This window comes from Passer domesticus, chromosome 2 (assembly GCF_036417665.1).
Source record: "Passer domesticus isolate bPasDom1 chromosome 2, bPasDom1.hap1, whole genome shotgun sequence".
NCBI classification, from domain to species: Eukaryota; Metazoa; Chordata; class Aves; order Passeriformes; family Passeridae; genus Passer; species Passer domesticus.
The window spans coordinates 113,051,370-113,123,458 of record NC_087475.1 but is presented as its reverse complement, the minus strand read 5'-3'; the positions used below and the strand labels follow the sequence as shown (position 1 = coordinate 113,123,458).

The 72,089-nt window shown below is 45.0% G+C and overlaps 2 protein-coding genes and 1 long non-coding RNA gene across 3 annotated transcripts in view; 1 reads left to right on the top strand and 2 right to left on the bottom strand.

The window, feature by feature from the left end:
- Nucleotides 1-3,966, top strand: part of LOC135294914 (somatotropin) — a 4,349-nt gene extending 383 nt beyond the window's left edge. The window contains exons 2-4 of the mRNA XM_064410849.1: nt 455-571; nt 944-1,105; nt 3,668-3,966. Of these exons, the coding sequence (XP_064266919.1) occupies nt 455-571; nt 944-1,105; nt 3,668-3,868 (480 nt within the window). The 3' untranslated portion in view covers nt 3,869-3,966. The remainder of the gene's footprint in view (nt 1-454; nt 572-943; nt 1,106-3,667) is intronic.
- A 20,295-nt stretch (nt 3,967-24,261) lies between these two features.
- MAP6 (microtubule associated protein 6) lies at nt 24,262-63,347 on the bottom strand. The gene is made up of 3 exons (XM_064410848.1): nt 62,471-63,347; nt 29,679-29,892; nt 24,262-27,875 (listed from the first exon to the last, which is right to left on the bottom strand). The coding sequence occupies exons 1-3, from the start codon at nt 63,193-63,195 to the stop codon at nt 27,675-27,677; spliced, it is 1,140 nt and encodes a 379-aa protein (XP_064266918.1). The 5' UTR covers nt 63,196-63,347; the 3' UTR covers nt 24,262-27,674.
- On the bottom strand, nt 39,072-42,104 carry LOC135294911 (uncharacterized). The gene is made up of 2 exons (XR_010356896.1): nt 41,115-42,104; nt 39,072-39,351 (listed from the first exon to the last, which is right to left on the bottom strand). It is a non-coding gene; the product is annotated as an uncharacterized LOC135294911 (long non-coding RNA).
- Nucleotides 63,348-72,089: the final 8,742 nt, after the last annotated feature.

Below are 72,089 nucleotides of genomic sequence, written 5' to 3'. Positions count from 1 at the left end.
CAGGTTATGTTCCATTGGACTGGACCTTGTTTCTTCCTCTTAGACCTCTGCTCCCCTACTCTGATCCTGCTCATCCCCCCTTCTCAGGATGAGCTGTGACATGGCACAGATATGTGATGAGACTTTCCTGTGCTGGTCACCTCTGGCCCTGGGAGAGTCTGAGTGATTAAAACTGCCTAGGTTCTTCTGCTGACAGGAGCTGGCAGGAGCTGTCCTTTGGGGTCATTTACTCCTTGGGAGAACCTAATTTAGATGTGGTTTCTGTTCACCTCAACACCTTGGCTTAGGAAGACCTTTAGGCCCAGTAGCTGTTTTGCCAACACAATATTCCCACCTGCCAAGCCTGTCCAAAGGCACCTCGTCATTTATTTCTTGCAAAGAACAGCTTGGGAAGTGTCTGAGGTCTCTCAGAACATGGGCAATAGATCTGTGTGTATTTGGGATGTCTCCACAGGAACGCACCTATATTCCAGAGGACCAAAGACACACAAACAAGAATTCCCAGGTAGCATTTTGTTACTCGGAAACCATCCCTGCTCCCGTGAAGAAGGATGATGCTCAGCAGAAATCAGTAAGTTTTTTTCACCCTCAGGGCAAGCACAGACCTACCTCAAGAGCCCAGCTGTGCTTCCCTGCAGGAACAGAGTGTTTTCATCTGTGAACATTTAAGTGCTTCATCCCTCTCCTCCCTTTTTGATTACTTAAACCCTGCATAAAGAAAGAAATATTTTCCGGGCTACACGGTAAATGACATTCCCACCCCAAGCATGAGAAGAATTGTTGTCTGCACAGGACACAGGTGTGGGTGGTGCTATTCAGCCTGAAAAGTTTATTTCTGCTGAAGCTGTAGGAGTGGTGGCACATCCCCAGGTGTTCCAGAGAGAGCAGGACGTGCTATCAAATATCCCTGTACAGCTTTGACCCTTTCTTGTGGTAATTTCAGGACATGGAGCTTCTTCAGTTTTCCCTGGTTCTCATCCAGTCCTGGCTGACCCCGGTGCAGTACCTAAGCAAGATGTTCACAAACAATCTGGTTTTTGGCACCTCAGACAGAGTGTATGAAAAACTAAAGGACCTGGAAGAAGGGATCCAAGCTCTGATGAGGGTAAGTTGCAGCATGCAGCATGACTGTGGAATTGCAGAGATCTCCCAGACAGGGGGCACTCAGCTCTCATGGATCCTTGGGAAATCTCACCACCTTCCTCTCTGAAGACCAGTGGCATTCTTAGGACTTGGTTTACCTTTAGATAATGAGATCATGATACTGCACATTGGGTTTCATCACTAGGGAGGATAAGAAAACACAGAACAGATGTTAGCACCCATCACAAAGCGCTACTGCCTAGGAATCAGAACAATTCACACAAAAAGTCTTCCCAAACCCAGCAACAAAAAAAATACTCAGTTGTACTAACAGCAAAATAATGTTTGCTACATCTCCATGCAAAATACTTTGAAATGTGGCAAATTTTGTGATGATTCACAACATTTTATAAAACCCTCTGTGTACAGGTGTAAACTTGCACTCTGGTGTTTCCCTCATACATCAGTACAGCATCCAGAGAGCTGAAAGCTGTGGGGTGATCCTCTTCAAGGAAGAGCTAATCACAGATTCACAGAATGGTCTGGGTTGGAAGGGACCTTAAAGCTTATCGCATTCCAACCGCACACCATGGGCAGGGACACCTTGCCCCCCCACACCATGGGCAGGGACACTAGACCAGGTTGCTCCAAGCCCCATCCAACTTGGCCTTGAACACTTCCAGGCATGGGGCAGCCACAGTTGCTCTGGGCAACCTGTGCCAGGGCCTCACCACCCTCATAGGGAATAATTTCTTCCTAATACCTAATCTACATCTCTCCTCTTTTAGTAAAAACCATGCCCCCTTGTCCTGTCTCTATCTGCCCATGTAAAAAGTCACTCTCTGCCTTTGCTCTAAGTCCCCTTTATAATATTCTTCATTTTTGCTTTGTTGCTTTAAATGAAGTTGTGTATTATCTGCCAGGATGCTTTTCAGTTATGTTTATTCTGTAATTAAGTTTATCTGGCAGGCTCACCCTGTAGCTCTGAAACCTGCAGCTGTGAGAAATGAGTCTGGAATATTGTTTACATCTTCCAGCATTAAAATTACTCTGAAATTCAGACCCAGAGAGTAATCGGAGACTTCTGTCCTGGCACTTCAGCAGGAGAAAGTAGGGATAGGTATCAGTACCACATCCAGATTTTTGTGTGGGTGAAAAATCCTTTACTGTGAGGGTGGTGAGGCCACAGCACAGGTTGCCAGAGAAGCTGTGGCTGCCCATCCCTAAAAGTGTTCAAAGCCAGGTTAAATGGGGCTTAGAGCAACCTGATCTAGCAGAAGGTGTCCTGGCCCATGGCAGAGAGGGTTCAAATTAGATGGTCTTTAAGGTCCCTTCCAACCAAAACCAGTTTGTGACTTCATGATTCTATGATTTTGGTCCCCATTTGGTGTGTGCTTGGGCATTAGGAAATGGTACACAGAAACCAGCCAAACAATCATATTTCACACATTTATGGCCCCTTTTTCTTAACTAAAACTTTCCTGTTTGTGGCAGCTGGTGATCACAGCAGGGCAGGAGGAGTGCAGCTCTCAGTTCCAGATGTACATGGCTTGGGTCTGGGTTAGAGCTTTGTTTTCTGGCAAAGTGGGAGAAAAGAGAGAATTATTTTCCTGGTTCCATCTCCTTGACTGGAGGAGGTACAGAGAGACCCTGCAACTTAACTTACTCTTTGTTTTAAGACCCCAAAGACACACTGCTCCCTCCCTGCAGCCCTGTGCCCAGCCCCCTTCTCACTGTAGCATCACCCCTGCATCACTGCTCTTCCTGCAAACACGTACACTCAAAAATATGTTTGAAATGTTCTTTAAGACTGGAGGGAGAACCCCCTGACCTCATTTAAAGTTCAGTGGGAACTGTGGCAAGATCATAGAATCACTGAGGTTGGAAAAGACCTCCAAGATCACCAAAGCCAAGACTGACCACTGCCCTGTCAGCCAGACCAGAGGAGTGAGTGCCGTGTCCAGCCATTCCCTGAACATCTTCAGGGACAGTGGCTTTACCACCTCCCTGTGCAGTCCCTTCCAATGTTTAACAATCCTTTCTGCAAAGAAATTCTTCCTGATGTTCAATCTGAACCACCTCTGTCACAGCTTGAGGTTGTGTCCTGTTGTCCTGTCCCTTGTTCCCTGGGAACAGAGCTTGACCCCCACCTGACTCCACGCTCCTATCAGGGAGTTACAGAGAGTGAGAAGGTCCACCCAGAGCCTTCTATTCTCTAGTCTGAGCCTCCCCAACTACTTCTGGTGCTCCAGACCCTTCCCCAGCTCCATTCCCTTCTCTGGACATGCTCAAGCACTCAATGTGTTTCTTGTCAGGAGGGGCCCATAGCTCCAGCAGTGCCCAGGGCAGGGGGCTGTTACTGCCCTGGTCCTGCTGAACACACCATGGCTAATGCAAGCCAGGTGCCATTGGCTTCTTGCCCAGCTGGGCACACGTGGGCTCTTGTTCAGCCACTGGCAACCAGTACTCTCAGGGCCATTCCCAGCCACTCTGCCCCAGCCCGGGGCACTGCATGAGGTCATTGTGACCCATGTCATTCCCAGGCCCCCACCGCCTCTCCCAGCACCTCGCAATCCTCTTGCAGGAGCTGCAGGACCGAAGCACCCGGGGTCCCCAGATCCTCAAAGCCACTTACGAGAAATTTGACATCCACCTGCGCAGTGAGGACGCGCTGCTGCAGAACTATGGCTTGCTCTCCTGCTTCAAGAAGGACCTGCACAAAGTGGAGACCTACCTGAAGGTGATGAAGTGCCGGCGCTATGGGGAGGGGAACTGCACCATTTGACACCGGTGACAGTTCCCTTCCTGCTCCAGCCTCTTGCTGACCATGGCTGCCCTATTCCTCTGAAAGAAAACTGGAGAATAAACCTGCTACTGCCAACATGTCTGCTTTTTGGGGTGGGACAGGCTGCTGGGAGGGGCTGGGAGGGAGGAGCCAACGGGGTAGGGTGGGTTTGGGGCTTAGGATGTGTCTTTGGGATTAAATAAGCATGTTTGAAGCTTGGGGGGATAGGGGAAGCAGATTTAGGGGTAGATTTATACTGGGGAGTAGGTTTGTGACTGTGGGTAGATTTGGTCTCCAGAGAAGAGGTGCTCCAGCCCTCAGAGCATCTCTGTGGCCTTCTCTAGACTCAGTCTTGCAGCTCCTTGTCCTTCTGGTGTTGGACCCCAGAGCTGTAGGCAGCTCTGCATGTTGGTCTCACTGCAGATGGACAGAATCCTCCCTTCCCGGTGCCCATGCTGTGTGATCAGCCCAGCACGAGGGCTTTCAGGGTGCCAGTGCACACAGCTGGGCTATGTCCAGTTTTTACACACTAGTACCCCCAGGTCCTTCTTTGTTTCCGCTTTATTTTTTGCCAGCCTTCCCTCCTCTCTGTTTCTAATCCAGACCTCTGCCAAAAATAAATCTTTGCTACAAAATTGTCTTTGTCCACAGAGAAAGAAGAGGGACAAAAGCCCTCCAAGGGAACATTTATTGTGATTTAGAGTGTTATAATAAACATTTCACGCTTCCAAATACATACATGGTTTGTGGCATGAGTAGGGCCATTGCCTGTTTAAAATATTGCCTGAGGCAAAGGTTCATTTCCAAGTGCATTGTTTACAGAGCTCCTTGAACACACTGGAGGGAGCACCAGCTGGTACCCCCTCATTCTGTGTTTGCTCATCATGATTAAAATGTGTCAGGATAATTTCTCCAAAGAGATCAGCCTGCATTAAGTCATGTCGTGTTTTCGAAGCACCTGCAACCCCATGTGTTGTCCAGATCCCCCTACTGAAAGCAGCTCAGGAGCCGATGAGCTCTTCCAAAAAGGAACTTTCTTCCGCACAGATGCACTCTTAGCCTGCTTCACACAAGCAGTAAGATGAAATCCAAACCACATCTAATCAGATGATTGAAGAATTCAGAGTTAAGAATTCCAATCATATATTTTTAAGCCCATTAAACACAACATTCACCCTTCTGTATTAAAATAATTTACTTTTTTCCCTCTCTGGCTTAGCAATGAGCTATTCAAGACATCTTTATTCTGCACAGAGAAACAACAGAGATAAGACAAACCAAGAGGGAAAATTCGTACTAAGAAAATGTGGATGATCTCTAGAAGCTTTTCAGAAAGAGCCAATGAAATTCCAAAATATTTTGATTTGCAGCACAGAGGGGGATACCTACAAAGAAAACCTTCTCTGGTGTCTACAAGTAGAAATACTGGAGTGTAAGGGCAAAAAGGAAATCCTATATCTTGTATTATGTATAGTGGCAAAAGAGAAGTGAAGAGAAAATGGAGGGAGAGAAGCTGGGTGCTGCAAAAAAACCCCATGATGACTAGGGGAAGACAGCAGGGAAGTGCTGCAAGAGAAACTGAGGAATTCTAGGAACGGGTTGGAACTGTCACTAAGAATTAGTCAAACTCTCAGAAAGTCATGTTGGATGCTGTATTTCACCTGCATGAGAATGACAAGATATTTCTCTGCCATCAGTAAAAGGAATGTTGATCAATGATACAAGAGACCAACAGGTTTCCATTACCAGATACCAGCTGCATGACTTGAACTCTAATTGCTTATGGAACTTTGGAATACAGATCCACAGAAGCTCCTACTAGGCTTGATGCTCTTCAATGTTTTCCTCAGTGATCTGAAAATAAATATAAAATTTTTGCTGATACAATGCACAGAAAACAAAGAGACCACAAAAACTGTAATGGGTCACCTGGGGGCTGTACAGCCAAAGTACATGTAAAAAAAAAAACAGAAAGATTTTGGAATCTGGGAAAAAGCAGAAGGTTGTGGCCTGATTTCTTGGAAGATGGCTCTGAATACGCTTTGGGGTTCACCAAGAGAAGCAGTAAGTCTCATAATCTGGGGAAAAGGGGCTAATGAAATCCTTCAAAAGAGGAAACCATTGCCATCAAGAGAAGTGCTTGAAGATTCAGTGGGACTGTTTATTATCAGACAAAATAAAGCAATGCATATTTAAGTGTCAAGGGAGAAGAGCTTTGTGAGGTAAGGGGTGATTTGCCCATCTCCTGGGGTATTAGATCAGGATGAGATGCCTTTGGGAAACCAAGACTTGGGTTTTTCACTCTGTGCTAAATGTTTGGTCTGAGACACCACAGGCAGTTCCATCAGCTCAATGGTGATACCTGTTTGCATGGAATTATGGACTGCAACAATCCCCAATAAGGCCTTGCAGGATTGGCGTCTTATGGATGACTGGAGCTATAAAAAATGCTCCATGTCTGTTTGGAAGGAGAATACCCTCTTGGAAGAAACTTCTTTTGCAATTGTGACTATTACACTTAAATTTAGGGGCTGTCACCGAGCAGTGGAGTGTTGCTGCCTCAAAATCCCATCAAGGATGGTGGAAATCACTGAATTGCTGTACTGGATAAAACTAGTCATCTCTCCAGTGTCCTAGAGCTAATAAGGTCAGCTCTAGTGGGATCAGAAGAGAAGCAGCAAAAACAATTGTGGAAAACACCAATCACTTCTTTTTAACATTTTAAAAGTTTAATGGTAATAAAATAGTTATAAAAATAGTAATAAAATTAGAGTAATAAAAATTTGGACAATTAGGATTAGGACAATATGAGACAATAAAAACAAATTACGGACAGTCCGGATACCTCTTCTGGGTGAAATAAGCCTGAAAAAGAACACCCGTTAACAGAGGATTAGCCCTTAAGATCAACAGCCTGTTGCATATTTATAAATCTTATACGTGATGCATAAATTCTATTCAAACAAAGGATTCTGTTTGATCAGTGCCAACTTCTTCCTCTTAATCTTGAAGGCGTCTTCAGGGTTGAGTGAGGCAGGAAGAAGTTAATTTCTTCTGATAAGGGAGCAATAAATTCTTTTTCTCTGAAAGATTTAGGTGTCCTGTGGCTGTTATCTCAGTGAGAGTATCTCATTCCTTTCCTGAGTGGTTTTGGAATCCTGAGATGTGTGAATAAGATTTTATGGCAAAGATGTTTTGGGTCTTTCTCTTTAAAGTAGTTCGTCTCTGTGCTGCTTAGCTCTGAGACAAAGGTCATCAGTGAAAGTATTTCAATGGTTCACATTTGTCCTGATTTTGGCTGAGATAGGGACAATTTTGTTCTTAGGCTTTTGATGTTCTCCACTATAAGGCAAAGTACAGGTGTCCATTCCTTTCTCTTCTAATCCAAACCCCAAACAGGAACATCTTCTCAGCTGTTCCAGCCTTCTCCTTCCCCTGAATCTTGTGGCTTATTTTGCACCAAAATACTGTCTAGGGATAATACCTTCCAGTCCATCTCTGTTCCTTTACCTCAACACGGAAAAGCCATTTCAGGACGATGACTTCATTATACTTCTTTGATGTGGGATAAAATATTAAAGCAGTTCATACAAAATTAAGGACATTTTACACAGGAAAGAAGTCTTGACAGTAACCTAGATATGCCACAAAAATTGACTCCATCAGTAGGAAAACCTGCCCCTTGCCAGAGCAAAGTGGGATAAATTATGAAAGATGCATAAGGGTAGGAGGAATGTGAACTGGAAATTAAGTTACTGGAATGACAGAGCAGAAAATAAACACATCAAGGTAAAGGAAACAAAAGAGAGAAGTCACTGGAGGAAAGGGGGAGTGAATGGGGGTTAAATAATTTAGATAAGGATTTATAAGAGTCTTGAAGAAACAAGGGACCATAAGTCATCTAGGAATCACTGGTGGAGGAGAGGGAACCAACAAAACTCAACATGATATTCATGACATTAAAAAGAGCTATTGGATATTTTGTGCCTTGAAATTGAATCACCCCAAACCAGGCGGAGAGACAAAGTCCAAGAAATGGATATTTGCTTTATTCAGTGTGCCAGGTGTGCAGGGGATATCTCCCCCTAATACACAACACCGGTACCCAGCAGATTACAATATATAGTTATAATTCATGCATATTCATCGTTTTCCTTAGAAAAGGTGTGGTTAGGCAAACTATTTCTTAGAACCCATAATTTCATTAGCATACGTAAAGCACAGGCGTAGAACACCCTGGTGGTCGCACTGAGGAAGGCTCCTTGGTGGTCCTTTGATGAAGGCTGGATGTCTTCCTTGCCTGCCCTTTTCACCCTTGTCCTGTAGGCTTGCACTGTCTCTTGTTAGCTGTTTCAGTGATTTCCTCACTGGTTTTAGCAAGCTTTGCCCTCCATTTTTTCCCAAGTTTTGTTCCCTATTTCTTACCAAGTTTCATCTATCTTCTAGATTGGTTACAGTGTGTCTTATTCTTGCCCAAGAATGCCTAGGCACAATGCCTTAACCCTTTCAAAATAAGGAATTTGTTTTACATAAGCAAGCAGAAGAAATTAGCATAAGTAAGTACTTAGCACAAGCATACATAAGTGCTTAGCATAAATTAGCATAATTAGCCTGGCACACCTAGCTTGACGTGACTGTGACTTGACAAGAAGTTTTAGACGCGGTATACCAGAGTAGCTAACAGGCAAGTAGGGAATCACCCGTGTGCAAGGAAGCAATCAGGAAGACGAGCTGCTTTAGGCTGTGTAGATTGTGCATGGACAGCACACGGACACTAACTTAAAGTGTAGGAATTTGATGCAATGTGTTTTTAACAGCTCGTTTATCAAATACTAACTTTAGATGTGTACGGATGTATGGTATTTTTGATGAAATTTTTATGCAAACCCACTGAAATTTTTAGAGAAGTACTTTGGTGAGGTGTGGACCCCTGCTCTCCCAACAACTAAAGTAAAAGCACTTTTGCAGACAATCCATTTGTCTGTCAGTTCCTCTGAATCACCATTTGGACAGACTTTGACTTGGGTAAATCAGCAAGGAGTCGATGTAGTTCTGCATACTTACACCTTGTCAGGACTGTGAGGAAACAATTTAATTTTATTTATGCCCCGACATTTTCTGGATTTCATGTTATAAACCCATTTTCTGACATCGGGTGGAAGATGACTACATGGGCTGAGCCCTAACACGTGGCATGTGTAGAAGGTGTCTGACATGTGTGAGGACACTGCCAACATTACAGTCCCTATGCAGGCAGCCCCTGCACCATACGGATGGAAGTTTGTCTCTGTGATGACTTTGCCTGACAGCCGGTCAGGGGGGAGAAAACTTCCACCACTGGGATGCAAGCCACTCTCCTGCTGTCCAGCAAAAATTTCCCTGACTAGACAATGGTCGTCCTCAAAGGCCGGACTATAGGAGGAACCTTAGCACATGAAAGATGTTAACAGCGCCAGAATTACTTCCCGCCATCTCAGTGTCTTGGTGGGGAGGTTTGGCTCCTTTGACCTCTGCTCGCCTTCTCCTTGCTGTCCTGCTTCTTCCCCGCCTGTGTCCCCTGTCGGTGCCTGTTTGGTCTACCCTTGCTTTCTTTACACACTCCTGCAGCCAGCAGCCGCGCCTGGAACCTGCCCGGGTTCATCCCGCTGTAATTCCAGCCTGCCCGCCATCCCTGGGAACATCCCGCTGTAATTCCAGGCTGCCCGCCATCCCTGGGAACATCCCGCTGTAATTCCAGCCTGCCCGCCCCCCCCGGGAACATCCCGCTGTAATTCCAGCCTGCCCGCTCCGCCGCAGCCGATCCCAGCCCGCTCTCCCGCTGGGACGCTGTCCATGGTGCTGCTGGCCGCCCCCGCCCCTCCGCAGCCGGTCGCGGCGCTGTCCGGGGCTCCGGCCGCTCCTGCGGGGCTGCAGCTCCTCCTGCCCGCCGCTCAGCCCGAGCGCAGACCCCGCGGGGCTCCCGCCGCCCCTCCGTGCGGGAGATCCGCTCTCTGCCCACCCTGGAAGCGGCGGCTCGGGAATGCGGCAGGAACGCAGCTGCCGATGGAATGACGACGGTGCGTCCCAGAATCCTGGTGGTTCTGTCCCTGTCCTCCTTTCTCTCTCTGTGTCGTTCTTTTCCTGTCTCTCCTTGACTTTCTGTCCTTCTCTGGTCGGGACACATACACCCGTCTTTATCAATAAACAGTTCTCACGTGTAATATTTGGCTGGTTTGTGCTTGATTTCACCTGAGAAGTCTGTTAAAATGAACACCCCGTGGTTTCCCTTACAGCAGAACGCAACAAGGAATAATCCATAAATCAGAAGGACAGATTGAACAATCCCAACAGTTCTGGTCACTTTACACCACAGACGCTGTTGGCCTCAAAGCCTGATTGAATCCTCCCTCACTTCTGCCCTGGCCTCTGATGGATCTGTCTGGAGCTCTCCTTAGCCACTGAACAACTTCAGTCACTGCCTGATTAAAAAGAACTAGCCCATAAATAAGGAGCTTTGCAGTGTTAATCCCTGCCCATGCTGCCAGTGACTAAAGCATCTCCAGTGTGAACTTTGCACATCTCCTTATCCCTGGGCAATGCTGTTCCCTGAAAAATCAGCAAATGCCCTCAAAGCTGTGAAGCCTGGAGCATACAAGGGGTGAAATCCAGTCTGAAACACTCTCCCAAGCACTTTCTTCTCCTTTGTTTTTCAGTATTCCTGCTCTTCCCTAGGGAAGATGTACTCCTTGGTCCAGTATTGCCCAGCTCCTGGATGGAGGATTAGAAAACTTTGCCCCTTTGCTTCTCTCTGCCTCCATTGCATTATTGTCTGTGTTTGAAACACTACTTTCCTTTCATTGCTCTAATTTCTGGTCTCCTGTGTTGCTCTTATTTCAGCCTTGGCTTTTTTTGCTTGGGGGATTTCCTCCTTTCCCTCAGCCTAATACTTTTACACCACTGCTGACCCAAACCACAGCCAGGGCTGGAAGAATGTGCAACATACACCACAGATATAAGCAGGCATGCAAAGTTCAGCAGCATTGAATTAAGCTTGCTGGTGGGAGGATAATTCCTACTATCACATGTATTACAGTAATACCTCAGGATAAGATCAAGATGAGCAGGTCACAAAATTAGAGAAACTCCCAGCTGCAAAGACTTGCAATCTAAAAGGAAAACTGAGAAAGGAAATCATCTATAATACATGAGATGGGCAGTGCAGTTATTAACTGTCAGTACCTAAAGGGACTGAGAGAGACATGGAGGGACTTTGGACAAAGATCTGGAGTGACAGGACAAAGGGGAATGGCTTCCCACTGCCAGAGGGCAGGCTTAGAAGGAACATTGGGAAGAAATTCTTGGCTGTGAGGGTGGTGAAGCTCTGACACAGGTTGCCCAGAGGAGTTGTGGATGCCCCATGCCTGGAAGTGTTCAAGGCCAGGTTGGACAGGGCTTAGAGCAACCTGGTCTAGTGGAATATGTTCCTGTTCATGGAAGGGGGGTGGAATGATATGGTCTGTAAGGTCCCTTCCAACCCAAACCATTCTATGATTCTACGGTAAGTCAGAACACTGCAGTACTATATGAAATTAAATTAGACTTTTAATTTTTTTGTTGTTTGTTTGTCTGAAATATTGTACCCAGTCTGGTGGAAAAATATGTCACTATTTACACAGATGTTACACAAATGTTTTCTTCTGCCTTGATTTAGGTCAGCATTTAAATCGGCTCTATTGCTTCAAAACCTACCTCTGGGAAATTCCACATTCTTCAAACACATTTACCTACATTTCCCACTGGTGAAATGAAAGCTGGTGGCCACTTGTTCCTGCTCTCACCTTCAGGGAACTGAAGAGGCAGACAAAATGTTTGTCTTCTGGTGCGTGGGATTTGGGTTGGATTTTCTGCCTCTCCAAGCCACTCCCGAAAATCAGATACTGGTGGAAGAACAAGCCTCTTTTTCTCAAGTTTTCCACCATGGATATCTGGGTTACTACCCAGAATTGTGTAAGATAAGATCTTTGGCTAACTGGACACCAACAGCTCCAGGGAACTACAGCAAAACCTCCTGCAGGCAACAAACATCTGGCACTCAACCTTTGGACTGGTCTCTTCTCTAATAATTGTAATCATGGTAATTTTATACAAGAACATTTAATTACTTAATCATATGTAACAAACATCCTTGAGCTGCTGAGTGAGGCACACACTCAGTGCAATTATTCATAGGCATGTAATCTCCATCCCTTTGTAGTGAATATTTAGTTAGTTACTATTAGTTAATCTTGTCAGAGTAACTCCTCACAGAACAGCTTATCTGTTCTGCCTATCAGCTGCTGGGATATCTCAGGGCATCTTCTCCCTCACACGAATTTGCTCTTTGGTGAGATAACTCAAGCTGGACATCTGTCTGGTAGTAAGTTATTTCTTGTGCCATTGAGGTGGCATTTCCGGCTGACAATAAACATCTTGCCCTGAGAGTGAGATTGAAGGAAGATAAACTTGAATTTCTGACTGACAGACACTTCACTTTACAAGCTATAAAAGCTACACAAAACTTTCACAAAGCAGAAGCCTTATGCACATTTTCTGGAAATGTGTGGGGCTTTTCCCTGAAGTCAGGACCACACTTTGTTACTCTTCCAGAGGCTGAGTGAAAGGACTGTATGTGGGATTGACTCATCATCAATTGGTGTAAATTACACTGACTTCTAATCTATACTATTTCTTTGCTAGCTGTAATATAGGCACATTTATGTTGTGCACTGTTTTATGGAAATCTATTAGTAGTTCAATGTTTTAATCTGTGTAAACTTTAAACAGAGTAAGTAACTCTGTTTAAGGCGTTCTGTCTGTTAATCTTCTGTCTATTCATTCAGTAATGGATTTTATAACAGACCTGTTTGGCCATTCCTGAGAACTTGCAAGCCAGAGCTTCTTAGGTGCAGGTTGTCTGAGTAAAGCTGCTGCCAAAAATCTGAACCTAAGGCAGAGCTGGTCTAAAGGCTCTCACTTGATCTTCAACAGGTTGTAGAAACACAGTCATGACAAATATTCCTCTCTATTTTATCCCTTTAACAAGGAGGTTCTTTCCAACCTTCCTGCTACCAGAGAACTCCTCACAATGCGAACATTAGGAGGAGGAGGAGGAGAATGAGGAGGAAGAGGAGAACGAGGATGAGGAAAAGGAGGATGAGAAGGAGAAGGAGGTGGAGAAGGAATATCATGGACTTGCATTTTCACTTTGAAATATGTGAATGACTTCTCCAACCCCTATGCAATTTTCTTATGAGCTAGACCCAGCAAACCAAACCCTCTGGATTTGGAGGGCTATGGAGCTGCCGTGCTCCGTGGAGTTCTCCCCACCTCCAGTGAAGTGCCTGCTTTGCATAACTAATTTGTGAAGGAAGAGCAGCCTTTTGCCTAAAGTTACCACTTTAGGAAAGTAAACCTAATCTCAGCTCTAAGTGTTATAACCCTTCAGCCTAAACCTAGAAATATTTATTGCAGTGTGTTGAGCCACTGCCTTGCTGGATTTGCAGTCTGGGGACTCCATGCCATCTGTACGGGATAGACTGTAGAACTGGATTGCATCTCCCATCATGGTGCCACATGCACCCTATAGGGATCATAAAGGTTGGAAAAGACCTCCAAGATCACCCAAGTCCAATCTTATGAACATACAGAACCTCGCCCAGAAAATATGAACATACAGAACAAATGAGTTGACATGAGTTGACAAAATTTTTCCTACATTTCCAATAGTGAACAACCTCACAATTTTTCAGTAAAACATTTTTTAGAAAATAAGCTGAGAATACTAATTTGCCAGCTTGATGTCTTGTTCAGCATTTGATAAGGACTCTAGAATACCTCCCTGAAGAAGACAGGCTGAGAGAGTCAGTGCTGTTCAGCCTGGAAAGCAGAAGGTTGCCTTGATACCTTGAGAAGGCTGACCTAGAGGAAAGGCTAGACAGAATTAAACTAGGTCTTTATTAAAAGGCTTTAATGGATACAGCTTGGGGAGTACAATATCCTGGCCCAGGCTACACCCAAGATGAACACAAAATGGTCACAGAAATGGACGACTGGTCATGAGGTCTCTCACTTTTATAAGTTCTGGTCCATTTGTGTATTGGGGTTCATTGTCTAATTACAGCTTCAGATTATGAAGTCACATCCTTCTTGTTTTCTCTCTTTAAACTACCATTGTTTATGCTCTTGGGCCTGAAACTTTTAATGGTTGTCCTTGGTCCCAAGCTTGAAAAGGAATTGTTTTGTCTGCCTGCTCTGTGAAGAGAGCTTACCAACACTTAATATGATGCACACCTAGGCAGCACAGAATTGGAAAAATATGAAAGCTAAAACTTAAGGCATCACCTGGATACCTCAGAACACCTTCCAGTATCTGAAGGAGCCTACAAGGAAGACAGAAAGGAACTCTGCATCAGGAAATTTAGTGACAGGACAAGGGTTCAGACTGAAAGAAGGGAAATTTAGGTTAGATATCAGGAAGAAGTCCCTCCCTGTGAAAGTGGCAACACCCTGGCACAGGTTGCCCAGAGAAGCTGTGGCTACCTCATCTTGGAAGTCTCTAAGGCCAAGTTGGATGGGGTTTGGAGCAACCTGGTCTTGTGGAATATGTCCTTCCCCATGACAGGGCAGTGGAACTGGATGACCTAATAAGGTACCTTCCAACCCAAATAATTCTATTATTTACTTTAAGTCATACCTAAATTGGCAATCAGTTGAATATTAACAGCCTCAGAAGAAGGTCTGAAATATTTGTGACTGCAGCACAATGACAAAGGGATCTGCCAGATGTTGCACAAGTTGTGTCTTACCTGGCAATTTCCAAACACAAGCTCCTGACAGTGTATTAAATCTTCCAAAGATCTTGGAAGAGAGTTGTTGTTTCTATCAACTAGGTTTCTGGCATAATCTCTGAAATACAGTGTCATCCTTCCACAACCTATGGATATGAATCTATCTCTCTGTTGCCCACATAAAATAAAGACCTTTAAAACCAGTGTTACTTCCCATCTATGAATAAAGGGAGAATTGCACCCATTTTTTTTCTGTAACTTTACTATACATAAATCGAGGCACAGACATGCTAAATACATCACACAATAACTTCAAAGTGCTTGAGAGCCAACAGAAGTTGTCATTCAGCTCTCGTAATCAGCTTTATTTTATGCCAGCCAGACAATACACACTTCATGCAAACTATACATTTGCTCCAGCTGATGCTCAGATGAAGGTTCCTGACTTCATGTGAGTTCATCCTTCACTAAGGTACTTGGTTCTTGGTCTGTAGCACCAATGTTTTTTTCAGAGGTCCTGGAAGCAGAGGAAAGAACATCATTGCAAAGTTACCAGAGCAATCAGCTGACCCATGAGAGCAAAATGCCACCCCTGAGGTGGACTTTGCTCCATGACCAATGGCTCTGCAGAGTGTTCCCCAAGAACCACACATTTGGTATGTCCTCAGGCTGGCTGGTAGGAACTGGTCCAAAACTGATAGATGTCCACAAAACATGTGAGGGCTTGGACTTTTTGACCAGCCCTTGGTTTAAATGTGACCAGGATCACGTCCACCATCAGCTACAAAAAATACTTTCCAATTGATTATAACATGCATTGAACAAACACCTTGCTGTGAAATTGTCTCACAAAGAGGCAGTTTGTTTCCCTCATGATGGGTGGTAAAAGCCCTCTCACAGTGGAGCCAAGCTCTTGTGCCACTCAGGAAGCACCTGGAACCTGTTAAAACTACCAAAGGAAAGTAAGCCCAGCTAACATATACTAGCCCCAGTTTGAGAGCACCTCTTTTTTCTTTGATACCCCCAGGAGACACCAGTAGGTGATGGTGGCACCAAGGTACTGGATGACTGGCAGGGTCACCTTTGTACCTGGATAGTCTTGGATGGCAGCACAAAAGAACAGAGGCACCCTGGAGTTAGGGTAGGTGCTGCCAGTAGAAGCTCTGGACATGTGTTGGAAGGAAGGCTGGGTCTTGAGAAAGTACAGAGGGAGGGATGGGAATGGAAAGACCTGTACAAAACAAGGGAATCAGTCTTCATTAGGAAAGAGGAGGAGGATCTCTGGGGATGAGGATGGGTGGGAATGGGTCCGTGAGGGTGCAAAAAGGCAGAAAGTTGTTCATGATGCATGAGAAAGCAGTTGATGATGCATGAGAAACCTGCTAAGATTTAAAATGGGCAGCTTTATATGGTGGCTGCATCAAGGGACTGTGGAGATCCCAATTTGTCCCCCAGTCTTGCATCATTTTTTGTGCAGGGAATGGTTCCAGGTTAGAGGAGGGAAGGAGGGGCTGACACCATGGAGTGGCTGGTTACCATTTTCTTGGTCTGTGAAATCAACTCAACCCAGACATGAGAAAAAACATTTCTGTGTGGGAGGCTCGTGGGGCAGGACCATGTGAAGATCCCTGGCAGGACACGTCTCTCTCAAATACTCACCCTCACCTTGCCCTTTTTGCTTACTACAGAGAAACATTTGCTGCCAGAAGCTGTTGGCAGAGGCTGGTAGGAAATCTGCTGAGTTCTTTCAGCGCAGTAGTTCCTATGGGAATGAGGTGAGCCCAGCACCATAAATCAAAGGAAAATGCAGAGCAGCTTCTCTTTGGAAAGATGCCCTGCTGTCAGGGTAGACCAGGTCCTTACTGCTGATGCACAGGCATCTGCTAGGACAGGACCCACTGCTGGTCTCTGGAGGAGGCTGGAGATGCCTGCACATCCTTTCCAGAGGAAATGGTGTCCAGCAGGACCTGCACTTGCAGTCTGAAGCCCATCAGTAACTACTGCAGATACCAAGCACATCTTCACACCTCATTTAGTGAGGGAGGTGCAGGAACCATGGGGCATGATCTCAGGTTCTCCTGTGCCAGCGTGTACATGATGAGCCAGGTTCAACCTGATCCGGGTTCAACCAGAGCCATCCCACTTCTTCCTTGGTATCCAACCCTGCTCTTGCTGCCACCCTGCATTTCACAGGAGAGCTTTGAAAGTAAAAAATCATCTCTCCCTGAAGCAACATGAACTGTTTTCAATCCACCAACATTTTTCTGAGCCCTTGTTAGAATCATGAGGGTAATTTCTTCATCTCAGCAGCACTAGGGTGGTCCTTCCCTGTTGAGACAGTCAGAAAGCTGCTGCCTGCAGTGTGTGTTCTTCCTTTTAATCTACTGGCTCTTTTCCTGTGACTGTGTGCATCCTTCAGACATGGATTTCAGGCCTGAGGAGAAAGAGACTGTGTCCCATCTCACCCCCGGCTTCACCTTTGTTTGCATGAATGTAGACAATTGTGTGATTGTCCATTCAAATTTGTTTTAAACTGGAGGGAGTGTGAGTGGTAGGTAATTATGTTCTTTTCAGAAACAACAGAGCATGCACAGCAGAGAACAACCATGGCTGTTCCCTGCAGGGCTGCACAGCGAGGTCTAGCTCTAGGCACCAGCCTTGGGAAGAGTGAGCTGGCAGTGTGCAAATAGGAGAGTTGAAAGGAAAGCTGATGCTGAAACATAACAATCCCCAACACACATGCAGTAACATTTATAAATGATCTTTGTTTAAGCCAAGCAAGGAAAGAGTTTGAAGATCTTTGCCCTCATGAGGGCTGCTGATGGCAAATAGTCGTGTGAGAAGGTGAGAAATGTAGAAGAGATGAATTGGAGGTGACAGATTTCTCCTCATAATGCCTGAGAGAGGTGTGGAAAGAGTATGAAATTCAGCAGGGTTTTGTTTCCCAGAGTCAGCACAAGGTGTCTGGAAATCACTAAGGGTGTTAATGGGCCACCATGAGCTCACATAGCACCATCTCCTCTTTGTTGGTCCTGGTATAACCACACGGAACTGGGATTTTGTGACTTGGGGTCTAAACTTGCCTCTGACAGCTCCAGCAACATTATCCTGTTCCTCAAGAGATGTGGAGGACCTGCTCACATCTCATCTCTGTTCCTCTATGAATTCGCTTCTTGATGTTTTGGTGGCCTCATATCAAAATGAGCTGATGACTTGTATTGTCTTCTGCCAAATGAGTTTTATTTAAAGCAGTTTAGCTATTTGGGAGCTGTTATGAGTCTGTATAGGCACACAGAAAATTAAAAGTTGCCTTTAAGAGAACTAGAAGCAGCAGGACTCCTCTACCTGAATCAGTGGCTCAGAAACAGCAAACAGCCTCAGGCACAGAACTTTGGTGCTGAAGGAATGTTTTAAAGAAAAAAACCATGAGAAGTCTGTCCATTCTTTCCCAGAGAATTCAGATGAGGAGACAGCTCTTGCTGTGGCAGAACCACCTTTTGGTTAGTGCCCTTATCCAGGAGGGCACTGGCAGGTTCACGTTCCTCAAAAGATAGAAACTCATTGATTTCTAGGCAAATGCAATTCCCAGTTAGATTATGAGTAGGTTATGACAAGTCACTTCTGTCTTCTGAATGCTATGTTGCCCTTTGTGCACTGAAGCTTGTTGTCTTTGCAAAACAGCAACAAAAATGCAAACTTTTTTGTACTGAAAAATGGTACTTTATAGTTGGTATCAGTTGCATTCTTTGGAAAAAAGCACATCAAGCAGTAGATATAACACTGTTAATTGTATCAGGGAAGTGCAGAATTTGAGCCTTGTTCTATACCTCAGCCAGCAGAGGCGTTGCTGTCCTTGCAAAGGTGTGAGACCTGGAAACGTGCACCTGTATGGGGCCAGCAAGGGCTGAAGAAGAAAGTGCCTGGTTGTGAAACCAGGCCTGATTGTAGGTGTGGGATGAGCAACAAGGAACTCAGCCCTTCAGAGTTCAAACCAAAGCAGCAGATAGGCAAGCTTTCACAGAGCTCTGCTAGCAGAAATGTAGGTGTTAGAAGAGTTCTGCATACCTTCAGGTGAGATGAGGACCTGAGCAGCATGGACGAATCATGTCCTAAATACTGGTCAGACCCTAAAACTGCAGCTGAGATTTTTTTCAGTGCTTTTTTACTGGTGGAATCTACAGCTTGGAGGAGGAGGCAGCAGCACTGTGGAAGCAAGGCAGGTGGAACTAACTCATGGCGGCACATAGGAAAGGATGCAGGATATCACTTACATCAAGGGATTGATCCTCTTTCCCAATGCACCTACGTTGTAGGTGTTTTCCAGCACCTACACCAAAATTCCTTCAGCCCAGAGATGTCAGGCACAACCCAGCTGCAAGTCTTGCTTGTTCTAGATGGCATTTCCAGGCTTCTCACTGAGGATTTGAGGTCCCCACACATTTAAACTCTTCTGTCTGCTCTTGCAAGCAGGACAGGACAGGAGCAGGCACTGAAAGAAGCCCAGGGGACTGAGCACTGCTTGATCCCTCTCCCATCCATGTCCACCAAACTGCTTCAGCTTTGCCTCTCTTTGGGTCCTCAGACCTAACTCCTGCAGATGGCCCATGAAACCAGACTGGTGACCATGCTCTGAGCTCACTCAGCATGACCAGGAGGCTCCTTTGCTTTCTGGCAGGCTGGTGTCACACCACAGGCAGTGAGGGTCACTGTAAGGGTAGAGGAACCGAGCTGCTCCTGCAACTTTCCATGTTTATAAGGAGCACCTGGGAAGAAGAACCATCTCCATGTACACCAACAGCTCAGCCAGCACCGACCAAACTAGTACTTTGAGGCAATAAATTAGGACAAGGAGGAGCAAGGAGCCATCTGAGACTGAGTGACAACTGGGTCCTTGATGTACTCACAGGCAGAAGGAACCACAGACAGGTCTAGTCCTCGCCTGGGATGAAGGAAGCAGATGTCCAGGGCACCTTCTCAGCCACAAGAAGCCTCCTGGGCATCCATCTCTGAAACATGCTAAGCCAGGTTTTGCTGATTCCCCTGAGAGATATATCTGCTTGGATTTCCACTGACACATCTCTGCCCACTGCTTCCTGTTACAGGGGAATGTTCTTCCTTTACCATCAGCTGCTTCTGCTCTGGGCTACAAGATTTCTCCTTCATTCTCCTTCGCTGCTGCCTTTGTTGAGCCACCTGGCAGCACAGGACATCTCTGCAGGAAGCTGGAGAAAGGCCAACCTCTTTATCAGATGCACCAGAATGGCAAGAGACAGAGGATCCTGCAGCTCTGAATGTGCCAGGCTCCTACACTGACAACAAAGCTTGTCCCTGTGGCTGTAAAAGAAAAGAAACAAAAGTACCAGAGGACAAAAGCGTGAGCAGTGTCATCCTAAAAGACAGACAGGTCTGCAGAAGCAAGACCGACTGCTTGACTGGCCCCCAGGACAGACACATGAGGCACTTGCAGACACATCTAGTGAAGTCACACCAAGAAAGGAGAGAGAGAAAAGGGGCAGTTGGTAGGTGAGGTATCATTTATTCAAGCAGTGAGTGACATCACACAGTACAGGCAAAGAAAAAGGCTTACAGTCCAAGAGAGACAGGACATGAGACAGTATCTGAGGGAGGATGGGAAGGAGAAGGTCCTTGATGGAGCTGGGTATCTGGGGTGATGTGGAGGGGAAAGGTGTTGGAGGGGGAGAGGTGGGAGAAAGCAAAGGATTGGAGAAGCAGCGGTGGGACAGACACAGGAAAGCTGGCAGAGAGGATGGAGGGAAAATTCTTCTGAAGGCAAGAAGGAATGGTGGTGTGGCAGGCAAATGGGGTGCAGATGGGGAGGTGAGGGCACTGCAGAGTGGAAGGGAAGGAGCCAGTGGGGAGAGATCTTTGATCAGCAATGAACCTTGGGGAGAGGCAAGAGAGCAGGGGCAAGGGGGGAAAGACATTCACTGTCCTGCAGCTCCAAAGCACTAGCTGTTTCATTAAATTCAGGGTACATTGGAGGGTTGTGTCCCTGCTGATAAATCACAGGATCACAGAATTAATTGGCTGGGAAGGACCTTGAAGATCCTCTTGTTCCCACCCCCCTGCCATGGACAGGGACACTTTCCACTAGACCAGGTTTCTCCAGCTCCAGTACAACACTCGCCTTGAACACTTCCAGGGATGGGGCAGCCACAGCTTCTCTGGGCAAATCTCTTGGGTCCAAGCAAGATGGCCACAGCTGAACTTGTCTTCAGTTGGGTACTAAATCCTGAACCAGGCCAAGGAGCAGGTCAGTCCAATGGCCAGGGGCTGCTCTCAGGATTTCCCTGCCTTGACCATCTGGTACTGGAACCATCAAGTGTTTGTAGGTGTTGTTAACTGACAAGAACAGACCCATCTGCCACCCATCATGTGGTACAATTCCCTCCACCATGTGCCATGCAGGGTGCTCCTCACCCTTTGCTGTGACCCAGTTCCCCAGAGCTCTTTCAGGGCTAGAGAGGACACACTGGTTTCTCCAGCTCTGTTTGGGGACTTGGGGTTGTTGCATGCCACAGGCTAGGTTGGGGTGGGCAGAGGACAACAAGGAAGATTCAGAAATGCTTTCCCCTTCCCATCTCTCACATTGAAAACAATCAGGGCTCTCACATATCACTAAGATCTGCCACTACCATCCATCATTTTTCTGGTGGCTGGTCCTTGTCATTGGCTTCCATGGAGTAGACTTCCTTCCCCTGAAGGGCAAGCTGGCATTTTAGAAAGCATAAAGATGCCTTCAATCCACTAGTAGGATTTTGTTTTATTCTTGCCTCACATGTCCTCCACCATGACAGTCAGGATTAGGGAGTTGTTCCCAAGGCACCCTGCAACAGAAATTAAGAGTCTTTACAAGCAATTCGGAGTTCGTGACAGACCACCAGTCCTGAAGTACTCAGAGCTGCGTTACCCCTTATCACACACCCATGAGCTTGGAAGTAGACCCACTGGCATTAGTGGAATTGCTCCCGACCCAGAAAGCTCTTGTGAATAAGGGCAAATGGAAGTGAGGTGCCAATTCCCCAACTGAATCAAACTTACCGTGACACTGTTGGAACAAGGCAGAGCAGAAGCCCGTGTCTGAATACCACAATATTTTCCAAATGTAGAAAAGATACTGTTCTTAGAGCTGAGCACATCCGTATCATCATGTTTATACTAGGGATTTTCTCCTTCCTGTATGGCTCCTCTTCTTGATCTGACATCACTGTTGGTTGTTATTCCTGGGATGTTGGGAGGTACAAGCTACGTCAGAAGCATCTTCTTAAAAAGTCTCTTTCTCTCCTGCACATCTCTAAATAAACCCTAAATCAAAAGCATATCATGACACAAGAGGCTGCATTTGTGTAATGGCTGATGCGTCAGCTGATGAAACATCCTTTTACCAGTCAGGGATGTAAAAATGATGACGGAGGTTTTCAAAGGGAGCTCAGTTCTGTGCCCAAGCTGGAGTGGAAGGATGGACAGTGTCAAGGAGAAACTTCTTCATCCACCCATGCACAAGGATCCCAGACAAGTGTACACAAGGTAGTTAAAAGCAGCTCAGTAAAACTGAAAGCAGGGAGGCAACTCCTCATGAGACTGCTCATGGCAGTCAAAGTGACACTTCTGCAAAGCCTCTGATCACTCTCAGATCACGGAATTATGTAGGTTGGAAAAGACCTCTAAAACACTCTGTTATTAAGTATTTGAGAGGGAGACTTGGCTTTCAAAATTCAATTTATTTTTCACTTCACCCAGACACTAACAAATAAGACTATTTCTCCTCCAGCCAATGCCTCAACATCTCCACACTAAATGCTCTTGTAAGACAAAAGCATTCATTTTCAGTGAAGCCCTCCAGCACAGCCCTTGGAAAGAGGTGGGCAGTGCCAGTCACTAGTGATCTGGTGAAGATTAAGGAGTCAGTCAGTACCAGTGGGTTCAGACAGTGATGGTTAAAGACCAGGGATGGGTCCTACTGTTCCCTTGAAATGCATCCTGCGCCCCTTTCTGCATTTGGGCTTTGCAAGGTTGAGTGAGTTCAGAGATCAACAGGGCAGCAAAGGTGTTTTCCAGCATTCACTTTGGGCAGCTGCAGGGAGGAGATGGATTACCTAAGAAGACTGCAGCATGGAAAAGACCCTGTACCTTTGTGTCATGGGAGAAGCACTGTGTTGCCCATCATGGATTGTCACAGATAAGCCCCAATAATAATCAATCCTTTAAAAAGGAGCATTTTCTCCACTACCAGCTGTACAGAGTGAAATGGTAAATCCTGCAACCTACAGCCCAGCTGAAACACTCCAAAAATCCCATAGATAGGTGTGATTTATGAATGGATGAAACTGGTGGGGAAGGGAGAAGGGAAGGCAGGGTGATACAGAGGACATCAGCAAGCAGCACTGTTACTAGCATGTGGTCACAAATGGAATAAATTCAGAAAGTGATTTGTAAACAAGGCAGGGATGCAAAATAGCACCCTTAGCAACAGGAAGGTAGAAAAGGTTTGGTGGCCCATGGATGTCAAGAGGAGGAGGTGGAGGAGAGATTTCAAAATCATGGAATCATGGAATAGTTTGGATTGGGCCTTAAAGACCATCTAGTTCCAAATCCCCTACCAGGGGAAGAGACACCTTCCAGTAGACCAAGTTTTCTAGGTTTGGTTTAGGGAGAAAATAAAAGCTGCAGGCAGTTGAAAAAAAAGTGTAATTAACATTGGTAAATACACATCATCTGCCCTCCCTCCAGCTCTCAATGGGATTTGATCTCTGCTCCCTGAGCCAGGACAAGGTAGACATGAGCAAGGCACTGCATGGACTCTCTACTCAAAGATATTTTATATAGAAAATAAGAGAAAACTTGCACCATCCACATGACTTCACTGTCCATCTTTGCATTTGCAAACACTTATAGCTCATGCCAGACTGGTCTGAGATTACCAGCCATCTAAAGGGAGTTAGACTGTGCCAGCCCAGCTGTCCCTACAGCAGGCATGAAAATGGCAACTCTAAGCAACAGAAGGCTCATTTTTGTTGGACAGACATTTCTTTCACTTAACTGTGCTTCTGATTGAGAAAACAAGATCAAGGAGGAGGTATTTGTCTTCAGCATTTATTTATCATTGGAAAAAGAACCCTTTGAGCAAGCAAAGATCACAAGCACATCACAATCAATTGGCGGTACATTAACGTGTGTGTGTGTGTGTGTGTGTGTGTGTGTGTGTGTGTGTGTGTGTGAGACTTTCATCAGAATATCAACAATGAAAAAGCACCACAAGGAGGTGTGCTTAACATGTTTACAAGAGACAATTTGTGATATGCAACCAAACCCAGGCCACAAAATATTAATTAGACACTTCCTATCTGCCTCCAAGAGGCAAGAGTTTGTGGAATGCATGGGCACCAGGTTTTGGCACCGGCTGTGCTGCAAATGAAGAAGCAAGTGATTAGTGTGCAAAGCAGTCAGAAAACAGGAGCTCAGTCAGCAGTTAGCACCATTTTGCAGAAAGGAGTAACAGTACAATACAGTGAAAATGTGAAAGCAAGCAATAGCACAGGAACTCTCACAGGGTAAAAAAGCAAAACATTTCTTTTTTTTCTTTTTACAAGAAAAGTAAAACATATTACAAATCAGCAGTGGAACAGAATCAGCATTGTGGTAGCTGGAAACAGAACAGCAGAGCACTGTTTCCCAGTGGAATTGACAAGTTCAGAGCCCAAAGTGAATTTGAAATGGCAGAGATTCGGTCTCCTTTCTGATAAACCTGAGTGGGTTGGATGGGCATAGTGGAAGTTATAACAATGCAGGATTTCACCCTGAGGCTTGCCTCTGCTGTAGTTCCTGGTATTCAGTGCAGGGCCAGCCCATGTGCTTGGATGTGTGTGTGCTTGGATGCATGCTGCAGATGTTGGGCACATGGAACGCATGCCAGGATTTCTATTCCTATTTTGTTGATGCGAGAGGAAGGTATCCAGGTCTTACCAGTCTCCCAGGCTCTTTCTGCAAAGAAAACCTTTCAAGGACCATTCATCCCACCCAAAGACAGGTGTTAAAAATAGGCAGCTCAATGGCCCTTGGAAAGTTCCTTCATTATAGAGGGAATTACAACCACTGGCTAACACTTCATATGTAGCTTTGTAGTGAGCTCTTGGAATGGCTTGGGTTGGAAGAGACCTTCACTTCCAAGCCCTCTGCCACCAAAAGATTTCATGTACTATGAAAACAAATATTTTGACTACTCACTGTGTATGTTTCAAACACTGTGATAGATGCTCTTCATTAAGAAGAAACCATCCCAAGCTGGATAATCAGCAGTTCCTCCAGAGCCATGGAGATGCTTGGATTAGGTGGTCTGAGCATCTTAGTGATGTTCCTTGGTCAAAATTTAAGTTCACCTTGAAGTCAAGGGCTGAATTCTCATTGAATTCCAGGTGAAATGGTGGCAAGTGTGGTGTATCTTTAAATGTAAAACTTAGGGCCGAAAAATAATGGGAAGAATTGTTTTGCATGCTCTGTCCTTATTGGTGTAATAAGGTAAGATTGGTGTGTTGAGCTATTTGAACAGTTTAGTGCCTTCCTGATGTGTTCTGCCTGCTGTGACATATCATCTTCACAGCTTATGCTACATCCTGTAAGGAAGGACATTACTGAGGAGCGTGAAGATACATGAAACATCTCAAAAGGCAAGGAATCACACCAAGTCTTGGGAGCTGCTCTTCTCTGGCCAGTTGTCCCTTATGTGAGAGGTTGGAAGAGCTGTGAGCAGCATGCCTCCCCGCGAGCTCAACACAAGCCTTTTGCTGAGCTGCTCTGGACACAGAGCTGAGCAGTGCTGCAGGGGTTTCTGAGCACTCAGAAAAGCAATGATCAATATGGACAGGTCAGCATCTCCAATGAGGCATGCACATCAGAAAAAAAAAAAAAAAGGCAAAAAAAAAGCAAAAATAAAAAAAAAAAGCACTACATTCACAAAGATTTCCACAGTTTTACTTCCTGGAGGATTTTCCCTGGTTTCCTCCTAAACAGCAGAGGTTTAAATATATATATATATTTCTATATATGAATATATATTTTCCACATATACAACCTGACTAGCTCATAGCACACAGTCTAACACAGCTAAGCTTGGAATTACACCACTGAATTCAGAACACTACATTTACTGATACTCAAAGGTTTAGGCTGTTAGCGCAAGGCAAACAGGACACATCACATGATACACTGAACTTGGCATTTATTCATTACTAAGGCCAGCAAATGTCACTATCTGTATATCACAGAGCTTTCCTCCTCACTGGAAACTTTCACTCAACCTTGTAGCCCACCACTCATTTACGTTTCCAAAAGACTAATCTAATGGGAAGAAACCCCAAAAAAGGGACTCCTCACCCTCCCAACTCATCCATTTTTCTGCTAGATAACTTCACATTTCTAAAATACCCCTAGCAATAAGACTTTCCTTATCCCACCATCTCTACAGCAACACACCACCTCCTCACTCTACTTCCCATCTCTGTCTTCACGCTTCCCAGTTGTCCTCTGGAAGTTTCAAGCTGGACTTCATATTAGGAGAGAAAATTTGGAGCTGCAAATATAAGGAACAAGAACCCTGCACCTCAACTTGCAGCCACTCTGCTGTGGGAAAGTCTAACAGCTCCGTTTGGTGGGATAAAAATTAATTCTTATGTATTTAGGACCCAATCCAGAAGTTAGGCACATAAATTTGGATTGGGACCACAACTCTCCCACTGATCCAGTGACCCAGATTCTGTGGCATGCAATGCCAGTCTGTTGGGCCAGTTCATACTCGCTGACAAAAATGGTCCTGCTGTGTTAAGGGCTTCCAAACTGGTCCTGGGGATTTCCTAGTGTATGAGCACTGTAAATATGACTGAAACCCTGAGATCTTGTCTGGAGGGAGTCTAGGGATCCCAGAAACTTTTTTATGGCCCTCTTGAGTTGCTCATGAGCCAACATGAACATAAACAGCTGGAAGAATAGACACAACGGGGGCTGACAGCTCTAGCCAACCTTGGTGACACATTTCTTTCTACCCCTTGGAAGGTCACGCCTGCAAACTAAACCACTTTTTGAAACCTAGCTCTGCCTATTGGCATCCCAGAAGTGAAGAAAGCAGATCAAGATTCGAAACAAAGCAGGAATAATTAATAAGATCCATAACTTAGGGGAAACAATAGGGAAGAACAACCTGCTGATAACCTAGTCTAACCTGCCATGTGATTGGAAAGTCTTCACTGCTCACTGCACCTTCCCTCACCAATTTTTTTTTTTTTAATCAAGGACTTCAAGTGGTATTGATGAGTGAAGTTGCCTTGATGCAGCTAGATGTACTCCCAGCTACCCTTGGGGAGGATTTGGCCCTTTAGTTCCATGGGATCTCCTTTCCTGTTTCTTCTTGGAGCAGAATTCCCATCAGTGTCAAAAGGGGAAATCTTTCTTGGCCACACCATAGATTTTGGTGTATTTACAGCATATCCATGGCACCATGAATGAACCTGATCCTCTCTGACTCCAAACCCCTTTACCTGTTGACACCAGTGGGAGATGACACAACAATGGCCAACCCAAAAGGGCCTCATGGGATAAGAGCACAGCCCCTCCATGGCTCAATGGGCACTTCCATGCTGTCAAAGCACTGAAGAACCAAGCCCAAGGAAAGGGACAAGCTGTTGGATGTAATCACTGTTGATCCATCACCTTCATCTCTTAGGACCCGGCTTATGCACTCTTACATCACTCACTCTGTGCAGAGCCGTGTTGTGCAGGCAAAGCAGAACAACCTGACCTCAGAAACAAGGATTTCCTAATCCTCCTTGGAAATAAAACAGAAAAGCTTCTAATACAATCAGAACAAAAAGCAGATTAGAAGCCTCTAATTAATTTTGTGGCCTTTATTTAATCAAAGGGAAAAAAAAAAAGGAAAAAGGAAGGAAGGAAGAAAGAAAAGGAAAAAAATGAGAAAGAAAGTGCAGTGACATTTACTCTTTTGCCTCAGCCAGTTTATTGTTCATCTCTTTACTTTTCTCCTTATCTTCTGGCTTTGCAGTGTTGGAGGTCTCGGCGCTCTTTTTCTTGGCAGCCCGGCCAGATGCAATCTGCTTGTCTTTGGCCTTTTTCAGGGGTTTATGGCTTGTTGTGGTCTTTTTTGGTTTGGAAGGCTTTATGCTAGGCTTTTCCACCTGCATGGAGGGCGACAGGACAACATAGAGATGGAGAAAGAGAGAGAGAGAGAGAGAGAAAGAGAGAAGGAGAGACACAAGGACAAGTGGAAAACAAGATTCAGATCTGAAACAGCACAAATGTTACTTATCTGCTCATCTCTGCCCTGCCACAAAGGCAGGGGACCAGCTGAGCTTATGCTGAGTTGCAAATGGCCAGCTCCTTTGAGGATGCCCTGAAGTCAGTGCCCCCGGAGCCAGCAGAGCCCATTGTATCCAGATCAGGATAGAGCAGGGTGAATGGGAAAGGGAATATTATCAGTCATTTTATAAATTTCTGCATCTTTCTCTGACTTCAAGGGGGGTTTTGCAAACCCACAGAGGATTGTCTCTCTCTGGACTGGAAGCAGAGAAATGGTGCAGGACAAAGAGGCTGCTGTAATTCTCCATCTTTCTTACAGGAAAGAACTCTTCTGTTTGTTTGTCCTTAACAGATTCCCAAAATGGAGGAAAATTACACTGGGCTACCTGGGGTGCAGAACGCTAATTGGCACATGAGAAAATTTCACAATGTCTTGTTTCTACAACCCCAAAATAGGAAGGACAGTTACAAAAATTAAGGGAGAACAGAAGTCTTCATCTCCTACATGCTCGCCCTGCAATCTCTCTGAGTCCTCACAGATCTAAGCACTCATTAACTTAGGGAACAACTTATGGTCCTCCATTTAAAACTTCACAGACTGACTTCTTTAATATGCAGATCCTGTGCTGGTCCTAGAAAACAAGGCTGGAAAACATTTCAGCTCAGGCCCTTCTCAACACATGCTCTCGATCTGATCTAAGCCAGAAGTGCACACTGTCAAAATCTGTGTAATGCTCTGAATGAACGGCATAAAATGTAATGAGGGGCTCCTAAAGTTTTGGAGGGAGGAAGAAAAAGCTGCCTGGATAATCACATAGGAAATGACAACAGAAAAACCTTTTCATCTTGGCCCTACCATCACTTGACGTAGGGCACTATTGTCCCCAAAGTGCCTCAAGCTGTCTAGAGCCCATAGAACTACAGAACTGTTTGGAATTGGAAAAGTCCTTAAAGAACATCTCGTTCCCTACCTGCTGCATAGGCTGGAACATCTTCTACTACACCTGATTGCTCCAAGCTCCTTCAAACCTGGCACTGGACACTTCCAGGCATGGGGCAGCCACAGGGCCGTACCACCCTCACAGCCAAGAATTTCTTTCCAATATCCCTTCTAACCCTGCCCTCTGGCAGTGTGAAGCCATTTTCCATTGTCCTGTCCCTCCAGGCCCTCGTCCAGAGTCCCTCTCCAGCTCTCCTGGAGTCCTGTTAGGCACTGACAGGGACTCTGGATCTCTTCTGCAGGCTAAACATCCTCAGCTCTCCCAGCCTGTCTCTATAACAGAGGTACTCCATCTCTTGGAGCATCTCCATGGCTTCTTCTGGACTCAGTCCAACAGATCCATGTCCTTCCCATGTTGAGGAACCCAGAGCTGAAGGCAGCAGTGAGGGTGGGCATCTCAGAGAGCAGAGGGGCAGAATGGAACAGTGGGGCAGAATCCCCTCCCTGACCTCCCATGCTGTGGGATCAACCAGGACTCTGTTGGCTTTCTGGACTGGCAGCACACATGGCTGGGACATGTTTAGCTTTTTATTTACCACCATCTCCAAGGTGGATCCCAAGATGCACCTGCTGGTTGGAATGAGGATACCACATAAGGGGAGTGACAGCCCAGCCTTACTGTGTTGGACATGTCTCACCAGGAGCAGCGATGGCCCTGGGTCCCTTCTGACGTGTTTCTCACCTTTGGAGGTTCTTTGTAGGGTTCACAGTAGAGAGTGCGTATCCTTCTGCGTTCCAGGTATTTGTTATCAGCTGGAGAAGGCTTACTGGTTTCCCCCTTGAACTGAGCACTGTAACTGGTTTCATGGGTCATTTTCTCATCTGGTGGCTTGTACTGGGGCTTTGCTTTTATCGCTTTCACGGGCTTCACATCTATCCAGGGTCTGAACTCATTTCTACAGATCAAAAAGGAAAAGGGTTCAGGAATTAAACCAACAGGAGAACAATGATAACATGGGAATGCAGTCCTGCATTGATCAACCAAGTCTATGTGGAAAGGATTTTGCCTCCATCCAATCAGATTTACATAGAAATTGTCTCCCAACAATTAATTTTTTACCTCATCCAAAACCTATTGACACATTATGAGAAATCCAAATGAAATGTAGTCTATTCAAGTCAGCCAGTCGTGGACACCCCTTAGCCATGCCTGTAAGTAGAAATTGGTATGATCCCACCTACATTGCACCTATTACACAGAAAAGCTTTGTTAATTCCATGCTAACAGATAAATAATTGGGACTAACAGATAATTAATTAACACAATACCAAGTAAGATGTAAACTCAAGCAGAGCAGAGAATGCTGTTTATCAGCTATATTTTGAGCTATGCCTTCCCTTTATAAACTGATAGTAGATTCCTGAATTACAGGGGGAAAAAAATAACACTATCTTTCATTTATTTTGGACAGAGCTGAAACTTCTGGTAGAAAAAAACCCAAACACAGTTAAAAGTGTGTATCAGTGTCTTCTGGACACATCCTGCTTCCCATCCACAGCCTCCTTCACTTCCGTTTTGTAGTTCTTCCCAATACAACACCAACAACCTTCCAGGTTTGAAGCAAAACCTTTCAATTTCTCTCTAAAATTCACCATTCACCTAAAAATGGGGAAGGAGAAACCCTAAAGGGGTTGCTAACTTGGGGGGTTGTGCTCAGACATAGACCAAGACAGTGTTTAGATCCTTAAAACTCCAATGCAAGCCAGGATCTATCCTACCAGTGCTGATACAAGCCCTCTGCAAAAGGGGTGAACTTTCCTTGAAAAATCACCAAACTGCAGAATGGTTTGAGTTGGCCAGGACCTTAAAGCTCATCTCATTCCAACCCCTTTCCATGGGCAGAGACACCTTCCACTAGACCAAGTGTCCACTAGATACTTCCACCTTCCAAGTTGCTCCAAGCTCTTGTCTTAATTTCAGGACTTCCAAGGCATTAACCCTTTAAGTTACCGACTCTGCCCTCCTGCCTGTTCAACTTAACCACTTCTGGGTTGTATTACTCATTTTCAGCCTGTAATACTAGGTGTACTGGTTTAAAAGACAAGTGTCTACCAAGGAAGGCGGGAACCTTCCTGGAATGGGAAAATATGATCCCCTCCTTACTATTATAACTTCAAAATTATAGGCAAAAATAAGGGGAAAGGAGTAACAATCATTACTAAAATACACTTTTTTTTTTATATACACATATACGTACATTTATATATAAAAAATATAAAACAAGGCAGACAAACATCAATGACAACAGCAACAACAACAAACCAGAATAAAAAATTCCCCAAACCAGTCATTTCCTGCCCATCAAGCAATTCCCCCTTGGCCGGAGTTGGGATCACAGCGGGCAGCAGGCCCGGATGGCCGCTGCTGAGGCAGAGGCTGCAGTGCCTCCCCCAGGGCCGCAGGGGGCGCTGCTGGCTCCGCGTGAGGCGCCCCGCGGGCATGGCGGTGTGCTGCCATCTTATCTTCATAGAGAAAAGCAAGGCACAATTCTTCCCAAGAATATTGCTGAGATTCACGTTCCCTGAACCTCGGAACGAGGGAGAACACAATTCTTATCACTTGCTGTGCCTATGTTGTGCCAGAGTACAATGCAGTATGGAGACTGTTTACCCAGAGTGAGGATGTTTTGTTCCCTTGGCCTGTGAGGGCCAGAAGAGTATGTGTCAGACTGTCACGAGTGCAGTTCTGTGCAGTTGTGAGCAAGGGTGAGTGCATGGCAGATCCAGTTTAGATGCAATGTATATAGTATAGCATAATAAAGTAATTAATTAGCCTTCTGATAAGTTGGAGTCAGATGCATCATTCTCTCTCCCCTCGTCAGAGCCGCCCTTGCTTCGATAGTGGCCCAGGGAGGAGCGAGAAGGTGGAGGGCAAGGGGTGTTTCTGTTTTCTCCCAGCTCTCACACGTCCCAGAAGCCGAGGCTCTACTGAGCAGCCACAGTGCTGTCTCCTGAGAGAGAGGAGATGGGGGCTCGTTTTTCCCCTAAGGTGCCCAGGCAGATGGTGAGGGTCTTTCAACAATGGCAGGTGCTGAAAAGTCCCAGTGTAATAGTCACTCCTGAGAGCAGGGGCCCACCAAAGGCAAGGAGAAATGGCAAGGAAGGCTCAGCAGGGGCAGAGAGTCCCCCTGGGCAGGAAGTCCAGCACCAAAACCCACAACCAGCAAAGAGGGAACCACCTCCAGCTAAGAAACTGCCAACCATCACACTGCTTCTTCCCCTCCCCCAGAACCATTCTAATGATATGCCAAGGCCCTGGCTAGGTCTTTTGTCTTTTAAATCGAGGTCCATTCACCATCTCTATGACAACAAATGGAGGAAAATTCCCCGAAGGAAAAAAAAGAAAACCTAACCTCCAACACTAGGGAAATTAACCCTCTGTAAGGGAGCTGCCAGTCAATCCCTTCCCATAATACTTTTGAACATCTTAATCAGCTTCAACCAAATTTGTCAAACACGAATGAAGATATTTGGTTTTACTTCTATGAAGATAAGCAGCTTTATTGAGTTCAGAGGATCAGGAAAGCTTAAGTATGGACATGTGCATGTCATCAGAGGATGCTCAGGCAGGGATGCTAGGGCTGCAAAAAGATCATCTGTTGTCCTGGCTGAGGACAGAAAACCCAGCCCGGCCACCTTGCCTTGTCTGTCCTGTTGTCTCTGTTAAAAACGAGAGCAGTCTTCCGGTACTAAAGTGATTTCAGCACTTATTATAAAAAAAAAAAGAAAGGCCTAAAGCAAGGGGGCCCATGGGCTGAGCAGGAGTGTTCCTGTCGAGGATGCTGCAGCACCGGTGCTGGGTCTTCTTGAATGCGATGTCCCCCATGTCCCAGGTGGAGCGGCACACAATTCAATGGGTTAGAAGCCCCTTTGTATCCTGTTTTTGTCCCTTTGGATTGGTTTCTTTTTGTTTCCTTCATTGGCATGAAGGTTTAAGGCGCTTGATTGGCCCATTACAGCTCTGTCCAGGCTGGCTCGTTTCGCTTGGTGCACTTTACTGAGGTGTGTTATGGTACGCTGAGTACCGCAATTTCTTATAATGACCCTTTAAACCCCTTTTACATTACAATAACCAAACCAACAGTACGTGCTTAATGATCTATCAACTATTTTACAACAGTTTTTAACCTATTTTTAACAGTCTCTTGCTGCAAGGAAGGCAAAGTCCTTCCGCGAGTTCTAGCGCCTTGACCCGGAGAACACCACTCAGAGCTCTAGTTGTCAGGGAGCAGAGCAGGGGGGCGGGGAGAACACTGACACCACCCTTCCCTTTGTCCTTCAAACCACACGCTCGACTGCAGAGCACCATCTTGGTGAATGTGTGTGTGTGTGTGTGTGTGTGGCCGGCATTTTGGGGTGTCTTTTCGTTCTGGGGGCAGTCCATGAGATTTAGGAATTTTGAATCTTTGTTATTTTTGCCTGTTGCTGCTTGTTAGTAAACTGTTATTTTTTCAGTTATCTACTCATCTCTGTTTCTTACTGGATTGTTAGAACCTATAAGAACCTATAAAGGGAGACAACTAATTCCAGAGCATTCTCCTTTAAATTGCCTCAAATCAAGCCAGAATGACAAACTCAAAGTTCATCTTAAACTCTTCAGAAGAGGTTTCTTTCTGGGATTTACTTTTGTTCCTAAGTAGACTATATATGTTCAGTATGTGGAAATAAATAAAAGGGTGGACTAATTCTCTCTGCCCATTTCTATCTGTCTCTGATTTCTTTCCTAGTGTTGTAGATGAGTAATACAATGGTTGGCTCTTACAATTAAGGGATGAATATTATGAGTATGCTAAGAGAAGTTTTATTGATGTACAGTTATGTTATTGTGATATGTTCTCCCCATAGTCCTCTTTCTCCTCCCATTTTATTGTTGTCATGGATGTCCTTGGTGGTCAGGGCATTTGCAGGGAGGGCAGGCTTGTTGCTGGGGGAGCACGGCATGGCAACACCTGACCTTCAATCAAATTGCAAGAAAGGACTCTCCTCCAATGTGCAATGAAGAAGAGTTGACTGACAGACTTTGGGAGGGGTTAGGGTTATCTGATGCAACACCAGGAGTATAAAAGGTGGAGCAGCCATTTTGTGGGTAAGCACATGGTGGTTTAGTTCCATGCTCCCAGTGCTGTAATTTTTCCTTATTCAGTGTTTTGTTGTATTTTGTTAAGGTTTAATAAACCTTTGAAATTTTAAAAGTGAGTGTTGTTTCTCACACTAGCGACTTCAAAACCCATTAGCTATTTCCTACTGCACTTGTGGCAGAATTAGAAATCTCAAAGGTGAAAATCATAATAGCTTTCCTGAAGATCAGTGAATGGACACATAGGGAATATCCAAATGGTGTTCTGCAGCTGAGGGAAAGAGGTAAATTCATGTTTCTCACTCATTCTCAGGACAGCTGAACAACCAGCCCCCATGGATCACCAGGTCAACCAGCAAGACCAAGCACAGGTTGCGTGTACAGAATCAAAGGATGAAGGCTGTTGTACTGTGGATGTAGGGACTGGATTTTAGAGGTGGAACACAAACCAGGATGTATTCATTTTTCTGCTGGTAGAATGCTGGTTTATGTAGAAGTGAGCTCTGAAGCAGTGTGACTGTATTTGTTACCATAGTGCCTAGCAACTTCATTAACAGATACATTATGCAAACATAAACGTGCAGGAAGTAACAGGCTTTTCCCCCAGACCCCTGTGATCTCTGCTGAAAAGGCACAGAAAAGCCTTGTACTCCCTCTGGGCTGTCAGGGAATGCATTTCTGTAACAGAGCTGGGCTCTTAATGCAACAATCAGTTTCATCGGACTGTGAAAAATGAGACTGCTTGTCTCCATCCTTGCTTTGCTGGTCTGAATGCAGATGTAACAATTCTGTGAATATTCAGCTCCACTGTTCTTGGTGATTGGACTTCACCCTTCACTACTTTATGTCTCCCAAGATGAGCCTTTGCAGGCAGATAATAAAACAACCTTTCTTAGAAGTGTGTGCATTGATGCACTGTGTCTACCAGCCCTGGAATAGCTCAACCACAACCTCTGGAAACTGAGGATAGAAGGCTACTGATCTAGAAATACCACACTTCGGTGACAAAGAAATTCTAAATACCAGTGTGTCACATGTATTCAGTGCACATCTAGAAATAACAGGTTGCTCAGAGATGCTGTGACTGCCCCATCCCTGGAAGAATTCAAGACCAGGTTGGATGGGGCTTGGAGTAACCTGGTGTGGAAGTTGTGGAAGGTGTCCCTGCCCATGGCAGGGAAGTTGGAATAAGATGACCTTTAAAGGTCCTTTACAACCCCAACCATTCTGTGATTCTGTGTTTATATTCTAAATCTAAATCCACATATAAATCCTTTTCAGGCAAAATTTTTAACATCACCAGCTATTACACTGCAGCTGGTTCCTTCAAGTATGTGAGAGAGCATGGGCCATGTTCATATGGAGCTCTACCACACCTGGGATGGACCAGCCATTCCCCGTTGTTACCACATATACAGAATCAGACTGGCTTGATTTGAAAGGGACTTTTAAGTTCATGTCATTCCAGCTGCCCTGCCATGGGTAGGGACAGTTCTGACCAGACCACTGAAACACTCAGTGTGTCCAGTTCTCCATATCTGACATCCAGAGCATGCAGAGACAGCAGAAGGAGGAGAGAATCTCTGACCATTTACTACAGCTACAGCTGGTGCAACAGGCTGGTCTCAAAGCCTATTATGATATTCAGGCAACATATGAACTTTAAATAAGTGTTACTAGATGTCCTGGATTGTAAGATAAGTGTCTGTTCTGTTTGCCATGTCTTAGAGGTGAGGCAGTTATCTTCTGTTAATTGAGCAGTTTTCTTTATCTCTTCCACAACCAATCCTCCCTCTGGGAAATATCTTCTGTTAATGGGCCATGAGTGTCACTGCATGACTGATAAAATTACAGCATCCCATTGTGAGATGCTCTGCCCAGGAGGAGGAGCCAAACATTCCTACCTGGATATAGTCTGAAATTTTGGGACATCAGAGCAGACTTTTCCACTGGATTCCCAGAGGCATAGCTGTCTTCTCCACTGGATTCGTAGAGGAAGACCAGACACATCTATACCATCACTGGACCTTCAGAGGAAAATTCCACCCTTCTACAGGATCTCTGCTCCAACAGATTCACATCTGCCACTCCAGGAGGACTGCAGCCACAATTCCAATTGGACTGCTACCAACACCCTGACCCACAGGGTGTCAGGTTGTGTTCTGTCAGTAGGCTTTTTTTGTTTGTATTATTACATTTGTATTTTTCGCTTTCCTAGCAAAGAACTCTTATTCCTGCTCCCATATCTTTGCCTGAGAGCCTTTTAATTTCAAAATTATAATAACTCAGAGGGAGGGGGTTTACATTTTCCATTTCAGGGGAAGCTCCTACCTTCCTTAAGCAGACGTGTGTCTTTTCAAACCAAGACACTAGAATAGACACATCAGTGCCCAGAAACTCAGTATGGTTAATGAGAACTAATTCGTAAGTGTCTCCATCTCTACCACAGATGAGTGAGGGAAAACAATTAGTTGGGAAGTGCCCTTGGAATATGCCAGATCCTGAATTCAACCCAACAGCTGTTTGGAAAAGCATTAGTTACAATGGGCCAGAATTGCAGCCAAGAGTGTGCTAGCAACTTTGCAGCCTGGATTGCCATGTTTGAGTGTCAGGCACAGGGAATTTCCTCATGCAAAGTATGAAAGAGGAGGCAGGTGCCCTGGTTGGGGTCTGCATCCCTATTGCTTGTAGGGGTGAAGGGGATGTCTCAGGAAGGTAACCTAAATCCCCTTTCCAAGTCTGATGACTCTCCATCAGAGGTCTGTCTGATACTGTTCAATGTCACCTTGACCTCGTGTTGTCCAAACAGTGCCTGGCACATGTACCCTCTCCTAAGGCAGTTGTACTGTACTTCCAGTGCAATGCCCTATTGTTGGAAGTCTTCAAGGTCTCAAGTTGGACAGGACTTGGAGCAGCCTGGTCTAGTGGAAGATGTCCCTGCCCATGGCAGGAAGTTGGAACTGGATGGTCTTTAATGTCCTTTCAAACCCAGACCATTCTGTGATTCTGTCCTCTGGAACTGGCCTGATTCTCCAGGATCTTTATGTCACTCAGAGATGTTGTGTTATACATTTAAATACTTCTTATATTCAGTGATGAAGTGAGAGGAAAATTAGTAGCTTTAAGAGTTAATTAAACATATTCTGGGTATAGTAAAAAATATCTGTATTCTAAGGTACCATATAGGTTGCTTCTGTAGGACTAAAACTTATGCTGGTTTGGAGAAAGATCCTGTCATTCTGAGACTTCCCTCATTATTATTCAACATTCCAAGGCAAATTTGTGGGGAAAGTACCCAAAAAGTTACCAATTCCTTCTGCAACCTGAAATAAGCCCTGAAAATGTTACTTTCCCCTTATTTTCAGAACAGATGGTCATAGTGGTGTTTGGAACTTTGAAGAATTCTGTACACCAAATTAGCTCTCAAAGTATTCAAGGAATGTGCTAGAACCCATCCTAAAAGAGATCGGTCTCACAGCTCATTTAAACCTTTGCTCAAGTAGCAACTATGAACCGTGGACCAGCTCCAGTCTGGATGTAACCAACAGGCACAGCTTAGTCCAGCTCTCAAATTCTTCATCAAAAAGATTTTCAATGCTCTTAATTTTGCTGAGGAAGATTTTAAGAACTGCTCTTTTTGCGTGAAATGGAGGGTTGAACTGAAATAGCAGCCAATTACATGTCTCCTAATTTTCTGCCTTGTTCTGGTCCCAGCCTTACAAAGACTAATTCGAGTTGACAGGGAACCCAATGCCGACCTCAAATAAAAATCAGTGAAAAAGAGTCTATCAGGTGTCAGGTAACCTTTTGCGAGCCATGTTCAACAGAAAAATTTCCCAGTGAGGTTAAAGAGAGTTTATGTATCTGCAGACCTGATGAGAACATAAGGCTGTACAGGACAGGGCAGATGCCTCACAAATGCATAGGCAGTAGATCGTATCAGATGACAGTAGCCTGGGGAGGTGATGGCCTCATCCATATCCATTAAAGCCTAGCCTGGTCTCCACATGTATCAGTGAACACCACACTGCTCTTGCGTGAGGCTTTGTCTACCCTGGTTGGTTTAATTGCATTTTTCCTTTGACTGAGGATTGCTGAAGTTGGTGGCAAGATGAAAGTGACCTGGACACCCTCTTTCAGCCCAGCCAGGGCACACTGGGGTTGAAATGAGCTCCCACTTGTCTCTGGAGATGCTTGTCAAGTCCTGTGTAGACACAGGTTGCTTTTATCTACTGAGGTCAAAGGAAAGACAAAAAGGGGAAGGAAGGACAGAACAGGGCAAGGTTTAACCACTTCAAGCTTCCACCTTCTTTGAAGGACTTTAAAGAGAGGTTACATTTGCTCAGCAACAGCACATTTGTATTCTGCTGACAGCAGCTCTGCCGGCACTGAGCCAGGCCAATTCCCTCACCTTGATGTACACATACAAAATAATGAACAGTGCAGAAAGAGGAGATGGGGGACTTCATGCTGGAGTCCTGCACAGGAGGGATATTTCTAGCTTAATCTGGAAAACTACATCTTGGTGAAAAAAGAAAAATATTCTGTTTTTTCGCTAAATAGGAGAAAACTTTAGAAAATGTTAGGCCTGAAACATTTAATTAATTCTAAAATGAAACTTTAATTTTCTTTTTCAGCTTCTTTAATTCTTTCCCATCCCATTTTTTCCCCTTATTCTACTCAGGACAACACCAAAAACTGTGAATCCTCATATGAAGCAAAGTGCTTCACAAGGAGTATTTTAGAACATCAGATTTCTCGTTAATGTTTGTTTAAACAAAACAACAACAAAAAAGGCACATTTGAGTCAAACTAAGCAGAAAATATGTCTGGGATTTTCAAATTATTTTGCCTTTCTGGAATACAGTGTCACTTATTCTTAAGTATTCTCCTGCTCTTAAAACCCAAAAAAGAGGTATTTGGTGAAATGAAGTAGTGGGAAACCCAAAATCCATAATAATGGCTGTTTGAACTCAATGCCAAAGGAGGACAATGAACTTCACTATATAATGAGATTTAATTAAGTCATATCTGTTTAGATGGATATCAAGAGTATTCAGAGTTTTCTTCAGCATTTAACTGCTCCTGAAAAACCATGAGCCAAAGAAGGACTTCTTCCATGATGCAGGAATCTCCTGCAGTCCCCCTCTGGATGTCTGGTTCTGGCTGTGATTGGCCAAAGATCCTGGCCTAAATGGGTTGCAGGCAAATTCTGCTCAGAAAGGATAGCTTGGATCAGGAGCAGGCTTGTGTTTTGATCCTAAAGCTGTTCTCTTTTCTAATGTGAACAAAAATAAATACATTTGGACTCAGCATAAACAGGTCCATTCTCCTGCAAACACAACTGATTTTAAAGACAAACCCGTTCAATGGTTACTGCTCTGCAAGAGCCAAAACCTGCCTCCTAAACCATTTCCAGCCCCAAAGGAATTCTGCCCCATGCTGAGGGTCCCTCATGCAGTACTAAATAGTGCAATGTGTTCTTGCCTCACAGAGAAATAAACCTAAAATTCTGGGCCAGAATGATTTCTTGCTTCACCTGACATTTTACAGGAACAGAACATGTCCCCTGCACCCCAAAATACTGGAGCTGTTGGAATGAGTTTGGAGGAGGCAACAGAGATGCTGCGAAGGCTAGAATCCCTCTGCTCTGTAGACAGGCTGGAGAGCTGAGGGTTTTCACTTGGAGAAGGTTCTTAGACACCCTGCCAGTACCTAAAGAGGTTCCAAGCGAGCTGGAGAGGGACTTTAGACAAGGGTCTGGAGTGACAGGACAAGGGGAGTGGCTCCCCAAGGATAGAGGGCAGGGTTACATGGGATATTGGGCAGAAATTCCTTCCTGTGAGAGAGTTGAGGCCCTGGTACAGGTTGCCCAGAGAAGCTGTGACTGCCCCATCACTGGAAGCATTCAAGGTCAGGTTGGATGGGGCTCAGAGCAACCTGGTCTAGTTGAAGGTGTCCCTGCCCATGGCAGGGGGCTGTAACAAGATGCTCTTTAATATCACTTCCAACTCAAACCAGTCTGTGATTCTGTGATTCAGCTATTTAATTCCGTTTTCCATCCCAGCCTTCTTTAGTTAAAAGGTCAATTTCAACCAACTTCTGTTTTCAAATTTGTCAACATACAAATTTGCCACTGCAAGTGCCAGAACACCCTTGTCACTGCCTGCTGCATCCAGTGGCCCATCTCCAGCTCCTACATGGAGGCTTAATGACAGATTTATCCTCTAATCCCTGTGCTATTATCTTGAACACAATAATTTACTGTAAAGCTTCAGTGAGATTGTGAAGGGTACAAAGAGGCTCCTGGTGGCCAAGAGTATTTTTTTCTCAAACATTAATAATCAGTCTCTAAGACATGCACACACACACACACACACACATAAACACATGCACAGAGAGCTAGTCTGTTTGGATAAGCCTTGTGTACAAAGACTAAAACAATGTGAAATATAGTAAGGAATTAATTTGAAACTTGGGCAATGGACAATAGAGTGAATGTGAGCAGGATGGGGAGGGATCAGTATCTCTAAACATCCCTGGTTAGGGCCCATCAAACACAGCACTGGCACAAAAGCAGAGAAAAGTACTGAGCCTCCAAGAAGTGTGACTTTAGCACTGGCTGAAGGAGGTTATGATCAAGAATATGTACTGGATAGGATGAAACCATGTCATTTGGCAGAGCAGAACCATGTTGCCATCCATTTATAAAAACTGTTTGATTCAGCAGCTCCCAAATCATGGATATTGCATTGCCAGAGGACTATACAATGTGGGCTTTCAAGGAGGAACAATTATTGTGCAGGCTGTCGTGATTAAAATGTCACAAAACCAGGACTGAAGGTGACAGTGAACACTGCAGAGGGCCAAAGGGCTGAGTGAGATACATAGCTGTGGGTGAGTAACTCTAAGAGTAACATCCCAGCCAGTGTGGAGAGGTGCATGTATGATGCAAAAGGGTGAGATAAATCCTCACACTCAGATGTGCTAGCTGCCTAGCACATCTAGGCAGCTTTGTCACACAAAATCAACCTTGCAGACCTCAGGGTAAACACCGGCACCCCAGGATTGTTTCCTTCTTTCCACTGCTGCCTTCAACTTAGATCTGCTCTCCAGCCTCCAGCCTGCACCCAGTGCCCTGTGCTCCCAAGCCACAGGGAGAGCACAGTCTGAGCCTGATAAAGGATCAGCATCTGCAAGAGCCCAGGAGCCCAAAGCTATCCCTATCTCCTGGCAGCTAAACACCTGCCAAAGGGAGCAGCATGGACTCTGGGGAGCCTGATCCTTGGAGATGCCACAGCAGAAATCACAGAAACCAGGAAAAAGTGTATCTGGGGATCTGGAGAGAGGTTAAACCAAACAATACTGACACCTCCTGGTGTGAATCACAATCCTGTGGAAATCTGCCAGTTTATACCACTCTGAATTTCCCTGTGTATTATAAACTTACGGGTTCTGCTAAGGAAGGGACACATGTTGGCCATTCCATATAGTAGTTTTCATGTTGTCTCCGTACAGGCTCAAGCCTGTACAGATGATGAACTCAATGTTGGTGTCACCAAGGAAGCCAGACCATGCAGCCTGCTGGAAAAGCTCCCAGGGTGATCACAGCCTGAGCTTGCTTGCAGAAATAATCCATCTGTAAATGTCACCCCTGGAAAATGGGTCAGGATCAGGTCAAAGTTCTGCCAATGCACCATTTAATTGCCTGCACGTCTGTTCTCCAGTGGGTTGGTCTAGGAGCAGCAACTCAGCCCCCTTTTACAGTCATCTGTCCTCCATAAGGACAGATGACTGTAAAATTTGCCACACAGTAAACAAACAAAGCAGTTCACAGCATGGATGATTTGACACAACAGCATCTTTTATCAACAGAGTGCTGTAGGATTGGGAAAAGCGTTGCTACAGGCAGATCTGGATAGGCTGCAGGAACCAGGACATCATGAGAAGAGCCTGTAGCAGGACTTCTGTCCCTGCCACCATAAAGCTTATCTGTTTTTTGGTAGCTGGTGCAATAACTCAGGGAATCTTGCTCTGAGTTAAGCACCACATAAGCCTTGGTGAAAGACAGTTTTGCCTTTTATTGAGTTATTTTGGTGCCATGGGATTGATGCTTTCAGCTGACAGTAAACATCTTGCTGTGGAAGCAGATGTGGGAAGAGAACTTGGAATTTCTGACTGACAGACAGTTCGCTTTACAAACTATAACAGCTACACCATATTTTCACTAAGCAAAAATCTTCTGCACATTCCTCAGAATGCGTGGAGACTTCTCCCTGAAGTCAGGATGCCAACTTTCATGGTTACTACCATGGGGGTTGAGTGATAGGACTTTGTGTACCCATAAGCAATTGGTGGTGAGTTGCATTGACTCAATCTATTCTGTTTCTTTGCCATAGATATATTTATATAGTGCACTGTTTTATGTAATCTAGTAGTAGTCTTTTGTTTTATCCTGTGCAGTAAGTAACTCTGTTTAAGGCCTTTCATCTGTTAAGCTTCTGTCTTTTCAATAAATAACATATTTTATAATAGACCTGATTGGCCATTCTTAAGAACTTGCAAGCCAGAGCGATTTAGCTGTGGGTCACCTGAGTAAAGCTGCTGCCAAACATCTGAACCTAAGGCAGGGCTTGTCTAATGCTCTCACTCCATCCATGATAGAGCCAAAGTGCTCTTTTGAGAGTTTGCTGGGCCAAAGAGCATCCCATATCTGACTGTCTGTTCAAGACAACACACACAAATGCACAGAAATATGGACATGTGAATTAAGTAGGCTCATCTATTAGGGTCCCAGGAATAAAAACCCTTAAGAAATCTTCATGTTAGGAAAAGTGGAAGAAATTGCAAAGACAACACAGCATTGGAAATGCTTCTCTTCTCTAAGTGCAAAGATTTTTCAGTACAGTTCATGGTGAATACAATGAAGTAATACAAATATTTGATGGGATGCAGAGAAACTGGCAGCTTCCTGCCTCTGCTCATCCCCATGCAAAAAAGGGGCAATGAATCACTGAATCTTTAAGTATGGTAAAGTTCTCTAAGATTATCAAGTCAAACCAGTCCCACAGCACTGCCAAGCCCACCACTAATCCATATTTCCAGGTGCTATAACCATCTATCCCTGTTAAATCTGTGTTAAATCCCTCCAGGATGGGGACTCTACCACTGCCCTGGGCAGCCTGTGCCAAGGTGGAACTACCCTGCTCTGACGGCCTTGTGAGCCTCTGGTTCCAGTGGGATTCTTGGCAGAGAGATGTTTTCAACATCTCATTTAAAGTGTCTGAAGACACAAATTGCAGATTAAATAAAAATGCATTATTTGAGTCCATCAGAAAACTTCAGCATATGCATAGTGGCCCTTAGCTGCTCCATAGAGGTAAATATGGACAATAAAAAACTTCCGGAATCAGAGCTTCATACTGCAAAAGCTATGAATGAATCCCTGTGAATCCATTATATGACTTGTAAGAGGAGCATCTGGTGCAGCAAAATGTGCTAGGAAAATAAGCTTTTTAAGGTCAAATGAAGCCATTGCATTTCACAAACTCAGTGTCATCAGTCCTTGCAGGAGATCCAGCAGCAGGATGAGGAGAGAAGCCAAAGGCATCAACTTTCAGCAAAGACAGGACAGATGGTTGGTTAAAGAACTGAAGAGCTACTGCCCAAGGAGATAAAGGACAAGTGCATCTCACTAACGAGCACTACTGACAACACCTCTGGTCCAAATTCACAGAATACCAGAATGGTTGAAGGGACATTAAAACTCATGTCACTCCAATTGCACTGCCATAGCCAGGAACACCTTCCACTATACAAGGCTGCCCCAAGTCCCACACAGCCTGGCCTTGAACACTTTCAGGAATGGGATAGCCACAGCTTCCCTAGGAAACCTGCACCAGTGTCCATTCATACTGTTAGGGGGGAGTTCATTAAGTCCAATTACTTTCATAGTGCTGGGCAGGGATTGCTGGGGAAACCCCTCTTTACAGACTTTATGGGAAGCTTTGCTAAGTAAAGAAGCAATAAATGAAGTCCCATGGCAAAGTTAATACCCAGAATATCACAGTGTTGCATCCCAAGACATAGAGGGGTATGCTGAGGCAGGGATGACTTGGGAAGAGACACCCCTTTAAGTTAGGGTGACACAAAGAGATGCTCTCCCACAATTCCTTGTGTCTTTATGTTAATGATCCAAGTTATGTCATCCCTTTTCCCTCCCCAGTTCTAGAATGTTCCCGGCTCCCATTCCCCCAATTGGTCCCCATTCCTTGCAGCTCCTCCCCTGAATCCTAGTTAGCTGTTACCCTCTAACCCCACCTCTGTACCACCCCTGTTCCCTCAACCCACTGGCCCTCAGCTCCAACACTCTCAGCGCCCTTGTCTTGTATATAACCTCGGACCCTCCTTTGTTCTTTGTCCCTGGTTCCCTTCAGTGTGCTCTTATTAAACACCACTGGAATACCATACAAAGAACCCCTCCTGTCTGCTGTTCTCTGTGTCAACAATCAAGTAACATGGCGTGGTGAGTGTGCTCGGTGCACTGAGCTATCCCCTTCTCGAGGAGACGCTCTTGGGAAGGCGGTGGGCATCGGCAGCTCCTGCCACGCCGCTGCATCACAGAATTGCAGAATGGTTTGAGTTGGAAGCAACATTAAAACTATCTAGTTCCAGCCCCCTGCCATGGGCAGAGACACCCTCAACTAGACCAGGTTGCTCCAAGCACCATTTAACCTGGCCTTGGACACTTCCAGGCATGGGGCAGCCACAGCTGCTGGGAGCAACCTGTGCCAGGGCCTCACCACCCTCACAGCCAAGAACTTCCTCCCAATATCCCACCTAACCCTGCCTTCTGCCAGTGTAAAGCATTTCCCCCCCATCCTGTCACTCATTGTCCAATGTCCCTCTCTTGGAGCCCATTTTAAGTACTAGAAGAGGTTCTAAGGTCTCCCCAGAGGCTTACCCTGTGGTAATTTTTTCCTTGCACTGGGCTGGAGCAGTGACACACGGCTGAAAGTCCAGTGCAAAGAGAGTTTTGAATAGCACCTACTTCTGTCCATACTGCTCATGGAAGGTACATTTATCATCTAACTCTGCAGTTGCCTGGCATTATCCCTGCGTCCACCTTCAGTGACCCTGCAGAGCTGAGGGGACACTCTGTGAGGTCACAGCTCTAACTGCTCGCACCACAATGATGCCTACAGAGCAGACAAGCCTGCAGCTCAGCTCAGAGACCAAGCAGCCAGGATAACCTCTTGTTTTCTGTTTAATCACTGACTTGGGGTTGTTGTAACAACCAGGTACCATGTAAGTGATCTTAGGTTTTAACATCTTAGAGCCTCCAAGGCAAAAGTACCTCCTGTGAAAGCAAATCACATGCTGAGAGTCCAAAGACACCCAGTTTTATCATATCTTAGTGTATAAAGTCAAATACAGACATATAATCCCAACTTCTTGTATTTATAAATGCTTTTTGTGCATAATGTCTTATTCTTAGAAATGGAAGGAGAATTCAAATCCATGATGTTTTATCCATGTCGTAGTTCCACTGTGCAGAGGTTTAAAATCATAGAATCATGGAATAGTTTGTGTTGGAAGGGAAAGATCATATCATCTGTCACCTTCCCTGAAATGAGCAGGGATATTTTCAAGTAGATCAGCTTTCCCAGACCAGGTAATTGTTTATATTTATTATACAAATAAAATAATAATTAAAAACTATAATATTAATAAAAGACATAATTTTATATACTACATAAATATTTACAAATTATATATAAAATGCTTAGTAATGAAAATATTCTGGTAGATATTTTTTGCAATACCTACCCTCCAGAAAACCCTTCAATCTGTCCACTAGGTACCAGGCCCAACATGATGACTATTCCACAGAAAACATTTCTGCAGCTAGATGAGCTGCATTTCCCCATTTCCAACCATGTCCCAAGTGTGTAACACATGTCAGGGACAGTGAGCCGTGCTACACACAACATAGGTAGTATGACAACAGCCTTGAATAATGCAATACAGATGTGGATGAATGCAGATTAACCTACATTTGGTCCAATCATCTGCCTCTGCCATGCTTTCATGTGTGTATTTGAGGTTGTCCTATTTCTTTACAAAATGTTACATATATAATGAATCTAAAGGTTTTTTTAACATTCAAAAGTGACAAGCCAGTCACTGGCTTTGACTGAATTCTGCTTGTCAATTGATGCCTTCCTGTGCAGTGCCGCCACTGAATGTTTCTGAAGTTGAAATTAAGAGGCTGTAATTCTTTTTAACTGGAAAAACCATAACAGATCTGGGTGTGAACTAAGTAGATGAAAGAAGAGAGCTGAGACTTGAGCAAAGAATTTAAGATAAAGGATTAATGAGTTAAGAGAAAGGCTGAGTTGGATTTCCCCTCCCATCTTTACCCTTACATGCTGTGTTATTGCAAAGGCTTCAAAATCCAGTTATAAAATTGGTTTGTGCTGTAGACATTAAGGTGCAGAGTTTGCATAACACATGTGGAATTACTGGAGAGGAAATGTGGATTATTCCCTTGAAATTGCCCTGGGTGCAGTGAGGAAAGTTATTCTAAAAAGCACCATGAAAATCTAGGACAAGGCAGAAGGGGTTTAAACTGAAAGCAGGGTGATTTAGATTAGATATTAGGAAGAAATTCCTCCCTGTGAGGGTGGTAAGGCTCTGGCACAGGCTGCCCAGAGCAGCTGTTGCTGCCCCTTCCCTGAAGCATCCAAGACCAAGCTGGATGGGTTTGGAGTAACCTGGTCTAGTGGAAAGTATCCCTGTCCATGGCAGGGGGTGGAAATGGGTGGTCTTTTAAGGTCCCTTCCAACCCAAACTCTGCTGTGACTCTGTGACTAAAGTGGGATGAGCAGACAGTTTTAGGGGACAGTGTGGGAGAACTAGGAGTTGGGAAAGCTTCTTTGAGAAGAGACAAAGCTTAGGATGGCCATGCATTTTTTTAGGAAACCATACAACACACCAGCACAAGTTATTGGGACTGTGTTGGTGTAATGGAGAGCAGAATAAGGGCAATTAAAGTTTATCACTTTTAACAGTGTAATACTCAGTTCATTCCACTTCAATTAACATATCTTTCTTTAGAAGCTGTCCCTACCAGAGGGAGACCTAAAAGTTAGATGAATTGCCGGAAATGAAAAAATGCTCTGCATTTTTCTATCCCGTGCTTGGGAAACTGCCAGGATCACTTAAACATCAGTAATGTAATGGGGAGGACTCACTGACTCCAGCTCTGTAACAACTTGATTAGTCCCATGGTACAAAATCTGTAAATACGGGGACCACCAGAGCTGCCTTGGGGGAGTATGAGGAAGAGACAGCAGAAGGCACTGAATAGATGGCTCTATTGTGGAATCTCCTCCTAACAACTTAAAAACTGACTGATATGAGTGAACAAAGCAACTAGTGGTCTCTGCAGGTACCACGCTGTCCACACCAAACCTATCACAGTGTAATAAAAAAGGGGTAAAGATGACAGTACGAAAGTTTTGTATGGAAACGGTGAGAAAGCATGTTGTGGAAGAAAAGTTATTTGGTTAATAATTGGTTATTTTCAAGGGCTCCTCCAGTGTTTGCACAGAGTGTAAAGCTCTGAAAGCAAAGCTCAGACCAAATGGGTTCTGTCTTTATATCAAAGGTGCTCATGGGTTGTGTCTTTATATCAAAGGTGCTCATGGTCTAGAGAGCCCCACTGTGCTCCATCAAAAGCATCATGCTGAGCACACCAAAAATATCAGGGAGACACACCATTCACACATGCATGAGAAGAAAAATCCTAAGCTATGTGCACAGCTGCCTGTGCCAGCAAAGGTGCTCTAGAAATATTGTGTGCAGCAATCAAAACCTGGAGAGCTGCACAGGCTGGGAAAAAAACCACAGAAACACTCAAGAGACTCAGATCCTATTCCCACTTTGGGGAGCATCTTGCATTGCCATGATTTGTGAAGCTGATGGGATGTTACCACTCAGGGATCTGATGTCCTGGGGTCTTTTGGCACCTCCAGGACCTGCCTGAAACATCTGGAGGAGGTTGCAAATGGGCCGCATGCTTAGAGAGTGCTGCAGTGATGCTGATGTGACACCTGGACTAGATGATGGTGGCATTGTAATGTGGATGTAAATAGCCTTAAAAACATATCTGGATCATAGAAACCCACTTCCCAAGAAAGGTACCATTAACATAGAACTGAATAAAAATATTCCTCCACTGCACAGTCTCCGCATGCATCACCCATGCCAGACGCACCTGCCAAACCCAGCTGCCAGCACACAAAAGGGTGCACAGCAATCCCTTTTTTAAAGAAACAAAAGCTCCCAGGCAGTAAATTTAGGAACTGAAAAATAGAAGCACCACTTTTATAAGTCTTCTGTGAAGAACTAGGTGGAGGATTTCTTGTTACAATGCACTTCTGTGCACGCAGCAGATGTTTACAGCCTCTCCATGCCATTTGTATCCTGCTGGGTAAACTATTTGTCTCATTTGAAAATGAGGCGATCTACAAATACTTCTTCCTTTGGAGTGGTTCCAAAATTAATCAAAAACTAAAACATACTAGGGACAAATGTATTAAGCAGGTATTTAATTGAGAGAAGAGATGATGGAAAAAGACAGAGTTCTTGTCTCCCAGGCAGAGCATGCAAGCTTTAAACACACTCTTGGATTGATAGCTATTGCAACTGACAGAGCAGAAAGGCTCAGAAAAAGCACTCCTTCCCTTCCCATAAATAATTCACCTCCCAAAGCAGTTCATAAAATGTTCATATTAAGTAATAATTCAATTTTTCATTGCAAAAAGAAACCCCAAACATGCTAGCCAAGAAAAAAATCAACCCAAAGGAGGATGGGAAAATGATTGCTCGGAAGCTGTCATTGCTGAAGCAATTCAATGGGGTCATTCTTGGCTGTACTCTGCCCTGTTTGGTCAAATCCTGATCCTGCCCTGAACAGGGTTTTCCACTGATCTCTGCAACAGCTGCATGAAGCCTCCTCTCGAGTCATAGAATCATAAAATCATTTATGTTGGAAAATACTTCTATGATCATCACGTTCAACCATTACCCCAGCCCTGCCAGGACCACTATTAAGCCCTGACCACAAGTGCCACATCCACACACTTTCTGAACAGCATGAAGTGTTTTCCAGCCAGGGAGGGTGGGTTCAGTGGTCCCACATTAAGCTCTGCTGTCAAGCAATGACGCTTTTGATTTCAAGTCAACATGAATGTGAGGGGGCTGTGAGCCCACTAACAGGTTATTTGTCTTGGTTGCCAAAATATACAAGGTCCAACATGGGGTAAGGCTCCAACAGCCCAACATGGGATGGAAGACTGAGAGCATGGCAGGGAGGAGAGAGGATAGTGGGACAATGATTGATGATCAGCAGAAGCCATCAAGATAATATAAATCAAATGTCACCACACATACACACAGACAGCTTTTATTAAAATTCTAATTGCTTGATCCAACCTATGCCCTGGGGAGCATAAAGAAAAGCTAGCAGCACCAAGGTCACTTCAGACAAAAAAATCAATGCAGAGAATGAGTGATAATGATTTTTCTTTCTCCTAGATTTACAGAGAGGGACTGTGGAGATCTCCTCCTGGCATCTCCAGAGATGCACAATATCACTTAGACTTTGTCCAGCAATACACTTAATACATTTTTAACTTTTGACATCCAAGTTTTGCTCCTCTTGACTGTGACAACATCAGGTTTGAGCATCCTAACCCACTGCTACATTTCATAGATGCAAAGATAATAATCCATTTCTGTCTTCCAAAACCATTCCATACTTTCCAGCTTTCTGCAGTGACCATGTCTGCTGCACTCCTGGGGTCTCTAAAGGGTGTCTTTAGAACCTTCTCTGATCCATGACTGCTGAAGTACAAAACCAAAATCTGACCAAAAGTCTTGACTAATGTGGAAAGATGTTACATCCTCTCCATGTATCTTATTTTTGGAGCTGAAATCCTCTTGTAAGCTATGGAGAAAGGACTCTTTTTCCTTATAACACATGAAACTATGGGGAGATGAAAGTGTTCACATTGATATCGAGTGAAGGCCTCCATGTTAAAGTAAGCAGATGTTGAAATGGCTTGTGATCCCATGAGAAGTTTGAGCAAAGAAAGAGAGAAGAGTAGCTCAGTGCTTCCAAGAGAAGAAGAAGATCTCTGTTCCCAGGGATGAAGATGATTTTAGAGATAGGTGATGAGAACTTTTGCCTTTGAACAGCTCTTCTTTAAAACAATACCCCATAAGTTGACATGGCCCTTAAGCACAGCTGTGGGAAAAGCTTGTGGAAAATGGGAGCAATTTCACGATGGCAGATTTCCCCGGGTGGCTGCTATTTGTGAGGAAATTGAGAACCACAAGAGGACTGTTTTCTTTCCTCTTGCGGAGAAGTCTCCACAACATTAACAAGAGGGACTTCTGTCCCTAAGTGAACTGAAGAAAGACTATTCTAGAGGTGGTAAACTGACCGGAAATTTTAGGGTTTGTTTCTTTACATTGTCAGTGGGAAAGAAAAGGTGGGGAGACGAAAAGTGTTCTGAAGGGCTTGTTTTGATTCTTACTACTTTTTTCTTTTAGTTACTTTTAATAACATTTTCTTTATATCCTTTTAAAGTTTTGAGCCTGCTTTGCCCTTCTCCTAATCCTATCTCACAACAGGAAGTGAATGCACTGGTGATTGGGCACCACTAAAGCCCACCACACTCATCAGCACATTAATTGGGGAAATCTCAAAATTGGGGAAATGTGAAATTGGCGAACCAAAACCACTATACAAAGTACCAGTTAGAATTACAGGAGGAACAGAGTGCTGCAAATGTAAATTGCCTGTTGGATATTTAAGGCATCCTACACCTGAAGAGGCTCCAAGAGAACTGGAGACAGACTTGGACAAGTGTCTGGAGGAACAGGATAAGGGAGAGTGGCTTCCCACTGCCAGAGGGCAGGGTTAGATGGAATATTGGGAAGAAATTGTATTAGCCTGGCCACAGGTTGCCCAGAGCAGCTGTGGCTGCCCCATCCTTGGATGTGTTCAGTGTCAGAGAGTCCTATTGATGGGCTATTCAAAGATGAATCTCAGGTAAATAATCCCTAAGTGATATGAAAGACACACGCAAAACTGGATTTGTAGTCACCAGCTGGAAAAAACCCAAGGAATGATGTAAGAACTCAAAATCTGGTGTCCCTCAGGCTGTCCCCAGTGATCCTTGTCAGATCACCTGAACATGGACATCTCTCTACCTGCAGGGTGAGTGTAAATGAATGAAATCAAAGGAAAAAGAGGAAAAACCTAGTTTTTTAATAATTTTATAAACAAATATCTTCTCCTTCCACAAGATCTTACACTGAACTTTATACAGTAACCTCCTATAATATTTCGTAAGTAGAATATCCTTGATCATTTGTTCCTGTGGCAGCTTGAACACATTTCCAGCACCTGTGCAGCTTCCCATGGGACGTTTCCGCACAGTAAAGAAGGATGCAGTGTGTACAGCAATTGAGGTCATGGTGATTCCCCTCATTTCCCCTTCTGCATAGCACATGAATGCAGTTTCTATGTCAAGGGCATAGCCCTGAACCTGGACACTGCCAGACTCTAGCACCCAGTAATACTTCTATGAGCTGGAATGTGGTATTTGCTGAAATCCAGACTGGGGACCAGGTTAAATTGGAAATGTTTGCAAGTGTTTGGAGACCTTAAAACAAAATACAGCCTCTATTTCAGTGCTTACAGCACCCCTCATCAGAGCAACATGGGAATGAAAGTGGGGTACAGCAGTGCACCACCTTCACATCTTCCCTCTTCCTGGGCCATAATTACAAGAGAAGCCTCTGTTTCCTCCTATTTTGCATCATGTCCTGAGTCTGACATGAAAAGACCAATTTTACACAATCATCCAGTTTGACTTCCCACCCAATTTCCATATCAAACATCAGTGTGACAAAGCCTGGTTACTAGATCCCAGCACTAACTCCTTGGAGCACCCCTACTGCCCAAGAGGGTGTGAGAAAGATGATGATATATGTGTCACCACTGACGACTACTGGACATCAAAACCCACTGGAAGACCAAAGATTGAGATAGGAAGGACTGGACAGACACATCTGGCTGCAACCACAGTGTCTTAAATTTAAAGAAATGTCTATCAGTTATTCACTGCCAGCTTTGGACATTGCACCACCCTGCAAGATCTTTGTTCTAGAGGAAGCTGGCCTTTGCAAACACTTACCAAAAGTACTGCCAAGACTTCAGTGACTCGAGGTACCAGCAGAAACCCAACTAGAAAACCATCCTCTAAGGCAAGAGATGTGCTTCCAATTTTCAGAGCAGCCAGGGAGACAAATTGCAACTGGTCATAAAAGAGAAATCTGTCTTGGAAGGATGAAAATCCTCCATGTACAGGGAAAGAGAATCTTGGGAAATGGGGCTGGGGAGAATCTCACAGGGTGTTCATCTGCCCAACCTCGCAGATGCTGAATTAGAAAACAGACAGAGATTTCTCACTGGAATACTTTGCAAGGTTGCTGGTGCCTGACTAATGGTGCTTGGCTGTTGCTCTTTTTTTCTTGTGTTTTAAAAGGGTTAAAGATATGCAATGCTGTGCAGGTGCTTTGCTGCTCAGAAAGGGGAAAAAGCAGAAAGTGGTGGTCTTAAAAACCCCAATGGCCTTCTGTAGTATAACTAATCTAATTAATTAATCCCAGAACGTCTTGGAATGACCTTAAAAATCATCTCATTATGACCCCCTGCCACACGCAGACACCTTCCACTAGACTAGGTTACTCCAAGCCCCGTCCAACCTGACCTTGAACACTTCCAGAAATGGGACAATCACAGCTTCTGTGGGCAACCTGTGCCAGGGCCTCGCCACCCTCACAAGGAGGAATTTCTTCCCAATATCTTACCTAAATTTCTTCCATTTCCATTTGAACTCATTTCACCTTATCTTGTCACTACTGTTCCTGATGAATAGTGCCCCTCTGGCTTCTTGTAGGCCCCTTCAGACACTGCAAGGTGCTGTGTGGTCTCCACACAACATTCTCTTCTCCAGGTTGATCACAGCTCCACCAAAAAAAAAATAAACCAAACAAACAACCCCACCCCCCACAAAAAACCCAAACAAAAAACTTAAAATAACTAAAAACCAGTTTAAAATTTTTTAAAAAATCATATTTTAAAAGTAATTCTTAAAAATGTAAAGTTATAACATTTAAAACCATTCATATTTTTTCTTAAAGAGTAACAGTCTTCCCACCTTCTCAGCACCAAAATCTCCTATTTTGTAATGTTAACAGCACAGCTTGCAGCCAAATCACCAAAGCACCGACAGTCTATCCATATACACATTGTGTGCAAAGAGTTGCAGGGTCCCCTCAACTGCAGGCACTTTTTGATCAAAAAGAAATTACTGATTGAAAAAATAGTTTGCCATATGTCTTGGTTTGAAAAGACAGGTGTCTGCTAAGGAAGGCAGGAACCTCCCCTGAAATGGAAAATGTAAACCCCCTCCCTCTGAATTCTTATGATTTTGAAATTAAGGGGGGCTCTCAGGCAAAGATATGGGAGCAGGAGTAACAGTTATTTATTAGGGAACAAAATTATAAAAATAAAAAAGCAGTAATACAAAACAACACTGACAGAGTCAGAACATGACCTGACACCCTGTGGGTCAGGGTGTTGGGAGCAGTCCAGTTGGAATTGTGGCTGCAGTCCTCATGGAGTGGCAGATGTGGTTCTGTTGGAGCAGGGATCCTGTAGAAGGGTCTGTAGTCTTCCTCTGAAGATTCAGTGGTGGTGTAGATGGGCCTGGTCTTCCTCTGGGAATCCAGTGGAGAAGACAGCTATGCCTCTGGGAATCCAGTGGAGAACGCTGCACTGGTGTCCCAGGATCTCAGATTATATCCAGGTAGGAATGCTTGGCTCCTCCTCCTGGGTGGAGCATCTCACAATTGAATGCTGTAATATTATCAGGCATGCAGTGACACTCATGGCTCATTAACAGAGGATATTTCCCAGAGGGAGGATTGGTTTGTGGAAGAGATAAAGAAAACTGCTCAATTAACAGAGGAAACTGCCCCAGCTCTAAGAGATGGCAAACAGAATAGACACTTATCTTCAATACAGGACACCATATAATGAGCTATTAATAAAAATAAAGCAGTTATTAATAGAAAGCAAAATGTGTTTGCAATAGAACACCTGCAATGCTGGATTTGGGGAGAAGAAATGAGTTGGAGGCTAAAGGAGTAACTTGGTGAATAGCCCAGTCTGTGTGTATAGTATTTATAATAACAAAAATAGATATACATAGATATAAACTTAATATATAAAACAGTGTATACAATATATTAATATATGGAAATAAATAATAAATAACTACAAATATTTTTAAAATATTTAGATAGATAGATAGATAGATAGATAGATAGATAGATAGATAGATATAGGATATTGGGAGGATATTCAGAATGCTGAGGTATATAACAAGAGAAATAAAAATTCCATTCTATAGAACTTCCCTAAAATGGCCCTTTCCCTCCTGGCTGGTGCTGACCATGATAGCAGAAGAGTATCCCTGCTCTTGCCCCAGTAGAGCAAGGCTTAGACAAAGACACCATATGAATATATATATATATATATATATATATATATACACACACACATATATATAAATACATTCAGCTCACAGCAAAGAACAATGAGATTGTTACAAGACTGAGTGCAGAAGTACTTAGAAAGCTTGTTTAGCTGGTAGGAGACAGGAAAGGAAAGGTCATACTCTAAATGCAAAAGGAGACATATTTATAACAACATATGTCTTAATGATTTTTTTGAAAAAAGAAAGGATAGGTAATCTAGATTAGTTGATCTCTCTCCTCTTTATTTACTTTGTGTTACAGTGGTGGCTTGAAACCACCAAGGACAAGTGGGATCTGCCCTACAGCATCAGCTCCTGCATCCCAAAGAAGCTGTGACCAGACACACAAGTGTGTGGAAGGGGAGGAGGAGAGATGTGTGTGACACATCCTTTGACACAATAACTGACTTAACAGACAAAAGAAATGTGAAAATCTATTTGGTTTCAGCAAAGCATTTTATCCAGGGCCTTGTGAGAAATGATTAATTAAGCCAGTGAACATGAACATCAGCAGAATGGGAAGCCAGGCGAGGGAAACGACAGTGATGAATGTTGGGAGGCTGAGCTGCAGCCTGGAAGAAGGTTAGCAGTGTTTAACATTTTTAAGGTTGACTCTGGCACTAAAAAAGTAGGGCAACATTGATGACACCTCCTAGTGACAATGTAATTGGGAGCACCAATGTGTAGGAGGACTGGGAAATCACAGAGGAAGGAGGGGATTGACCTTGACTGACATGCTCAAAATGGAATGAAAATTAGTAGTTAATTCTAGGCTTGGTACTAATCACCAGAATTTTTTGCTATGGGATGTAACTGCCTAAGAAGGAGAAGTAGGAGAACAGAATGGACATCCTTGTTATCTAAGAGTAAATGAGGGATTCATAATGAATCTGTGATGCCCACAAACAGGACTTGTGAGTCTTCAGTAGAAATAGGGACCTCATTCCCAAAGGGCAACAGTCTCCATCTCTGTTTAAGAAAAAGAGATTTCATCTAGAAAGAGCTAGAGGGACAAGGCTGATACCAGGAAGTCAAAATTTTTGCTTCCTAGCTACAGAGCCAAACGATGTGGATACTGTACTTGGAGACACTGAGCAGTGAGGTTTGGACAGGGGAAAGTCACTAAGTATGCCAATAAAACAGAAAAAATACAAGAGAGAAATAACCAAATACAACAGCAAACTACAATCTGCCCATTAGCCCAGACTATAAACGAGTTGCAAATCATCAGAGACTGAGGTCTTGGCACAGCCTTCCTGCTGGCATAATGCAACTAAAAATTCTGCATTTCTTAGACAGAGCCTTAGGTGTTAATCATAAAGACTAAATAACAAACCAGATAATTGGACTTCAAGGTTCAGAGGGCCCCATCCAGCTCCATGTGCCTGAAGGTCTCTCTGAGGTGACCCAGCTGAGCAGGAGCAGAGGAACAGTTGCTCAAGCATGTTGACTCCATCACCTGAATGCCACCTCCATCTCTTCTTCCTGCTCTACCATGTCCTAAGGCATGCACAGACCAGCTCCAGCTTGCACACAATCAAAACAGCAAAATTCAGTTTCACCTACAATGCTGAGCAGCTCCCCATTGGCTTTTGGGGCTGGATGTTGTCCACCTTGAACTGACTGCAGGGAACACATTGCCACATACTCCAACCTGGAGCTACCTGCTTGCAAGTGTCCCCAATTTGAAGACACCACCGGTCTTTCTCAGCTGCTGGACTAGATCCAGAGGAGATCAAGAATGTGGCAGAATATCTCTCTGCCTGTGTGTTGTGGTTTGACACTGGCCAAATGGCAGGCAACCACAGCAGATGCTTGCTCACTCACTACTCGCTCCCCTGCTACAACTGGGCAGAGGAGAGGAAAAAAAATCAAATGAAGGGTTCATGAGTTAGGATAAGGACTCAGAGAAAACACTCCAAGGGCAAAACAGGCTCAATTCAGAAGTACAAAATGAATTTATTACTAACAAAGTCAGAGGAGGATAATGATAAGTAAAATAAGCCCTTAAAACACCTTTTACCCCAACCCCTTCCTCCTTCCCACCAACAGCTCAGGGAGACGGGATGGGGGTTTTGGTCAGGTCATCACCGAGATTTTCTTCCACTGCTCAGGGAGAGAAGTCCTTCCTCTGCGACATCATGGGGCCCCTTCCCACAGGAGACAGTTTTTGTGAACTTCTCCAGCATGGTTCCAATCTCACAAGCACCAGTCCTCCCAGAACTGCTGCAATGTCAGCATCTTCCATGGGAAAACACTCCTCCCAAAACTGCTGCAGCATGGGCCACTCTTCCACGGTGTACAATCTTCCAAGGAAAGGCTGCTCCTGGAAGCAGGGCTCCCTCTCTTCACCAGGTCTCTCTCTGGATCACAGCATCCTCCATGCATCCACCTCCTCTGGTGTGGGTGGATCTCTGCACCCCTCGTGGATCCCCGTGGGCTGCAGGGGCACAGCTGCTTCTCCATGGACATCACCATGGCCTGCAGAGGAATCTTTGCTCTGGCACCTGGAGCACCTCCTGCCCCACTGACCTTGGTGTATCCATGTTGTTTCCCTCACATGTTCTCACCTCCTCCTCTTCTCTGGCTACAAAAAAACTATGTCCACTTTGTTTTGATTTTCTTCTTAAATATGTTATCACAAAGGCGTTACCAACATCTCTAGCTGGGCCAGTTTTGGCCAGCAGCATGTCCATCCTCAGAGCCATCAGGGATTGGCTCTGCCAGACATGGTGGAAGCTTCCAGCAGCTTCTCACAGAAGGCACCTCTGTGGCCACCCTGCACTACCAAAGACCAGGCCATGCAGGACCAACAAAGCCTGTATCATCCATCTCCATGCTCTGTGTCTTAATAAACACTAGGGCCATTAGTCATTAGTTACTCATACAACCGGTCCCTGTGGTTTCAGCAGACATTGTGTCTCCTCCTGCTACTAAAGGTATGTATCAAGTGACCCCTGAGACAGAGCTCAGCCTTTGCCAGAGCTGCCAAACACCTCTCTGAACAGCCTTTTCTGGATGGAAGAAAAGATTGTGCCCCTTCCCTTCCACCTGAGAAAATTGCATCCCTCTGCCTACACAGTTACTTTAATAAACACTCTCATAGCTGAAACAACAAGGATTTGGAGAATGGTATCTGCCCAGGAATGTTCTCCAGCAGTGGAGTCTGGGATAGCCCTCACTCATGCTGTTAAACCTCTTTAACCTCTAAAACCAAGGTGGTTGCATCCAAACTGATTGTAGGGATAAGTTATTGGCTTGGGAGTGTGTGCTACCAAACTCAGCGTGAGAAGTGGGCTAGGGAGTGTACATGATGTTTCCACACCCAGGAACTTGTCCTGGGACTCTTTAATTTACTAGTACAGACACAGCTATGGATCTGATCAGAAATTTCAGAAGGCAATGGAAAATTTCCCATCTTACAGCATAAGTAGTGTTATTAGCATTTTCACCAAGATAGGAGATGCCCTCCACTGGAGATTTTCATGAATAGGTTAGATAAAATCACAGAAACACAGAATGGCTTGGGTTGGAAGGGACCTTAAAGCTTATCTTGTTCCATTCCCCTTCCACAGGCACAGACACCTTTCAGCAAACCAGGCTGCTCCAACCCCCGTCCAACCTGGCCTTGGATCTTTCCAGGGATGAGGCAACCACAGCTTCTCAAGGCAACCTGTGCCAGGGCCACAGCACGCTCACAGCCAATAATTTCTCCCTGATATCCCTTCTAACCCTGCCATCTGACAGTGGGATGCCATTCCCCCTTGTTCTGCCCCTCCAGGCCCTCGCTCAAAGCCCCTCTCTGGCTCTTGAAGCCCCTTTAGGCACTGCCAGGAGCTCTGAGGTCTCCCCAAAACCTTCTCCTGTCCAGCCTGAACACCCCCAGCTCTCCCAGCCTGTCTTCAGAACAAGGAGGAGTATGACTTTCCTGCCCTTTTGTATCTTGGTCCAGCCTTCCTGTGTGGACATCCCTCCCTAAATTATCTCTGCTGTATCTCTGAAAACCAGGCAGCAAGTCTCCAGTGCTGACTCATTCATCTCTATAGCTACTACAAATTCTCATTTGCTCCACATCCTTAGTACCTCCAGGGTTTGAGATGAATGACAGAACATTTGCAACAGGCGATTCATTAGTACTAGAGGCAGTCCAAAATTTTCCATTGAAACCTTTATTGTCTTGTTTCCTCTGCTAGGAAAGGAAGTTGGTGGGAGGGAAAAAATAATTGGTTTGGTAAAAAAAAATTAAATCTGGTTTCACAATATTACTTCTCTGGGGGAAATTAATTCTCTTAGTACTCATTTTGATATGTTACAAAGGGGGTAAATGGTTCCTCTCAGTTTTGTATCTTTTTTTTTTTAGGGAATAAAGCTAACAAAAGAAGCAGAATGCAAGACAAAGAAGAAGGGGGGAAAAACACCCAAGAAACACCTAATTCTGTTATTTTCCCATAATTTCCAGATAAAAATGGAAAGCATTCATTCATTCCTTCTTTTATTTTTGCCAAATGTGCTTTTAATTGTTTTACATCCACCAGCAAATGACACTGTGAGCATATTTTGTTGCTTGTTCTCTCTGATCCCAAGCCCCCAGTCAAGTCCAGCCTGCTCCATCCTTTGGTGCACCAGGGAGAAATGCTCTGTCCATCCCACCCAGAAGTTCAGGAGGAGAAATCCTCTCACCCATACAGACAAAGCCCTCACAGAATTGAACAAGAAACAGCTTCACCCACCACCAGCAGCTTTCTATGGGGCTTGTCACTGACCTGACTGAAGGATTTCCAGATCCTTGGTCCCTCAGGGTCCACAGGCCACCCTGAGAAGTAGGGTGTGGGGGAGTGTGAAGGAGATATAACCCGCCTTGGTTACCTATAAACTCATGTGCTAGGGAGGGAAACTGAGGCAAGAAGCCCCTCAGTGCTGGAACCATTGCACACCCAGTGAGAGCAGTGGGAATAAGTACATAAAAAAATCCCATATATAACTGAATAGTTAACAAATTAGAGTTAATAAATATATAAATATAAAAATATAAATAATGTAAATACAATTAATAAGATAAATAAATACTAGAAATACTGGAAATAAATTATATTTACTCTGTAGGATCCCTGGGCACAGGCAGTCTCTGGCAGACATCCACAGTCCTGCCACTCTGGCTTCACTGAAGGCTTCTTGCTCAAATGCTAATACAAACAAATCCCTCATCCCTCTGGCTGGCAGGAACCTCCATCTTCCATGGACACCACCACCAGGCACCACCTCTGCTCTGTACCTCTGTGTGACCTGGGGGGAGGTCACAGGCACGGGGACTCTGTGATATTCTAGGTACACAGAGGTTAAAAAAGAGAATTCTTCCCTTTAGCATGGACTTCCCCCGTGACCTTGGGCTGGTCGCTGACTCCATCCCATGCTCTCAGGTATTCCTCACATGGAAATAATACCCAGTGGGACAGAGTGAGCTTAAAAACTACTGCTGGGCTGCTCTTTGGTTTCATCAAGGAATTGTTTCCCAGCCTTGGAAGCACTGATTTGCAGCAGTGACAGAGGACTGTAAGGAAATCTCCCCCCCACCACTCTCTGCTGATGGGGAGCCTTCATCCATGCACATGGAACAAAAGCCCCGTGTGAGCCATCCCTGCTCCTCTCTAGGAAGAGGCCATTAGGAGGCAGTTTTTGGCTGCTGGGTGGCCTGTAAGGCTGCCCCAATAGGCTGTGAGTCTCCATCCTTGGAGATGTACAATATCCACCCAGCATGCCAGCAGCCAGGTTCTTGGCAGTAATTAGGATTTGGAGAATTTGGTTTTTTATAAGAATCCAAACAATAAACAACATTTAGAAGATGCCTAATTTGAACAGGCAATGAGAACAATTAGCCAAAACATCACTTATGCATTAATGAAGAGGCGCTTCTATGGCTGAGTGTCAGAGCAAACACTTCTGCAATATGCAGCAAGGAAGAAAAACATGGAAGTGGGAGGACACTTACCCAAGTGGAAAGAGAAGCCCTAAGCATTGTGAAAGCCGACAAGCAACACAAAGAAAGCTGAATCCTTCTAGTTCTTCTTAGCTTTAACATCCCTGCTGATCCAACCCCTTTCCTTGGGGAGGAATCCTAGCCCAGTGCCTTAGGAATTTGGTGGAGCAGACTGGAGGGATAGGAAAGCGAATAATTTGCATTTAAATATGCAAATAAGTCCAATTATCCTTTGTAGCAGTGAAAGAGAAGCAGCACATTGGCCCTCCAGTTCCAGGAGAGCTTTCTGCTTTAGCCCTGCTACCAAGGTGAGCAGACAAAAAGCTGAGTCTCAGTTCACAGCAGATGTAAGGGCTGTGTCACTCCCCAAGACTCCCTTCCCAACACTCTCCAACCCTGTAAAACAGAGCCCCCCAAAATCCCTAGCCACTTTCTTGTGTCTCAGCCAAGCACCACGTCACACCTGGATGCACCTGAGCCTCCAGCATTACCAGGGAGAGTTAAGAACTGATGCCAAATGACAGCAAAAATCAAGATCTCACTGCTTGAACTGTTTCCCACTCAGGGAGGGGGGAAAGCAGATGATTGTCAGCTTTGCTCTGTGGGACAGAGGAGGCAAGTCCCAGCTTCATCCTAAATCTGCATGAATGCATTACCTGCTTGATGGCCAGGTGTCACCTCTAATCTCCCCAAGAAGGAAAATAAATCATTCAGTGGCATAAACAGCTCAGCATTCACACAGCTATAGGGAAAAGCAAAACGGCTGCAATGACACTTTTTGTCACCACAGCTTTGCTCTATGCCACTTCCACCCAGGTCTCGGCAGTGGTGGGCTCTGCCAAAGAAAGTGCTGGAAAACACAACTGCAGCAAATCCTCCTTGCACACGTACATGCAGGGCAGCCACCCCATCCCTTGTTTTTGCATTCCCAACACACCGAACGCCCTGAGGCGGAGAGAAACAACAACAGCAGCTCACTGCAAGGAGCTTCACACTCCGAATCCCAAACAAGGTCTACTGCTGAAGTGAATTAAGGGCATCCGTTTCTACTTGGCTGGGGGGGGACAGAGGGATGTGTCATCCCCTGCTGCGCTGCATTAAAACATGGCAGCATCTGAAGGCTGCCCCACCCAAGCGGCCTAGGATGCGTGTCCCTCATCCTGGCGCATCCCCGGGATGCTTTGTCTTGAGCGTGGGCCAGCCTAAGATGCTTCCTGGGACTCTCCTGCGCCTGGGGCATCCCATTCGTGCCTGCCCCCCCCCCCCCGATGATACGGCCGGGTTGCCGGTCCTTTGGGTTGGCTGCAGCCTGACAGCCAGGGACGTGCTTGGGAAGGACCAGAGGTGACTTGCACATTCCACGGACGTGACCCCAAACATCGCCCCTACGGAAATCCAAGGTGGTGGGTGTCTTTGAATTTTGGAATGCACTGGAGGGAAGGGAACAAAAGACACTGCTGCCAAACCCGACAAACCGCCAACAAAAAGTGTCCATGTAATCACTACCTGCACAATACCTACTGCCCCCATCATCGATTCCCAGAGAGGTGGGGAATTTAAGGACACCCCCCGGGCAGGAAATCGGCAAGCCCCCCTGGAATGTTTCACCACAGCCTCACTCCCAGGGTGGGATGCTCCTCCAGGGAAGCGCACAGGGCGACTGGGTAAGAGCTGACGAGGGGCCGGCAGGTTGGGGATCTAGATGGATGAATTTGGGGACCGGGGATGTGTCTCCTCACCTGTAGGACGAGCTGACCCCCGCCGCCACCTCCTCTTTGATCTGCCTGTTGACAGCATCGGCAGCAGCCCGGCCTCTGCTCGGCTCCGCCGGCTGCCCGCCCGCCTCCTCCGCCTTCTTCCGACCCTTCTCTCGCCCATCCCCGGGCCGCACTGCTTTGGGATGCTCATCCTCCACCTCGGCGTGTTCCTCCTTCTTCTCGGGAGGGAGGTGCACCTTCCGCCGCTTCTCCTGAGCCGGTTTCTCCGGGGCAGCGCGGTCCAGGGCCAGGACGGGGGAAGGTCCCGGTTTGGGGATCCAGGGATGGTCGCCCCGCTTGGGGATAGGCCAGGCACGGAAATCCTTCTGGTACTGCGTCTCCTTCTCGAAGGGAGTGTCCGAGGGCTGGTACTCGCTCTTGGGCTTGCAGCTCGGCTCCGGCCGCTGCACCTTCCAAGGCTTGTAGTCGTGCCGCATGACCGAGTCGGCCGGGGGAGAGGCGTGCGGGGCCGGGCCGGGCCGGGCGGGGCCGGGAGCCGGCTCAGCTCCGCCGGCCCCCGCGGCCGCCTCGCCGCCGGGCTGGGTCTCGATGGGCGCCGCGGGGCGCGGCGGGGCCGCGGGGGCGGCAGGATGCTCGGTGGCCTCCGAGTACTTGGTGAAAACGAGCGGCACGGCGATGTCCGCCTTGTCCAGCTGGTTCCAGAAGCGGGCGATGCAGCAGGCGCGGGTGATGCAGGGCCACGCCATGGCGGCCCCGCGCCGGGAGCGACCGCTCCGCGCTCCGAGCCCCGCTCCGCTCGCCGCCCCAGCGCCGCGCTCCGCCCGCACCGGGGCGGGAGCCGGGCGGGGCTTGCACGCACACGGGCACGGACACGGCACGGACACGGACACGGGAAAGGCACGGACACACCCGCACCTACACACGCGTGTGATGCACGGCTATGGGCGTGCCCACGCCCGCACATCCATGCATTCATTACACACGCGTGTTGTGGAAAATGTGTATTTCATGATCGGCTTTCCGCAAGTATTAAAATGAATATTGTATGTGTATGTTAGAAAGTTATGCTGTATTAATTTTCGTAAATACAGTTTTAGGTTATAACATAATGTTAAAATAGAAACGATGCTATGCAAGATACTTGTTTAAGAAAGGACTCGCACCAGATAGGAGCCACAGGACACCTAAATCTTTCAGAGAAAGGGAATTTATTGCTCCCTTATCAGCACAAAACTAACTTCTTCCCACCTCGCTCAGACGGCATGAGGATTAAGAGGAAGAAGTTGACAGTGACCAGACAGAATCCTGTGTTTTAATGGAATTTATGCATCATGTATGAGGTGTATGAATATGCAACAGGCGATTGTTTTTAAGGGTTAATCCTCTGTTAACGGGGTCCTTTTTTCGGGCTTGTGCTGCCCAGAAAAAGGTACCCAGACGTCCATATCTCTTTGTTTTTATTGTCTCATATTGTCCTAATCTCAAATGTTCAAATTTTATTATTCTAATTTTATTACTATTTTTATAACCATTTTATTACTATTAAACTTTTAAAATTTCAAAAACAAGTGATTGGCGTTTTTCACACGTGTGATACACGGCTGTGGGCGTGCCCACAGCTGCACAGCCACAGAGCTCACACATTTGTGAGACTTGGCTGTGTGTGTGCACAGACCTGCACAGCCACACACACTTGCAAACACATGTGAAACACACCCATACAAGTGTGCACACACGTGCTTGGTCACAGGCCTGCACACACATGTGCAAGGCACTTGTGTGTGCACACACATGCTCGCATACAAGGTCACAGAAACCTGCACATACAGTTTTTGAAAAGCCCGTGTGTGTGTGCGCACAGCTGCACTGCCACAGACCTCCACAGCTGCACACACATGAGGGGACACACCCTTGTGGCCCATGTGTGCACAGACCTGCACACTTCATACACACCTGGACAGGCACACCTGCACAATCACACACCTGCACACACACATGCCAAACAGAAAAACCCAACAAACACTCCTCACACACCTGTGCACATATGGGCCAGTCATATACATGCATGTGTGGACACACCTGCACAATTGATCACACACATCCACACATATGTGCAAGGCGCCCGTGTGTACATACGTGGTCACACACACACCTGCACGCATACATAAGAGACGCATGTGTTTGTGTGCACACATCTGCACAGTCACACACAGCTGCACACACGTGGAGACATGCCCATGTATGTGTGCGTGTAGCTGCAAGGACACACACCAGAGCACAAACCTGCAAGAAATGCACATGCATGTGTGCAGACACACAAATGCTTGGTCACATGCCTGCACACATATGTGCAAGGTGCCCATGTGTTCATGCACGTGCATGCATGGTCACGCACACCTGCACGCACTCATGCACAGGAATGCAAACACACATGCAAGACACTCTTGTGTGCACACACCTGCACAGGCATATGGGCACATGCACACACATGTCAACTGCACGCAGACACGTGGACACGCAAAACCACACAAATCACATTCACACATGCAGGTTCTCATGTAAGTGTAGATGCAGTGCACACTGACATTTGTACACACAGATGTGCACACGTGTGTACACACACATGACTGTACACACATGCAAGAACATCCAAACGCATGTATACTCAAAACTGTACACATGTACAGAATTCACAAAATTCACAGAATTCACAGGATGACATGGTTGGAAGGGACCTTCAGGATCATCAAGTCCAGCCCATGCCCCAACACCTCAACTAAACCATGGCATCGAGTGCCACATCCAGTCTTTTCTAAACACATCCAGGGATGGTGACTCCGCCACTTCCCCAGGCAGGCCATTCCGGTACTTTATCACTCCTTCCATGAAAAACTTTTTCCTAATATCCAACCTACATTTCCCTTCCCTGCACTCAGCCCTGTACACACATGCACAAACATGCACATGAACAGCTGAAAATGCACCCCCGTGCTCATACATGCACACCTGCATTCACATGTGCAAGCACACACATGCACACACAGACATAAATATGAACATGCACACATATATGAACACACACACAGCTGGACATGTCTGTCCACTCATGTGCCCATGCTGCACATGCACATTTGTATGCACAAGCACATTCCTATGTGCACGTGCATGAACACATATGCACATACACACAGATGTGCACATACATGTCCAGTCTCACAAATGTGCATGTGCTGTAGACATGCATGTGAACACGTGAACAGATGCACCCATGAGCAGACAGACACAGAGACAACATGTGTGTGCTCCCTTGTGCATGCACTCATGCACAGATGCTTGCTCACATGTGTGCACATATGGGAGCTGCCCATCTGTGTGCACACGTATGTGCACACACACACATTTATTATTTTAATTTTTTATTATTATTATATAATTTTATTATTTTATTATTTCCTTTTGCCTCTTTTGCAGTTGCAAACCCAAACCAAAATACCACCTCCTGCTGGCAGCTTCTTCTGAAATCTGATTCCCGGGCTGGGTTCACAACCCCAAATCCCACCCTCCTTTCTAGCTTTGCCTCCACCTTCACCCCATCCATCATGCCAGCCCTCCAACCCTTCCGTCATCCCTCTGTTTCTCCATCCTGCCATCAGTCCCTCTACCCCTCCCTCACTCCATTCCTCCCTCTGCTTCTCCATCACTTCATCCCTCCATCACTCTATTTCTCCATACCTCCATTTTTCCATTCATCCCTCCATTCCTCTCCATCCCTTCATCCCTCCATCCCACTCTCCCACTGTCCCTCCATCACTCCCTCAACCCCTCCATTCTTCTCTGCATCTTTGTCTTTATTCCCTGGTGCCAATAAAGTCCATTTGCACCCAAATCACATCCACACTTGAAGCCCTCCAGTCTTTGTCAGCCTTGCAGCACTGCCAGCATTTCCACTGGGAGCAGAACTCAAATAAAACCAGTGAAATCCACACACCCAAATGCTGAATTACAAAGAGAAAAAGCAATTCCCACTCATCAGTGACTGCAGCTGCTGGGAGTGCAGTGAAAAGCAGGATTATCCCTGTGGGAATTGTTTCTCTACTATAATGCTTTGTATTCCCTTATTGATTCTTAGGGCCTGGGGATTTTGGGCTTGGGTTTGGTGTTTTTTCTTTGCTTGTCTTTGCCTGGAATGGCTTAATTTTATTCTTACCTGTAGGCAAACTGTGGAAACTCATTTGATGGATGGTATTGGAGCACTCAGTGCTGGGGGTGGATGGCTCGAAAAGCTGCCTTTGGAAAGAGAATAAATAAATATCAACTAGAGGTGTCTTTACACAGACATTACTTTGTCTTCCAGAACTATATCATTCTCACTATTACATCCAGTGCAATTAAAAGTGAGGATTGCAGTTAAAGATTTAGGAAGCTCCTCAGTATTTCCCAAGCTGGGACCCAAGCCATAGTGCTCTGAGGCATCAATGCACTGTGCATCACCTCTGTAAGTGTGTGGTGTACTCTGTACATCCATGATAGATGTGCTCATCACTGCTTAGGCTGGGCTTTGAAACAGAATCACAGAATAATTAAGCTTGGAAAAGTCCCCTAAGATCACTGAGTCCAACCATTCCATCAGCACTACCAAGACCACCACTAAACATGTCTGTGAAAAACACGCTCACTCCCCTGTGAAAATTTAAAAAGTTTAATAAAGGACAACAGGAGACAAGGACCACAGAGCAAAGGTTATTCCAGCCAGGTGCATCTTGGCACTCAGCCAAAACCACACCGTTATCTTTGGAGAAACCCCTTAAATACCTTTTCCCTTACATCAGCCTCTTGCATATTCATAGACCCTTATGCATAATAAACTTTTCCCCAAACTAGTTTACATATTTTTACATGGCCCCTCCTTGGATCCATCTTTTTAGAGCATGATATTCCTTGGTTGTGATTTTGGTCCATTTTTATCATCCTCTTAAGTTTTGGGCCTTGGTCCACACTGTCTTCAGGCAGTGAGTGCTGATAGTTGGCATGTCTGTAGCAGGTGTCCTCATCCTGTGTTCACTGGATGTTATCCCATCCAAGCAGGCATTTTAACACAAGCATAGCTATTTCATTACTATGTCTAAGCTTAATTAACAACAGAAATAAAAAACTATATCTTTACAACAAAGTTACTTCAACATTACACATATAAAATCCATTTTAATATTTGTGAAAAACCAATATTATAATATGCATCTATAACATGTCCCAAATGCCACATCTACATGGCTTTTAAATCCCTTCAGGGATAGAGACTTCACCACTGCCTTGTGCAGTCTTTGCCACGGCTTAACAATCCTGTCCATGAAGAATATCCAGCCTAAACCTCTCCTTGTGCAACTTGAGAGCATTTCCTCTTGTCCTGTTGCTTGTTACCTGGGGGCAGAGCCCAACCTCCACCTGGCTCCAGCCTCCCTCCAAGGAGTTATTATGAATGGAGATGAGCTTAGACAAGTCCTGCCTTTGACTCAGATTTCTGGCACTGCTCTGTTCGGGGCAGCCTGCACCCAGATTGCTCTTGTTCGAAAGTTCTTAATAATGGCTGAGTAGGTCTATTACAAAGTGAATTATTTATTGAATAGACACAAAATTAACAGACATAAGACTTTGAACAGACTACTTACTACACAGGAGAAAACAAAACACTCCTAGTAAATAAAATACAGTGCACAATAAAAAGGTGCCTATATTACAGCTGGCTAAGAAATAGTATAGATTAGGATTCAATGTAACTTACCAACAAATTGATGATGGAGTACACATAGAATTCTTTCACTCAGTTTTCGGGAAAGTATCCACAGAATTTGCATCTAAATTCTGGGGAGAAGTCCTACACATTTCCAAGGTGTGTGTAGGAGGTCTGCAAGGAAGATGTGCAATCAAAGTATTGCAAAAGGATCAAGATTTCTGACTGGTGAAGTTCAAGATTGTGTTCATTTTTAAATAGTCTCAATAATTTCATTTATCTTAAAGCTGCCATGGTGATTTTTGAGAGTGTGAACCCAGTCTTGCTCTGCGAACTGCTGCCCACAGAGGCCCTGCACTTTCCTGCAGAAAACCTTTCAAATTGTGTTGGAAAGGATAAAGGTCTGACAAGACAGTTTCACAGATCTGTATGTTTGACAGAAAGATTTTTGAATGTAAAATCTGAAGAAGGAATATAAATAAAGCAATTTTTGACATACAGAAAAAGAATTGCTGAGCCAGTTTTACTGGATAACTAAGAAGGCAAAGGGTATGTTAGTTAGAAGGGGTTTTTATGGCTTATAGCAAAGGATAAACCCACCTCAAACAAAAAGATGTTTTAACCAAGCAGAAAGATTCCACAGGCAAACAAGTCTGCTGATGTTGCAAGTAAAAAAAAAAAGTCTCAGAATTTTCCATTGCAAGAAAACTGAAACACAACTTCTAGCTTAAACTGTAACATACTAACTTTCAGTGATTGGAAAATAGTAACATGAATATGGTAATTATAGTAGTTATGATAGGCTATAGTAAAAGTTAAGGTACAGATTGGCTCTTCTGTATTAAGATGCTCAGCAAAGAAAAGTATATAATGCATTGCAACCAAAATTAAAGGGTCTCCAGGCCTGTCTGACAGCTGGAGCTGACAGCTGTAGGCGCAGGCTCTGTCACCCACGACCTTGGACTGCTGTAACATCTTGAATGTAATAAACTGCATTTGGAAGAGCTGCCTGGAGTCCTGCATCTCTCATTCAGGCCCTTACTAATGGTGCCCACATTTTAGTTGGCAAAGTCAGATTTATTAGCAGTAAGAGACCTCCTGGTGAACTCAGAAGGAAGCGGCCACAAGGATCAGGCACCTGGAAGGAAGGTGACCGGGGCCCAGACAGGAATTGCTGCTGGACAATACCCAGATTGGAGCCTCAATGTGCAACACTTGCTGCATAGCTGGACAGCAGGTGAGCACAGGGAATAATGGGGCAGAATAGGTCTGTCACTTGGAGAGATGTGTATCAGCATTTAAAATCTTTGTGTGAGAATGTATATTTTATGACTGGCTTTTTGCAAATATTAAAATGAATATTATACGTGTTATGTTAGGAAGTTATGCTGTATTAATTTTCTTAGGTAGTGTGTTAAATATAGTCTCCGGTTATAACATAATGTTAAAATAGAAACTATGCTATGTAGGATACTTATTTTAAAGAGAGGACTCGCACCAAGATAGCAGCCACAGGACACCTAAATCTTTCAGAGAAAGAAAGAGAATTTATTGCTCCACTATCAGAAGAAACTAACTTCTTCCCACCTTGCTCAGCCCTGAAGACACCGATAGGATTAGGAGGAAGAAGTTGACACTGACCAGACAGAATCCTTTTTTGAATGGAATTTATGCATCATGTATGAGGTGTATGAATATGCAACAGGCGATTGTTTTTAAGGGTTAATCCTCTGTTAACGTGTGTCCTTTTGCGGGCTTATTTTGCCAGAAAGAGTTACCTGGACCGTGTGTAACTCTTTGTTCTTATTGTCTCATATTGTCCTAATCCAAATTGTCCAAATTTTTATTACTCTAATTATATTGCTATTTTTATAACCATTTTATTACTGGTAAACTTTTAATATTTTAAAAACAAGTGATTGGTTACACATTTGGTTAAATCCAGCCCAAGTAAATCACAAACAACAACAAAAAAAAAACCAAAAAACCCCAAAAACAACAAAAGAAAAAAAACCCAAAAAACAAAACAAACAAAAAAACCCCAAAAACAAACAAACAAACAAACAAACAAAAAAAACAAACAAAAAAAACCCAACTTGAAAATCTTCTAGCATGCACTGAGATCAACTTCCCAAATGCCGATCCCACGGCTGTCTATACCATAGACTACTGGGACTCCGTAGGGTCAAATTACACGATGCTATTTCTAAAAAAACCCGAAAAAAAACCCCAGATTTGTTTCAAAATGGCCCCAGGGACTCCCCAGTGCCTAGAGGAGAGCTTTCAACCCAAAAAGAAATGCCGAGCCCCGGTAATCACCCGGTGCTGCTTCCCGGTTCGGAAGAATCCCCGCAGGGATGGGATTTCCAGCAGCCCGGCAGTCTCGGAGCAGGGAATCCCATGCCCCCTCAGGAGATTAAAGAACGGGTTTTACACAAGAGCAGCCTCCACAGCCCGGTGCCTGTCCCTGTGCGGCGGGGCTGGCGTGGGCTCCATGGCCCGGGTGCCCAGTGCCGGCCGTGGCTTGGGCTCCGTGACCCACCGGGCGCTGCCCGCCATCGAGGCACCCAAGGAGGCTGAGAAGGACCAAGACGAAGGCCAGAAATTGACTCCACAGGGACCTGCACCTCATGGCCAAGCAAGCCGCCACCACCACCAAGAGCCACTGAGGGAGCCAAATAGTCATGCCTCAGATCTCCGACTCTTGAAGCTAGCAAGGCTTTAGAGAAAATTACCGATGCTCTGCAAAATAGACAAACACTTTGCTTGATAATCCACATTAATTGTTCCAGATAAACCTTTCTTCTTTGCAGTTTTAGGAGAAACGCTGAGACTGTATGGCTTCATTTTTCATGGAACTCCTCTCAAAATGATCACTTGTTGATAATTGAATGGGTTTTTCTGGCTTCCAGGTCATCAAAGACAATCTTCACATCTTTAGAGATTATTTCTCAAATTATCATCAAAGACAGGGCAAGGCTTCTTTCTATAGCAGGTCACAAATTTGCAATAATCTATTTACCTATGATTAAATCCTATTTTGATTGGGCAATGCAAAAGTCAGAAGATTTGCTGTATGCCTTGTTAGATTTTCCAGGTGTTTGCTCCATTCATTACCCAGCACACAAACTGATCAGAGCTATATTATGCTACAAAGAGAAACCTCTTATCAGTGAAGAACCTTTAGATGCAGTTACTCTCTTCACTGATGGGTCAGGACTAATACACAATTCAGTAGTTACATGGAAAAATAAAAATACTACATCCTGGGAACAAGATGTTCAAAAAGTCAAAGGTTCTTCTCGGATTGTTGAATTGGCAGCAGTTGTAAGAGCATTTCAGCTCTTTCCAAAACCTTTTAACTAATCACTGATTCAGCATATGTTCCTAACATTGCTAAGAGAATTGAAGGGTCTGTTTTAAAAGATGCTGGCAACAACAAATTGTGTGTTTGGCTTACTGGTGTTTATCAAATTTTGTTATAGAGAACTAATCCTTACTTTGTTGCTCACATTAGAGCTCACTCTGGTCTCCCAGGATTTATGGCAGAAGGGAATGCACGAGCTGATGCATTGGCATCAGTAGCGTGTGATGAGGGAACAGAAGGAGACACTGAAGATTCCACTTTGGTGCTTTCTGCAGCTACCTTACCTAACATTGCTGAACAAGCTAAATTGAGTCATGCCTTTTTACACCAAAATGCACAGGCACTCAGGCGAGATATTCACATTTCCCTAGAGCAAGCACCAGCTTGTCCAACCTATCCCTTCTACAGGAGTCACCAAACCAAGAGGGTTGGAAAGTTTGCAGAAATGGCAAACAGATGTCATAAAGTACCCTTCTTTTGGGCAACTTAAAAATATCCATGTCTCTATTGACACACTTTCAAATGCAGTTTTTGCTTCTGTACAT

Excerpts from the sequence above, each read along its gene's own strand:
- MAP6 (XM_064410848.1), bottom strand. The coding sequence starts at position 63,195 with ATGGCGTGGCCCTGCATCACCCGCGCCTGCTGCATCGCCCGCTTCTGG. Across the intron at positions 29,893-62,470 it reads GGGGTCAGCTCGTCCTACAG|AAATGAGTTCAGACCCTGGA; the intron begins GTGAGGAGACAC and ends TTTGATCTGTAG. Across the intron at positions 27,876-29,678 it reads CCTACAAAGAACCTCCAAAG|GTGGAAAAGCCTAGCATAAA; the intron begins GTGAGAAACACG and ends CCCTCCATGCAG.